The sequence below is a fragment of the Homalodisca vitripennis genome, chromosome 8, assembly GCF_021130785.1.
Source record: "Homalodisca vitripennis isolate AUS2020 chromosome 8, UT_GWSS_2.1, whole genome shotgun sequence".
Classification (NCBI taxonomy): domain Eukaryota; kingdom Metazoa; phylum Arthropoda; class Insecta; order Hemiptera; family Cicadellidae; genus Homalodisca; species Homalodisca vitripennis.
Window position 1 is genome coordinate 66,289,070 of NC_060214.1, and position 72,089 is coordinate 66,361,158.

A 72,089-nucleotide genomic window follows, 5' to 3' on the forward strand; every position below is an offset into this window, starting at 1 on the left:
CAGGTATCTCTCATAGTTACACTAGACTAAAGTAGTCCTTTTAAAGAGTTGTTCGTGTGAATTTCTGTTTTCATAACACTATTGCACAGTCTTAAGTATCAACTAATTAAAAACAATTCCTAACTAAATTCTCAAAGTTTAGATTTGATTTTGTGTACATTTACTAGTCATGTAATAGATTAAATAATATTACTGTAAACTATATAAATTTAAACATGTTTTGATCATTGAAGCGTTCCTATTTAGGTTTTTGTGACTCTATTATTTAAACCTATAAGGTCTTCTGTGTAGCTTCCAAGCTCAAAGGATATTCAGGATGGGGTATTGGAGCCACCTTCTGCTGGGGTACATGGTACAGCCACCCTGGAAAAATGGAAATCCCCCCCCACCCCCCCCCCCCCCCACCCCCCCCCCCCCCCACCCCCCCCCCCCCCCACCCCCCCCCCCCCCCACCCCCCCCCCCCCCCACCCCCCCCCCACCTGACAAAGATCCATGACAATCGACTCGTGCACTTTCTGCCACAAAATGGGCTCGGAAGATCTGAATCAGTGAGATCTTGAGGGTTGGGATCTTGCCGTGCATGAAGAATACCAGTCAGGTCAAGTTGCACCTAGAACAAGAATACAGCTTCCTTTACAACAAAAATTTATTCATTTACATTTTAAGTTATTGTACTGTAACACAACACACTGATATAGCTTCAATAGCTAGTAAACATTTATTTAACAATAATTGGAATCCAGTTAAAGATTAGTTTACAATAAATAAAATACCAGGAGGAAAACTACAACCATACCAGATGTGACAAAAATTACCTCCCAATTTTCCAAAATGGAAGTGAGGGCAACCATAAACACAAAGATTATTGAGTAATACCTCAAATTAAAGGTATTGGTAAGACAAAATTGATCACATCAAACAATCTAAATACTGATCATATCATCCAAAATGGGTAACCTTTGAACAAAGTAAAAATTCTAACTTAAAAGTTATGGTTGGATAGAATCAATTTAGAGACATAATTTTTACCACTTTCATCTTTAATGACATCTTTAACATGAGGTGTCACAGTCAGATGATAAATTTACAGTTATGAATCTTTTTAATTGCTTTTACAAACCCCAAATTTTTTCAGGGAGGAAATTGCTTTTACAAAACTCCAAATTTTTCAGGGAGGGATAATATTTCTCCCTGAATCCTTATTTGAATGATTCATTAACCCTTTTAGGACCAGACCAAAATTTGACATGTGCAAGGAAAATTTTTTCGTTTTTCTGGCCATGCTCCAAGAACTGTGCATATTAAAAATGTGCGATTTTTCAAGCGTTTGAAAGAAAAATCATATCTTCATAACTAATTACTGTACAGATTTGGTTTTAGGCTTAAAATGTTTATAATTAAACTGTTCATTGTGAAAAAATAAATTTAAGTTCATTATATAGCAAAAAACAATTTAAATTTATCTGTTTTAAAAAAAAAAGAAAAGAAAATTTAAAAAATTGAGTTTGATCTGCAATAACTACCAAAAATAAAGAATAAATTATCTGTGGGAAATGGTATTTATTCGTTCTACATATAATTCTCTATAAGTGTACAAAATTTGAAAGCCCTGGAGTAAAAAAATAATAAGTTTGTGAATGAATTAAATTTTTCTGTAACACTGGTTAAAAACACACTTTTCAGCATTAGCCCAACATACAAAACCTTATAGGGCTACTAAGGATATTATTCATATCAGTCAACTTACCCATATGAAAAATGAGGCTGTTCTTCAGATCAAAAACACTGTTTTTATACACTTTACACTATTTACAAAATTTACAAAAACGACTAGAATTCCTTAGCTTAGTCCTATTTACACTTATGTTTCACAAGACAAAGAGAGTGGCAGCCCTCCTTGCAATTAGAACATACAGTTCTGGTCTTCGTTCTACTTTTTGTTGTAGTCCTTGCCTTTTTTTGTACAAACCCAGCAAGTTTTTTCCTTTTTGTCAGGCAATTTTTCTAAGCCCCTTGATGCTCGGTTACCTCCAACCATCTTCAGGCAAGTCAAGTTCACGGTAATCCATCCACTCTTTTTCCAAACCTTCTATAATTTTAACAATGAATTGATATCTGGATATGGGTTTCATGCCATTCTTAGTAGTGGTGTCTTTTATATAGGATGTAAAGCATTTAGGACCATTCTACCAAAAAGATTAAATGTTACCTTTTTCCAATATTTTACGGTTCTGCGTTCATCAATATAACCGTACAACATCATGTCAAAATGATCAATGCCGCCCATATAGCAGTTATAATTCGTGAACAATAGCAGGTTTTTTTTCAGTTGTTTGTCTTCCTCGCCTTGTTTTGGTAATTTCAACATTTTTTACTTCAGGTCCAGAAGAAATGATCAAAACTGGGTTTTTTTGGCTCTTTTTGTGCCGGGTACGCCATGTATGACTGTATTGCCATTTTTGCAATAAACTTTTTGTCCAGGCTCTAATTTCCCTAGTACTTCAGCTGGCAAACCCTTTCTGTTCCGCCTTAACGTGCCTGTTAGGAATGTGAGCTTTTCATACAACATTTGAACTAATGGTATGCTACTAAAAAAGTTATCTGTAAACACATGGTAACCTTTACCAAACATCTTACAGGCAGATAGTAACTTTGAAACAACAGTGTAGGCCAGACCCTTTTCTTTTATTTCAGTTCTATCTTGTTGAGATTTTGCACCTTTGTAACAAAAAAAGCTCATGCAATACTTGCTAACAGAGTCGCACAATACCCACATCTTGATACCCCAATGGTGGTGGTGCTTGTTTGGTAGGTAATGCTGAAGTTGAGATTGATTTTTTGTGCCAATTAATGTTTTCATCTACTGATACTTGTTGATGGGGTGTATAGTAATGTTTGAATAAGTTGTTGCAATGGTCTTCAAGTGGTTGAAACTTCTGACATGGGTCATATCCTTCTTCGTTATATTTTGGAAGTTTAGAATTATCCACTAAGTGGAAAAATGAAAGTAGGGATTCAAATCTTGAGCGACTAAACATTTTATTGAAACCAAGGAGTTGCCCGAGAACTACTCTGTGACCAGTATGCTTTTATTGTAGGTTTCAGTATCAACCCCATGTTCAAAATAACTGCAATGAATCCTTATATTTCTGGCACAGTCACCGGAACCCATTTTCTTAACTTACTTGTAGGCGATATAGAGTCACATCTTCTAGACAAGGTTTGTGCTGCATACCTATTAGTTTCATTGGTAAATAATCTTAACAAGGTTGCAGTAAAAAACAAATGAAAGTAATCAATAGGTTGTGATGTCTGAGGGTCCAAATTACAGTGTTTTGGACCGGGGGTTTCATGAAATGCAAAACTGTGTATGAAATTATGAGTTTCTTTATCATCAATTTTTTGCCAAGAGTTAGACTCATTTTCATAACTTGATATCATAGTAAGAAACATACAGGGAATAGAAAAATAGTACATTTATTATATATAGAATACTAAAATATCTCTTAAAAAATATGAAAAGTCCACCGGCGATAAACCAGACAGTTGGTCCTTTTCGCATAGTTCACTGCCGGCGATAAACCAGATGGTTGGTCTTTTTCGCATAGTTCACTGCCGGCGATAAACCAGACGGTTGGTCCTTAAAGGGTTAAAGTGAATTAATTGCATTGTGATTTTTTTTACATTGTTATTTAAATTTGTAATAGATGGAATATACAGATAACATACCTGGAAACCAACGTACACATTGGCTCTGTTGATAGTTGGAGACCACCACAGGGTGAACCTACGGTTCGGAATCTGATTCAAACCAGATCTCTGGGCATTGGTCAGCTTCTTGTACTTCATCGATTCCTCAAATCCTGATGCCTTTTCCCTGTTGACAACATTATAAACACCATGTCAAAAGGGTGAAACAACATTTGAAAATCTCTTTTTTTTATCCTTTACACTGAACAGAATAAACATTAATAAGAATATGTGCAACACTATGCAAAAGAATGCAAAATGGTAAAAAACGTATGGCAAATCTTCACAGAAACAATATTATTCTCTACAACTACATCTTCAAAGACAAAAAATATTAATCTAAGTTTACTGAGAATGTTTCATAGAGTCAAGTATGCTACAACGTCACAGTTACCAAATAGACAAAGTATGTAATTGTAATGAAATTGTAACCTTTATCAACATCTAACAACATATTTGTGTGTTATAAACATACCAGAAGAGACCCTCCCAGGTGGGGAAGTAGGTGCCCTTGAACAATGTGTGCTCCAGTATGCCCTCCACACCTCCGAGAGCCTGTATCATGTCGGTCCGGTAGTTGTTGAGGTTCCACAACTTTCCGTCGTGGCGCTGGTGCGTCCACCAGAAAGGGTTTTGTTTCAACACCTATTATTTTGGAAAAAAGAAAAACAATTATTACAAAATGTGGGAACTGTGTTAAGATTAGTCTAATTATTAATTTAAACGTTATAACTAGAATTACACCAAAATTACTACATATTTAACAGTAACTGCCCAGCTATTTATTCTTTTTTATCACACGCTAATATTAGGTATTTTCAACACTAACATTGTAACATTTTAAATATCTAACTACACTAGTTTTTCATCAATTCAATAAAATTATTTCTAAATTAATTAATTTAATTTGACAATCTTTAATTTTTATCAACATAATATACTGGAGCGTGGTGGGTTGACTAAATAGAACTGATTTAGATTGGTATCTTTGCATTTTTTTCTAGATTCTCAATTTTATAAATTAAATGCCAATGGTCGTTTTATCACCAAAAGAGGTAAGCCTATTGAAATAAATTTAAATTTCATTTTTCCACAAAATTGCAGATTATGAATTTTAATTCTCTATCGAAGGAATGAATTTAGGACCCTGTATTTAGTCCTAAAAGGACATTTGTACCTCTCTTACTTATGTTTAACACTCAAATCTGAGCTTCTACAAAAGCCTATTACATTAGGGTGACCTTTAAAGCACTATTGTCAGGCCGACTTAGAATGTATAACATTGACTATACTTCTATGTGGACAAAGAGCGTGAAGTTGCAATGAGTCAAATAAGTCTACTAATGCATGGAGCATTAAATCGGAATGACTACAGAACCCTACATGAACATTTTCTCATATGTATGATTTTTGTTACAAATGATGGGTTAACATAACAGATGGTTTTTCAGACTTTTAATTAATTATATTAAATTTGAATTTAATAACCAAACAGTTATAATATCACCAATAAATAAAACACAATTAAAATTTTGGAATTTTGTTTTCTCCAAACTTCTAGAAAGACTGCCTCCAATCCTCTTATAAGCATTGTCCGTCCTTATAGGCCACTGGCCTGTACAAGGATCTTATCAAATAGAAAAGGGGTAGAGTCGATAAAGTACAAGTTCAATGGTACCAAAAAGAAGTGCCACGGTCACAGATAGGATTTGAACCGGCGCTATCTGTAACTCAGATCCAAAGTCTTAGACCACTCCACCATTGCCATTCCCAGTTGACAGTGAAAATGCTAAAAGTTAAAACCAAATAATATGCACAATTATTGTAATGTTAGTTACCTGATACTGCTTGAATTCTGTCCTGATTCTCCAACCCTTGTCATATGCGAGGGTGTGTCTGTCTTTCTGGAAGAGGGTGTTGATCCTGGGGATACCTCTGTCCCAGCTATCCTCCAGATCTTCTAGTGTCAATCGCCTTAATACAACAAACACATATTATGAAGAATCAAATAAATTTAAAAAATTGTTTAAGCATGATTACAGCTATTTTACAAATCAATAGAGACATTTACAGTAAATGTTTACAAAAGTCCATAATGTCAGCCAATGGATTTAACATATTGCCACCTTCCAATATATTGATATATTTCCAATATTGATTCGTTTCAATTGTGCTGAAAATTAAAATGTTTCAGATAATGAGCCTTGAAACAAATTGGCTGCGAGCAATTAATTACGATTTTAGATTTCTTGAAATTTAGCATCTCCACCTGGTCAAGTTACCTGTTCTGAGCGTTGGCCTCCTGTCGCTTGAGAGCGTATTCAGCCCACACTCTCTGAGAGTCAATGAACTCTGACTCCCACGGCTGGATGTACCGGTACAAGTTGGGGATCAGCTGATCCTCATCGTGACTCATACCGGATCGGAAGTGGGTGATGCCGACATCCGTTTGCTTTGACCACCTCAGATCGGACTGTAATAAACATAATTACATGTTAGTTTTCATTTTTTTATGGAGAAAAGGATTTTAGAAGTATTTTTTCTTATTCAGCTAGATGTTGGTTTAAAAAACATAAATTGAACAGCTTAGTAATTTAATGCAGCAAAAAAATAAATACCAGGATTTAAAATTTTTCTAGCTCAATTAGATCTAATAAATGTTTATGATAATTACCTTGGTTTATTTAAAACATTTTAATTTGATTTAAAATGTTAAACAAATTAAGTTAAATTTAGTATCAAAACAGAATCTGTCATTATTTACATTATATTGACATTCACTAATAATTTTGTAATCATTTCCTGTAAATTAATAATTAATAATACTTGAAAACTCTTTTTAGTAGGCTATCTACAGTTGCATACCTGAGGAATGAGGACATGGCCCATGGACAACATGCCCAGGCCTCCCAGCTCCTTAGGTGTGTAGAACACCACTGGCGGGAACCTGGAAGGCATCTTAGAGTTGAGACCAATCTTGATACGGGTCTGTATCTTGTTCTCACATTTCACCAGCAGGTCCAGCAGTTCCTGGGTGTTCACCACGGCCTCTCGGAAGTAGGTCATGAGACCGATCAGCGCCGTGTTCCACTTGTTCACAATCTGGAGACAATCGAGTTAGGACAAGTTAGAAAACTTTTGATGGAACAGTGAAATCACTAATATTTCTGGTTAGGGTTTACTAAATAATTAAAACAAAGTAATGCATTTGTTTTCTTCTTTTGGAGACAATGATTTTTATATAATAAAACAATAGCATAATGTGCTTGAAAATAAAATTTTGCTTCTGTATGGAAAAAATGAACTATATAATAGAAAGAAATGGTTATTTATCGTAATACATGTAGACAGATGCTAAATTTAGAAAACCTTTTCTTATCCAAAGAGTTACTGATGTTGAAAATATTAAAATATGTACATATGCGTTATGATCTTGTTCACCATATCCATAGAAGCTACCTTTTAAAAATTCTTGTGCCTTATGTAAAATTTATTTTACTAAAAAAATTAATAATTATTTTTAAAATTGTATTTTTATTCAATTACATATTACGATTATATCTTAATGCAAACAAAATGGAGCATTAAACACAGAGCCAAAGAATAAAATAAACATGCCATGGATAAATAGTGAGAACTCTGACCCATGAAAATCATACCTTGGTGAAAGTGGTAGAACCGCTGGCCATCAGGATCTGACGCACTCGGTTGTGGAAGCGTTGCAGTGACTCATCATCAACACGCAGGAAGCACTGGGCTGTCCGCTCCTTGGTCACTTCATTCTGCAGGTTCCACACTCCATCTCGGTGCGTAAACTCCTCGTGGGTTGTGCGGCACTGAAGACAAACGATTAGGCTCAATTAGGATTAGAAAGACAAACGAACAAAGGTTAATTTTGAGCTCTTCAGAGGAACATGACTCCAGGTTCCAGGAGTCAAGACTGAGACGTCAGATACCAGACGCTCCAATAAAAAAAGGAAGATGAACTGGAGCTAAATTCAACATTCAAATTTAATTCATCCTTCCTACAATAGCTATGTTATATGGACAAACGATTAGTTTTAGTAATGGGTGAATTGATCCCAAAATATCTTACACTGATTTTAAAAGATGTGAAAAGTTCTCTGGAGTAGAAAGTTGAAGCTAACTGATATGGAAACAAAGTATCCTAACAGTTATAATTATTTATTTAACTATAATGCGAAAATTTAACAATACACCATTTAGATAAGTCTTGCTGGATTTCTTATAAATTATTTCATATTATTCATTATGTTCTCAAAATTCTTGTCTTTTTTAAATTAAATTCTGACTATTTCTATTAAATAATACACGAGGTGCTATTTATGCTTATGACTATGATCAATGTTTAAAATTAATATGTTACAAAAGTCGAAGTTGAAAATAAACTAAAATAAAATTTCCACAACCCAAAAATATACATATATTTTTGCCTACCAATAAAGCGCAAAAACTGAAAAATGATACTGTAAATTTGAGAATCACAATCGAATCATCTCAAACTATTAAATAGCCCCAGACAAAGGAAACATCAGGATTTCGGGTTGTTAAGTCCAAATACCAAAGAATACTAAATAAAAATACCTTTGGCAATATGCGGCACTCAAAGCCACTCATGTTGAACAAGAGGTTAGGGTTGTCCTTGGAGTAAACACTGACGAAGCTGTTCTCCCACTGGATGGTGGTGGTGGAGCGAGGCAGTCGGTTCTTTATGTCCCAGAACACTGCTCTCCCCCTGCACAGACATAGCTATTAGTGTCGAACTTCGAGACAATATCATGTCTTTCAATGAAGAGCAACTTATGTAGACAAATGACGAGACTAGATATTGTAATAGAGGAACGGAGTTATGGTAAGGCAAATCTGGAACGGTTCAACTAAAAAACTTTATTATAGTGCAAGATTCAAAGTAAGACTATGACAATGACAATTGTGAAATTTGCATTGAATTGATTTATATCAATAGAATATTGTGTTTTCAAAACATATACCAAATATTTTTAATAATAACACTTTTTCTTCCATTTTAGGATAGTAAAATCAATATGGTTACATTCATGTCTATCACATCATCTGAATTTTGTATTATATAGAACCTATTATTGTCAGACAACGATGCCTACTTCATGTAAAAATACAAAACGTTTAATGATTTAACAATATTATACTGTTTATATATTTGAGTCTTTCAAATGATAAGGGACAGAAAAATATGCGAGTGCAGCTTATAAAATAATTAAAGTACTACAGTTGAACTTGGAAGCACGTTTGACATGACTACACTTACAGATTAACGTCGTGCTTCATGAGGCGCATGCGTGCGTCCCTGGGCCAGCACTTCTTATTGTTATAGCCCACAATGTTCTCATTGTTTGGATCTGGATGTTCTGTCAGATACCTCTGGATCAGGTCTCGAGCTTCTTCTGCTGTGAACCTACATGACATACAAGTTATCAATTTGTGCACATCTAAAGATCTCCATGCAAGACTTTCACTGATGCCTATTTCCTATTCCACAATATATTACTTTTTTTACCAATAATAATAATGCCACCACCTAATAATGCCCTATCTATTTTGCAGCCCGTTATACAGCAAGACAAAAATGTATTTTCAAAATCCTCAAACAAAACATAGCAACAACCAAGATTCAAGAAGAAAACTATTCAATGTTTACAACAATGCATTTACAGCATCTCACCATGAAGCCTCTTACGGCAACAGTAAATTACAATTTGGAATTTTAATTTTGAAATATACAATTATTTAACTTTGGTTTAAAGTTATTTAATGAGCTATCTTCTTATGGGTTCAAGATAGTGACTACTTAACTTTTCAAGATCACATCTTTTCATATCTTAAATGTAAAATAATCCTTACATAATTCTTAGAATTAAATTTTAAATATAATATAATTATGTGCATGTTCTAAAGTACCAAAGTGATAGCTGAGAACGATGATATTGCACCAACAGTGTTGTACCCACCTGAAAAATATGTGGACACGGTCGATGTACCGGCAGAAGAGCCTGATGGGGTGGGCCGCTTCAGTGTTGATGTCCTGGAAGGTGAGGAAGTCGTTGGGCATCTGCGGAGGTCCTGCCATCTCGGAGGCTCTCTGCAGCCCCAGCACTAGTAGGTCCAGTACCAGCCCGTAGTACTGTACGATGAACGAGGCGAACTGCAACCCTCGGATGATACCGTAGCTGTTTGTGTGGTTCATGTCCTGCAGCACATTATGATAATTAATTACAATATATTTACAAACACACACAAGAATATTGAATGGTTCATACTATAGGGTAAAAATATTCATAGATTTAGAGGACACTTTACAAATAATAAAGTAATCATTTACTAATTGTTGCCTTGAAATTACTTTAACTCAAACCATCTATTTGATTGATTTTACTAGTTTAGATTAGAACTATTCTAGATATTTTTGAACTTACAGCAATCATAATACTTAATGACACAATATAATGTACCTTCATTAGCAACTGTTTTTAATGTACTTAACATCTCTTATTTATCAAATGTGGTGACTGTTTTGATTTCCCTTTAGGTTTTCTATAAATGGTTCTTGTGTTTTGCAACAGTAAATTTCCCTGGTACAACATTTACATTTCCTTGTCATTACATTTTCATTATGTATTGTGTTTTATATGTAAATATGCACTGTAAAAACGAACTGTACATTGTCCAAACCACTACTAACACAACTCACAAAAATCATTTACAGGTATATATTTTTATAGGTTTGTATTTGATATATTATACTTTATAGATGTAATTATATAATTATCTTATATATGCAATGAGGATGAAATACTGAGATTTTGAAATACCTAGATTAAAAATGTATGAAAATTGCCACAACTTATAACGTAGACTAACTGTCAGTAGATGAATTGACTACCAAGTTCTTGTACTACTAATTTTAGATGAACTTTCTCAGACTGTATGTATATATCTCCCAGTAACTCATTTTCTTACGCACTCAACTTGTTACCACAACAGAAAGGTACATACCTTGTAGTTGATAACCACGTTGTTCTTGGCCGTCATGTAATCAGCAATGTTGTGGTCGACGATGAGACGCAACAGTCTGTTAAGCAAGGTCAAATCAATCTTCTCGTAGATCTTCTCAAACTTGGACTCCAACAGGACATTGCACTCGGCTTCACTTACATCCCAGACGTCTTGTAGGTTGTTGATGCCTGAGAAAACAAATTTACTAATAATCATCATTTTTTTTTTTTTTTTTTTTGAGAATTTGTTTGCTTCAGTTTATCACAGTATTTTAATATCAAAAACTGTTTTTAAAAAAACCTGTAAGGTAATAATAGAAATATTTTGTATCCATTAACAACATGCCTGGTTTTAAATTACAAAAACAACATTATGCTCTGAAACCACCACACTTCATGCAAAAGGGTTGAAGCTTAAATTGTATTTTACTGATAAAAACTGTACACTGACCTTGACACCATTTGTAGACAAGCAATGGGGGAGGCTCTGTGTCAGAGGGTTTGACCCAAGGCGGGAACAGCCGTCTCTTGTCGGCCTCGTACCACAGATACTGGTCCAAGTAGGCATCTGTGATCTTCTCCAGTGGCTCCACATCGTACACGGGTACCAGGTGGGAGTACAGATCCATGAACTCGATCCCCACCTGCACATCGGTCACTTGTCAGATACCAGACAATAACAATGTGCAAAAATATTAGTAAACTGTAAGCCTATCTAGGATGGAAGTGTCATAAAGCCTGTCATTAGTTATCCATTACACCAACCATATACTGGAAAATCAACTCCAGCCCACGAGTTTACACAATGTGAAATGATGTAAAATAAAAATAAGATACAATGCAAACTTAATACAATCTAAATAAAACAACTCGAAAGCACTTATTCTATTAAATGTTTATTGTTAAATCCGACATAAAAAGTTAAGTAATTAATTACACAAGTAGAATAAATTATATTCTTGATAGAAGTTTTATTATGGACTGCATTTGTAGATGTACTAGGTTCACCATTTCAATTCACAAATAATAGAACCTTTTTTTCTGAATAATAACTAATAGAACACATGCAGCCGCTTCAATGCATTTTACTTTTACATATAAGTTTTAGGACATTTTGTTGACCAGACAGCGTGTTGTAAAGTTAACCTCTCTCTCTTACCATTTTAACTAACTTATTCTCCATTTGTGTCGGTAATAATTAGTTAATTTTGTTCATTGTTGCTCAAATGTAATTTTATGTTGGGGCTGTTATATTTATTTATTTATTTGTTATCTGTGTCAGTGTTTAAGTTATTTCAGACTATCAGGATCGATCCAAAGAAACTAAGTAAGGTTAGTAGGGTGGACCCGTCATAACGGATCCAGCCACCATGGCCACGCCAGAGTATGTTATAGAGACCGAAAAAAGCGGTTTTGAGTATTATGGAGACAGAATTTCCTCTGAACGAGCTACACCATAATGAGAAATTAGAATTAAATGCTAGCCACAAGAGAAAGTTTACTGAAACAGAAAGTCAGAATCAAGGAGTAAAAAAATGATCAAATGAATCCCGCCAAGTTACCCAAAAAATCATTCATACAAAGATGGTATAAAGCAGACTCAGCTGGGCCATATGAGGTTGTTGTAAGTTCTGTAAATAAAACAAGGGTTAATTCTTTTGCTGTTTGGTAAAACTCCTCTGTAAGTATGAAGGTAAGATAGACCATATTATTAGAAAGGGTAAGAATGTCTCCATCTTTTGTAAAAATCACGAGGCAGCAAACTCTCTCGTAAGTGAGAATCCTTCTAACCTTGTTAACTACCATGTGTTTATCCCTAGTTATAGGGTACAGGTAACCGGAGTAGTTTTTGTTGAACCAGATGTACTCCCAAATGAGCTAGTAACGCGGGCCCTAAGCCCAATCCCTATATTAGAGGCTTACCGTATCACTAAAAAGGGGAAGGATGGAGTGTATAATACTCACTTTTATGAAAGTAATATTTGAAGGTACTGAGCTTCCAAATAAAATCAAACTAGATATGTAATGATGTCTGTTGAAAAATACACACAACCTGTAAAACAGTGTTACAGATGTTATTCATTTAATCATGTTGCAAGCGCACCATGTAAGAACACCAACCTATGTGGCAACTGTGGTGAACCCGCCCATGGCGAATCTAATGGTGAGCACTGCCAGAAAAGCTGCCAAATGTGTCAATTGTAAAGGGGAACACCCCAGCTTTTCCAAGTCATGTCCAGAGTTTAAGAAACAAGTAGCTATTAGGGTCAGAATGTCAGAATATAATGTAGATTTCCTTCACTGCCTCTCAAGCAATTAATACAAAGAGCCACACACCAGGCACACAAGTTAAACCTCACAAATCTTTCTCATCAGTGGTCAGTCATAACGTCACAAGTCATAAAGACTTCCCTCAACTTAACTCTATTAGGCCTATTCAAAAACCGATTCTCGCAGATAATTACTATAACACTTTAATTGGCAGCGAAGATGAGGGTGAGATAACGGAAAGAAAGTGGATGGCAACATCTCACTAGAAAGCCAAAGGACAGACGAGCACCTTTTAACAACAAGAACACAACTGTGTCTAGAAACAGAAATTTAAAACCCTCATCAAATATCCCTACAAAAGGAAAAATTGCTGAAGGTTATAGGCCTAGTCCTAAGCAAAGTAGGTCAGGTGAGCTTACTGAGGATGAAAAGAGCCCACCTCAAAAAATCGATGGAGGAATTCCAGGCAAAATTATATTTTGAAAAGCTAATGATAAATGCAGCTGCCGATAATGCTGGCAACCCCGATGCAAGCTGTCAATATAGTTCTAGAAAATATTAAACAGATTCTCGTAGGCTTGTCAGTGGGTATTGAACATCGTCAGTAATGACAAACAATCCACCTCTTTAGGATTATACAATGGAATATTCAGTCTCTTAAGTCAAAACGGGCTGAATTAGAACATTTTGTTTACAAATTAAATAACATAAAACTCATTGTACTCCAGGAGACCTGGTTATTATCCAGAAGAAAATTTTACCTTTAAAAAACTTCAGCACGGTAAGGAATGACAGATATGATGGGTATGGTGGTACAGCAATCCTAGTACACAAATCTCTAGAATGTAAAGTGGGTACCAGTTCCAGGCCTGGAAAACTATCCAATCCAGTTTACAGGTATTGAAATATTAAACTTAGAAAAATCCTTATTTATATACAACTGCTATTGCGCTCCAAACAAATTAGATCAAACTCTATGGAACAAATTATTTCTTTTGCAAAAAGAATTCTCAATCTTATGTGGGGACTTTAACGCTAAAAACACCCCTACTGGTCCAGTGATGGGCGGAAGATTATAGAGGAATTCAAATTTTCAATACTTACTATGATTCACATTATATTCTCCTCAATGATAAATCCAGTACCACAGTAGGATCCCCTTGGTAGGAGACCCTCTACCATTGATCTTTACCTTTGCAACATTTCAACTGAAACAGAGGATCCTTTCTTGGAAAGTGATGAAGGACTCGATGGGTAGTGACCACTACCCTATTGTTTATAGATATGAATGTTCAAAAACCAAAATAATCCCACACCATTTTTAGACCAGGCAAGTTTCCAGGATAGAAACTTCAAAAAAAAGCAGACTGGTGTGCATTCTCCAATACTGCCGAGAAAGCCTCTGTACAAATTCTAACTGTCAAGGCCAAAGGTGACATAGAAATATGAGGATTTTATGAAAGTTCTGAAAGAATCAATTATAAATGCAGTGCCAAAATATCACAATGGCCCAAAAGGTAATTGGTTTTAACTCAAAATCCTGGTGGACACCAGAGTGTTCCAGGGCAGTTGCCATCAGAAGAAGGTATTTTAGCCAATTTACGAAGGAGATGACACCTGTTAACTATAGCCACTACAAAAAAGCTCATTATGAAGCAAAACAAATCATAGTCAAAAGCTAAACAATCTGCATGGCATTCACTATGCGAAAGATTAAATTATAATAATAACTCTCAAATATGGCAAATGATAAATGGACTAAAGCAAGGAAAGAATGCTTCAAATAGTTTCGAAAAGTATTTAGCAAAATGACAAGGACCTAAGCTATAAATTCATGAAAACTATCTCCCCAGATTATGTTCCAGAAAAATCAGAAATTGACCTCCCCATCTTCATGAAAAAATAGTAATAATCACCAACTTGAGGGTGAATTCAAAGAAATCGAACTGGAACATGCCATCAAATCTAGGTCCAAGTCCACCGCCCCTGGATTGGATGGTATTAACTATTTAATCTTAAGAATGTTGCCCCCTTCAGCCAAAACCCTTCTGCTAATTGTCTTTAACAACATCTGGCAGGGAAAGAGCATCCCAGAATACCTGAAAAAACATAAAGGTAATAGGTATATTAAAACCAACAAAAGATAGGACAATCTGAAAACTCATATAGGCCTATCTCAATTAATATCCTGTATTATGAAAATATTCAATTTAATGATTAAATACCGCCTAGAATGGTTTACCACTAAGAAACAAACTTATTCCTGACAACCAATTTGGTTTCAAAAAGAAGAGTGGAAGCAATGACTTCCTGCTGACCCTGATAACCGAAGCTCAGGTAAGCCTTACAAAACGATAGAACTGCAGTTGTTGCATCCCTGGACTTAAGTAGCGCCTATGACTCAGTCTCCATACCAACACTTGCAAGTAAAGTTATATGTTTTAGGAATCCCAACAAAATTTATAATGCACATTTTTAAATGGTTTAGTTGTAGAAGGTTGACCTTCATCAGCAATCAGGGTACCTTCATCAGAAACTGCATATAGAGGCCTTCCCCAGGGGTGTGTGCTCAGTCCAATATTATTTTCACTGTATACTGCAGACATCGGTAGGTATATGCCAAGACAGGTACAACCTCTACTGTACGCAGATGACATAACCCTAATCTATAGTCATAAAGAGCTAGACATTAGTGCAGCTGGGATCCAAGAAGCCTTGTCCAGCCTTTGAAACAATACCTGTTAAAGGTATCACTTAATATAAATCCAAGAAAGTGTAAAATTATCGTAATAAGTAGAAGGAAAGAAATCATAAATCCCACATTGACTGTTGACAATCAAGTCATTCCTGTAGTCAATAGCCATAAGATCTTAGGTATTATAATCGATAATAAATTAAACTTTAAGGAGCACATCCAATCACTGGTAAGCAAATCCCTAAAAGACCTTGACATCCTGAGGTCACTGGCTTGTGGGAGGCTAGGTGTCCACCCGCAGCTTCTAACAAAGGTATATAAAAGTGTAATTAGATCTAAGCTGGAGTAATGGTTGCTTTATTTTTGGTCATGCCCCAAAAGTCAACCTTAAAAGCCTACAAATAGTCCCAAAACCATGCTTTAAGATGCATTCTCGGAGCTATGAAAATCTTCCCCAACTAAATACTCTGCATGCAGAGGCAGGCATTACCTCCCTTACATATAAGGAGAGAATTCTTAACAGAGAAAATATTGTTTAAAACACTAAGTAATCCACAACACCCATGCTATGTGAATATAAGATATTTACATGCAGTAGCTTATCATCATAAGTACTGGGTCAAAAAAACCAAACCTCTATACATGGAACTGGTGAACAACACAGTAGATAATCTGGCGAATCTAAACAATATTGCAGTAAGTGATTCAAATCTTTTGGAATTCGTTGATAGCCCCTACTGCTTAAGAACTTAAAAATATCATTTGAACTACAGATTGATGACACAGTTGGGAAAAAATCATTACTCCCACCTGAAAGCCATTAAAGCATTATTTCTAGAATTAATGAGAAAGAAATATGAAAACTATCTAAGAATTTACACTGATGGCTCACGAAGCAAGGATGGCGCAGGCTCTGCCGTGTATATACAGGACTTAAAATTAGAATACAAATATAAACTTCCAAACCAGGCATCCAGCTATTCCGCAGAACTGTATGCCATAAAAGAAAGCTGTTGAAATAGCAAACGAACAAAATTATGATAACATTGTAGTATGTTCTGACTCAAAAGCTGCTATACTAGCCATAAAGGCAGCAAGTTCAGCAGATTATGAAGAAAAATCTGGCATCAGCCATTACAATCTGCATGATGAGAGGTAATAAATACTTCACTTTTCAATGGGTACCAAGTCATGTGGGGATAGGTCCCAATGAACATGTAGATAGGCTTGGCAAAAGAGGCAACCCAAGCAGGTGAAGAACCAACAGATTTTAAAGTGTCATTGGAAGATTTTGTTGGCACAATTAAACAATCACTACTTGCCCCTGATAGCCCCTCCCCATGGTATAATAATTACAAAACTGAGTAGAAATAAAATAGTAACGATAAATAGACTAAGAATTGGAGATGCTTGGGTTATAATGAAAACCCTATTTAAGATAAATTGTTATTTCACTCCGTTATGCCTCAATGCAATGCAGGTTCCATAGAAAAGTCTTCAACATTTAATCTTTGATTGTGTGCAATATAACGACTTCAGACATGAAATTGCTCACTAAACTGAAAGCGAAAGAAAATAGATCCACCTTATATATTGAAAGATCTTTTAACAAGCTTTGATATGGAAATAATATTGGAAATTGTAAGTTTTCTTAAATCTATAAATAAGGTAATATAACAAAAATAAAAACACAAACTAACATAACTTAAGTCTTGAAAGTGACGTTACATACAAGAATGTTTATCGAGGTTCCATGCTCAAAGTAAACAGAACCTGCTAAAACCAGCAAACAAGAAGAAAGAAGAAGAAGACTTTGGTTGGTCTTGTTCAATTATTTAAAATCTATAAGTAGTATTACAATTTTTTATGAATTATTTTGCTAACATGTATATTTTAAATTAGGTTTAGAGAAAGTTAATTGGAAATCCTGTTTTTCAGTACAACTCTGCAACCCAGACTGGCCATATGTGTTCTTTTATTTGTTTCTTTTAAATTATTGGCCCGTAGAAAGAAGATTTAGCTAAGTCTGCCGATTTTCTTATTCATTAGAAATAATGGTAGCTTTTAGACCTAATAATTCGACATATCTTAACCCTTTGCATGCCAGCCCATTTTTCAAAAAGTACTACCCAGAAAGAAACGCCAAGGGCATTTTCAGCAGTTTTGCAAGCTTTCACTAAATGTATCATAACTTTTTTATTTTTTAACAGATATTGATGATTTTTTTACCATTATTTTGCTTATGAAATGCCCTTGTTCTGTTGGTAAATTTTAGTTGCATAAATGTAATTTAAACTTATAAAAAAAGTTAAAAAATTAAGAAAAAAAAATTTAAAATTTCCAAAAAACATTTTTTTTAGCACAAATAAGTGGTTTAAAAAAATGTATGCTGATTTCCTGTTATATCCTAGTAAAGTATATCTAACTCTTAACTTAATTACAAAATTTCAAAAGCCTACCTTATATAGAAGTCCAGTTATGATTTTTTTCACTAAATGTGCCACGGGCATAGTTTTTGTAATTTGCATGGACGTTGTATGTAATGTTACACTATATTCATAAATCAATATTTGACACTATACAAATCGGTACTTTGGGATTATACCAACACCACACCAGTATGAAGAACACAAAAATATAAATTTATAGATATATTATAAACAAACATTGTAGAACGAAAAAACAACTTTTTAATTACAAAATTACAAACTTACAAAGATTATCAATTGTTAATGAGGTCAGATTCGCTTAAACTTTTTTCAATGAACTTAGAACGTTATAAAACGATGTATTTGAGTTACAGAACTAACATTCCATCAATCAACAAGCATTTCCAGGTATTGTGATCGGTATTGTGGTCGCTGTTATCTTATCTTTCTCGAGAATCCCGATTACGGCAGGGCCGCGCGGCATCACATGATTATTTAAGTTTTTTTGCCACGGTACATAATTGCCTTTTCATTACAATTCAATTTATATTTCTGATCAGCCCCTCTAGAATTATATTTACTGATAGATACTATCTCGAGGGATGTTTTTCTTTCGTTGACATCAGCGCGAGCTTCGGAAGCACCTTCGGCCGGAGGCACTCGCATTTTGGGTGGCGGAGTTTTGATCAAGAATAATAACAAGTTTTGTGTGTTTTTTTTTTTCAATAAAGAGTTTAGTTTTTGTTTGGTAATGTTTTTTTTGTTGAATTTTTATGTTTGGAGAAATGTAGGGGTAAAATACGAAAGTACAACAAAGTGAACGGGTGGCGAGACTCTGCAATCACGTTATCTACTACACCGCTCGACTTTGACCTCTGTCTGAGGATGGGGAGGGGTTTGCGATAAGACAATTCCTGTTTTTATACTGACGAAATATTGTTCTACGCTAATCTAGTAATCAGTAGAAGCTAAATGTCAACTGTCTGAGGATGGGGAGGGGTTTGCGATAAGACAATTCCTGTTTTATATCGACGAAATATTGTTCTACTACGCTAATCTATTAATCAGTTGAAGCTAAATGTCAAATAACGATTCATGTATGGGTGTGGTCTGTATAATCCCAAAGTACCAATGAATGTAATAAAAGGGGCATAGTAAAAAATGCCCTAACAACAAAAGTAATGAGAGAATTACAAACGTAAACAACGCATAGCAACACGAACGTAACCTCAATCTCGACCAAACAATTTTAACAGCTGCGAAGCTCAAATACGACCAAACAACAGTCCATAAACAGGAAAATGGCATTTGTATATTCTTGGTGCTTACCGTCCACCTAAAGCATCTCTCAGCCAGGCACTTTTAATCCTTTCCGATCTTCTGGAAAGAATTCCACTGGAGAACAGCGGATTTGCCTGGTTGGGGATTTTAACGTTGACATGTTAGATAAGACAAAAAGAGAAAAAATACTATTTGATGAAGCTCTTGCTCCTTTTGACATGATTCGACTAGATCTCCACCTACCAGAATTACTCACACCTCTTCAACTTCTATTGACATGGTTTGTACCAAACTTCAATTTTAACTCTATTTCTGTTGATGTTGTGCACACAGGACTTTCAGACCATACAGGGCAATTTACGTCTGTGGACATACCTTCGAAACAGCTGAAAGGAACATTATTGACAAAAAGGTTTTTTAATAATAATAACCTTACATGCCTCAAGGGATTACTATCTATCCAGAGCTGGGAAAAGGTATATGAGTCCAGCAGTGCAGAAGAAGCCTATTGCAACTTCCTTTCCATTTTAACATCGGCTAGGGACATTGCCTGTCCTGTGACCAAAACAAAGAGTCAAGCCTAGTCGACAGAAATAATCTTCAACTACTAAATCCTGATATTGAACTGCTAAGGAAACAATTCCTGAAAGCTCAGGATCGTTATTTGTCAACCAACAGCCAAGGAAGACAAAGAAAGGGCCTCAGCAAAGAAGAAGACATATGACCTTAAGTTGAAAGAAGTAAAAAAACAAACAAATGAAGCACATATTAACCAAGCCTCTAATAAAAGCAAAGCAATCTGGGAAACAATAAATAAAGTAAGACCTTCGAAAGAATCACCTCAAGAGGAGGAATGGCAGATTAACACTGGCTTGGAAACAGTCTCCGACATTGGTGAGGTGGCAAATATTTTCAATGAATATTTCGCTACAATAGCAGAGAAAACTTTAAAGAAAAATAACAGTTACCAACAAAGGACAACACTTAATAGCCTACCTGACCTTACAGCTAACACTGTTTCATCCTTTCAACCTGCAAATGTTGACGAAGTACTTAACACAATTAACAAATTGAAATCTTCTACGTCTTCTGGAATAGATGAAGTTTCAGCTAATCTCCTAAAATCTTGCAGACTGGAACTCTGCCATCCTCTTTCCGATGTTATCAATAAATCAATGAGCCAAGGGGTATTTCCTTCTAAATTAAAACTCTCAAAGGTGTTTCCTCTACACAAACAAGGAAGCAAATATGAGATTCAAAACTACAGGCCAATTTCTTTAGTTCCAACAGTTTCAAAGGTTTTGGAGAAAATAGTTTTGAGCAGATTAATTGAATCATCTTAACACAAACCACTTAATTCCTGACAGACAACACGGCTTTCTAGCGGGGAGGAAATCAACCATTACAGCATTGACAGACCTAATCGAACACATAATTGACAATATTGACGCAGGCAACACAGTCACCAGCACCTTTCTTGATCTCAGTAAAGCTTTTGATTGTTTAGATCACGGCCTACTTTTAAGCAAGTTGAGCTCATTGGGGCATAAAGCACTCTGTTTTGAATTGGTTTGGCAGCTACTTAAACCGGACGAAATACAAATAGTATCCATCAAGCATACTCTAAATGGAAAAACAGAAACTGGAATATCTCCCCCTCTACCCATAACCAGAGGTGTGCCCCAAGGATCTGTAATGGGCCCAGTACTGTTTCTTTTATTTATATCAGATCTTCCATCCCATATAAACCACTTTAGTTATCCTGTCATATATGCTGATGACACAGTTCTTGTATCTAGCAACAAATTAATAGAGCAACTTGAAATAAGCACCTTCATATCTGTTAATATTGGCTCAACAGTACTGTCTGAACAATGATCTAGTTTTCAACGAGTGCAAAACAAAACAGTTAAATTTTAGGAAAGACATGACGATGCAGTTTGCGAAAACTCCAGGGTTGGAACGTGTCTTATCAACTAAAACACCTTGGTGTCACTCTAGATGAAAAAACTGTCTTGGAGCCACCACATTGACGAGATGTGCCACCAACTTAGCTCGGCTATTTTTGCCATAAAAAGAGTGTGAAAGCTACAAGTACATTTGAGGCAAACAAGGATCACTTATTTTGCACTCTTTGAATCAAAGATCAGATATGGCATAATCTTATGGGGGAAACAGTTCATGCAGTAATTTAAATAGGATTTTGGTCCTTCAAAAAAGAGCCCTTAGAACAATGGCTAGCCTTCAACCCCTTGACAGCTGTCGTGAAGTCTTTAAGAACTTTAATATTTTAACTGTGACATCCTGTATATTTTAGAAGTTGTTTTACTTGCCTGCAGACTCAAGTTACCAAAAAACAAAGACATACATGGGCGACAAACTCGCCATGCCGACGATTTCATCCTTCAACCCCACCGGACTGCCTTGTTTGAAAAAAAAGCCTTCATATGCAGGGGCAAAACTATTTAATGTTCTACCTGACGAGTTGAAGACTCAAGATTCAGCTACAATGAGAAGACAACTTCGAGAGTGGCTAATCAATAAATCAATTTACACAATGGACGAGTTCATGACACATGCTGGAGGGACTCCTCAGCATTGACTACAAATACCGGAAGAAACACTTTGTAAACCATCTTATTCTGGTTTCTATTCTACCTGTCTTTCTTACTGTAACTTGACGCTTATTCTGTTCTTTATGATTATGATTAAAGTATTATTGATTGATTGATTGATTGATAAAGGGAATTAACTACTTTGTGGTTGCAAAGCAACTAATCGACTATCGATTAGTCAAAATTTCGCGGCAATAAGATGAACTATAAGAAAATTACAGACGAAAAACGTGACGTACCTATATTACGGCCGTTGGCGATTTTCAGTTGAGTAGCCGACGGCCGTAATACCGGTACGTTGGCATGCAAAGGGTTAATTAATGCTTAACTTAAGATAATCATATATGGATATAGAGTAAACCATCACACTGACCTCTTTGAATGCTCTCTGTGTGAGAAGATGACGCTTGATCCTTGACAAGGCCTCGTGAGGATTGTCATAAGCTTGTTCTATCAAGCCCAACTCTTCTCGCTGGCTTTGGTTCAACCTTGACTTTACACTGAAAACACACCACAAAAATTAAAATAGATATAACAAATTATTACGTTTTATACTATCTGTACTTTGTTGAACATAATAAATTCTAATACTTTGAACTGAACTGGAAATTAAAATGTTGGTAATGTAGACTGTTGGCTACTATCATTCGATTTAACGTTTAAAAGTGTACTTGAAGAAAAAGTTTTAAAAGATAACTTCAGGTTGAAAATCTACTAAAAGATGAGTCAAATTTGCCAGAATAGAGAATTAGGTTTTTGTAATCTTGTCCAAAAAGTATTAAACAAACAGGTCTGATCCTTGTGTGGTACAAGAAATTGTGTTTTTCTTATGTCCTTAAAACAATTAATTTATAAAATCATGTTTTTTTTAAGGAAGTCTCACAGAATATACCAAAGGAATAACATATCATTATGAAGAATTTAATCTAAATATTCTCAGTATCTAATAGAAAACAACTGTATAACATGGTAAACTGTTGGGATAGGATAAACCCAAAAGTTTTGCAATTAGCTCTACACTCCGTTTAGGCTTTACAATCAATTGGAAGGTTACACAAACTAACCTGTAAGCCTCTTTGAGCCGCTCAAGAGCTAAGATGAGCAGCTTTGTGTCATGCTTGTAAGAGAGGGGTGGAAAGGGGATAGGTGCGAACCGGCGAGACTCCAGCCAGTGCACGGTGGTCGTGTAGATGGCAACTGCCTCTTCTGGAGAAATATATGGACCGTCCTACACAAATTTACATTTTACATAACAACAAATTTATACAACAGCAACAGAAATATTGATAAAATCTTACAATCACTGTATGATGCAAATATTGTGATTATAAGCAGTTTTTACCATAATTTTATGCAACTTGTGATTTATTTTGTTTTATTACTCTTATGTATTTAAAATTCCATTTGAAACGCTTTTAATGGTTCTATGAAGTTATAAACCAATAACAAATTAATATACCTTTTAACAAATTGTAATAATAATTTTTATTTGTTATTGGAAAAAAGTAATAATGAAAAAGTATATAGTAATCAAGTTTACAGTAACTGAAAAACACAAATCATTATTAAAACTGCAATTTAAGCAAATATTTTGAGTTCACTATTGTACAGCTATTAAAAAAGTCTAAAATAACTAAATCTTTTTAAAAACTGAATATACATACTTTTAAAGCCTTCAGTGTGTTTAACATCCATATTATTAATTCTACAATTAATGTTTATATGTTTAAATTTCAAAAGAAATACAAAAATGAATAACATTAGCAGTTATTTGATTTTTACATGTCCTATTATTCATAACAGCAATTATTTTTTAATTAAAAATAATATTTAATTTGAATTTAATTTAATTTAAAAGTTTTATATTCACCACAGATTGATACTGTTTATACAGGCAGGCCATTGATTGTGGCAACTAAAGTACAAACTAAACTACACTTTTTTTAAAGTGTATAAAAAAAAATCTCTTTCTATAGAGAGCTTGGTTCTTGCATTTGCTGGTGCCATTAATCTGATTTGCAATGTTTCCCCAAATTTTTAAAGTCAAAGTCAAAGTCAAAGATTCTTTATTTACATATACTTAAAGTACAGCAATGGCGTCAATTCTTAGTATCTAAATATCTAAAAATAGTCATGTGTTGTAAAATGTTTTAGAAAAGATTATCAAATCGGTTCAACAGATAAATTTTATGATTTTATTCGTTATTGAAGTTAAATGATTTACTTCAAAGTGATCTGAATGCCTAAATAATTTGTAACTATGATCGATTCTTACTCCAAATATTCAAACATAAACATAAACTTATTAATACTCCTGCCAGTGCTGACCTTGAGGTAGTTGTGTTGGCGCTCCTGCTCTGCCTTGAGATACAGTCTGGTCAGACGACCCAGATTCTTTTTGCACACAGTCTTGTCCACTGTGGCACCCCGTCGGATCCTCTCACGGTTGTAGTGGGCTGTGTTGGTCCACCAGTCCGCCTTCATCTTCACGTACCTCAGAATCATGTTTTCTATCGGTGTTGGTAGTCCTGGTACCTGCACAGTAACACATTTATGTTTTACTGGCGATCAGTTCAGATCTAATAACTTCCTAAAACTAGATCAAACATGTAATAATAGTAGTCTTCAGCACATATGTTCCTTTTCTCATTAATTTTATAAACATTTGAACATCAAAACAATTAAATTTGGGGAATATTTACAAATCCGTTTAGAGTTTTTGTAAAAAATTTCTTTCAGTAGGGATTTCCTTAGGAAGTGTATTCAAAGCTGAAAATTTCCCCAATTTAATCTTGTCAGTTCAAGTATGTTATATATTTAATAAAGTGGGTGACAACAAAGCCAGCTCTGGGAAAAAAGAAGGTATAAATAGGGTTGAAGATTTTTTTAAATAATCTTGTCCAAAGGTGAGTAACAAAGTGGCTGGTTTATTTTTAGATGTAAGTAAAGCCTTTGATACCGTTAATCATGGGTTGCTGCTAAATAAATTGGAATCTGCTGGTATTCGAGGTGTCCCTTTGAATTGGTTTAAGACATACCTAACTGGTCGACAGCAATTCGTCAAAATAAACAGTAGCACCAGCTGCTTGGAAAGTCTACATTTTGGAGTCCCCCAGGGATCAGTTCTTGGGCCTATTTTGTTTTTAATCTTTGTTAATGACTTTTACTCTGGAAATTTCAATGGTAAGGTGACAGCATTTGCTGATGACACAGCATTTGCTGATGACACAGCATTTCCCTATAGTGCGTCAACAGTTGATGAATTATATTCAAGGATGCAGGATGACCTAAATAAAATATCTATATGGTTTGCTTGTAATAAATTATCCTTGAATGTATCAAAAACATTATATATGATTTTTTCTTTGTCCCAATCCGGCAACTTTGGCACAGCCTTAAGAATACATTCAATAAATTGCAGCAAGGATCTGTGTGATTGTGGCGTAATTAATAAATGTAGTCAGATTAAGTATCTGGGTTTGACTCTAGATGAAAACTTATCGTGGAAACCTCATATAGGTTCTCTGAAAAAGTCTCTACGGTCATCACTTAGGGCATTTTTTCATTTGAAATCAGTTTGTCCTCCCTCAGTTATGAGACTGGCTTATTTTTCATTGATTAATTCTAGGCTGGAGTATGGATTGTCATTGTGGGGTAGTTCATATGTTTCAAATTTATCTAGTCTAATAGTCCTTCAGAAAAAATTTATAAGATTGATATGTAATTCTACTATTAGAGAACATTCGTTTCCACTTTTTGTTAGAAATTTTATTTTACCATTAAGATATTTATATGTTTTTAAAGTTTTAGTAATTTTTTTCATACTAAGTGGTAACAGTGGACCTGTTATTGACAACTCTGGTTATTCTACTAGACTCAGTAATCAACAGTATTTGCAATTGCCTAAACCAAACTGTTCTTTGTTTCAAAAATGTTTTGTGTTTTTAAGTTATAAGTTTTTTAATTTAATTCCAAGTGAAATTAAAATTAATAGATCTATATTTATTTTTAAAAAGAGGCTGAAGGTTTGGTTATTGAGTAGAAGTGTTAAAGATGTTGAAAATTTATATTTAGTTGTTCAGTAAAAATATTTTGTTCTTATTTTATAAATTGTAAATGTATGTTTTTATATTGAAGGTAAGTTGGATTTCTCTAATTAATGTGTGTTAATTTGATGGTTAAGAGTAATTTTAGTTTGTTTATTATTATTTGTTGTATTTTCATATTGTTATTATAGAACTTAAATTAAATTAAGAAGCTGATGATGGCTCCCACCCAAGTGCAAGATTATTTTCTTTTTGGGTTGGTATATTTTTTCTCTGTAATCTGTATATTGTTGTATACTGTATTTACATGTATTTAAAAAAAGAGAAAAAAATAAACGCATTTAAACATGAGTCTTTATTTACGTACATTTATAATCTTTCTCTTCCTAACAAAAACATTTAAATAACTACAATTTTTTTAGTTGATATACATTTAAAGAAATAAAAGCAATCATATCGAAACAAACTAATTAAATGTATTGGTAAGAATCTATTGTCCTAATTTTCTTACACCACCTGTAGAAGTCGAACACATATTGCTGACGACTATTATAGTGAAACGGGGCAATATGGCATCGAACTTACTTTCCATGGGATGTTGGCCTTCCAGCATCGCCAGGCCTCTGACAAGTGCTGCAAGATTGTTCTTGCCTTGTTCTGCTTGATCCCTTCAGGCATCATGTCCACGATGTCATGCATCACCTACACATCAGACATCACAGTAAATCTTGTGTTGCTCTAATTTGTGTACATCTGATAAACATAACTTGCTTTATGTTTAAGAATTATGATAGTTTAAACACCTCAGTATATCATAGACATTTAATACACAATAAATTAAAATTAGAAGCCACTGAATTGAAGATTCAAAGTCATTTTAGAATTTGAAATTTTGTTGAAAATATCTACAACTAAATTTCAGTACACATGACCAAGCTGTGTGTTTGCGTTATTTTAGTAACTGAAATATATTGACTGAACATATCTATTGTCTCTTAATAATTGTGCCTCACAATCATTGTTGCATAAACAGTGGAAATCTACAGACCATTCAGCACACAACACAATAATATAAGAGATAAAACTACTGGCATCTACCACCCAAATGTCCTGCCTGCAATGGGTGTTATCACATTTTAAAACAATTTTTTTGTTATTTATTGGATTACTTTTACATCCAAGACAAAACTCTTGTCAAAGACTTACCGATGCCCTGAGTTCAAGGTCGAAGTGACTCTCAACTCGCTGCTTGGTGACAGTCTTGGCCACGCCCTTGGAATGTCGACCCTCGAACTGCCTGGACAGAAGGTTGCCCAACCAGCGCTCCAGGAGGGGGGTGATTCCTCGCATGAAGAACAGCCACACCCGCCAGCCTGGCGCCCAGAACCCACAGCCTGGTCCCTTGCCTACTGGTCCCTGCATCAAATGAAACTCTAGTAATTATGTGGTACTAACTGGAGAAAGATTAAGAAAAACTGGTGATTTGATCTTTTAGAGCTGATCCAAAACCACTTTTCTAGTAGACCCAGAAAATGGAGCAAAGAAAAACAAAAATATTTGCATGATCGTGTTTTTAAATCTGAAGTTGGGATAGCACAATGGTATATTTTTTAATTTATATTAGAGAATGACTTTTATTGAACAATAAACAAAGAATATTACTTTTTAACATATAAAATAATGATCTCTCATAGACTCTCACTAACCTTTCTAATACTAATGAATTAGAACTCTGAAAGTCATATTTTGAACATTCAATTACTTTTATCAATGTTTTATTTAAAGTTACTGAAGCCAAATCCACATTCTTTGTACAGAACTAGTCTAATAGGAGATAGCGATGTTAATGCTTAAACATTACATATAGTCATGTGAGTTGCGTCAACATTCCTCACAACCCATGTGAAGACGATTCAGAAGATTTAACTACTATTCACTTAATACACGTGTATTTATTTGTGTGTATTTTTATCTGTGATACTTTATCATGATAAAAAGGTCATTAAAACATAAGCATGTTACAAAAGTGTAAAAGGAAACATGTAAAGTGCAATGAAAACTGATGTGAGTTTAAATCATATATATATATTTTTTGCAGAACAGCTAATATTGCTACAACTGCAGTTTGGATAGTATGGATACTCCATAATGCATGGTGAATAAGGAATTGAATATAGACCATCTCCATTACCTGTAACATTAATTCAAATACAATACTAAACAGTTTAATAGTTCCATCTTACAATAGGAACACTACCAAAGTAGTTACTTCCACATTAAAACAAAGACTACTTACAGTGTTGAACCGGTAGTAGATGAGATGTTTCAGATCCTTGCACATGCGGATCTGTCTCATGAGTTTGTACTTGTATCGGTACATGCCAGTCAGCTGGCCTACGTGTGCAAACACATACTGGAGCCCATCTGCAAGCTGGAACGCGTCCACATTGTTCAGTCTGTACTGGACATGTGAGTCGATGATGAGCTTAGTCAACCGCAAGATCTCTCGACACAAGTGGAAAGCTGCAAAATTATTTTAAATTAATTTTTTTAGATATAGGGTAATACAGTACAGAAGTAAATTATATTATGTTTAAGAGGGTAGACGCACCTAATTTTCTATATGTTAATTATGCTCCTTTTGCTCAGAAATCAATAAGGATAGCTTCTTCTATTTTTTCTGAGGGGCAACCTAGTGCCATGCACTTAAACCTCAAGGGCATTTTGCGCACCCCGGAAGTATACCATGAGGCCAGTTTATGGGTGAATCTCACCAAATGTAGTAATTTAAGTCCTTGGCAATTTTTTCATAAATAAATATATTATTTTAGGTAAAATTCTGTTATTTTATTTACCTAAACACCTTTCTTTAGCTCTTTAATAATTTAAAACAATAACTCATATGATTTAACTTAATTATGCCTTCTTATTTGGAAGAAAAAATACAAATCGGTAACTGTCTTTGAGCTATCGTCTGCTAATTCACCTCAAAAATATAAGTCATAAAAACGTACGTTTAAAATAAAAACTATTAGTCAACAATACAGCTAAAGACAGTGGCTCAGAGAAACCAAAGTCCTACAAAAGAAATTTAGTTCATTAATAATATTCAGTTGCCTTTGGTCCTTGTCACCGGGGAAGTCTACGTCAACGACCACTAAGCTACGATCCCGCGAAAAGTTAGCAAGACTTGATTTGAGCGGTAAAAATTACGTCTTTGTATGTGAGGTGAATGTATCGAGTTTACTTGCTGTTTTAGTGAAGATTGCATCGAATCCAGAAGCTTCAAACAATTAATATTCAGGTAAGAAACTATCAGTACCTTAATTCCTCAACAAGTCGGTAACGCTATTTTTTGTAAACTATACAGTTAAAACATTTCTGAAAGCTATCATATGCCGCCATTATTAGTAACGAACATACCCTCAATCTCATAACCTTTGTTCTCAACATTAAACACGGCAGTACTAGGTTATATCTGAATATTACAAATCGGTGACGCACAAATCGGTGACGTTAACGATGAGGTATATGCGTTATCGATTTGTTGGAAATACACTTCTAAACTGTGTGACTTGCAATAACTGTTGTTAAATAATTTTTTATTTATATAATGTTTGAAAGTTATGATTAAAATTCATTTTAATGTTACTTTTACTTTTTCTAAATTAACGTGATTACTTACGAATAGTATAAACAGCCTTTAACAGTTTTTCATATGCTCTGTAGCATGTTGATTTAGAACAAACAATTGGATTATAAATTAACAACAAATTGTTAAATTACTATTTAATTGGCATATTGTAATTATAGAAACTTTTGATTTTCCTCAAAAATCTTAAATTAACCAAATCTCTAATACATTTATTTTTAATTTAAAACATACTTTTTTAAAAACTTTGCAACACTTTTCTCTGTTTTTGATTCTAGGTCGTGAAGAACCATGGTACGTTCCTCAAAGCTATCAGCAAAGGAAAAGTATGAGAGACAGAAAGCATTGACAAAAGGAACGTCAGCGAAGGTATAGAGAACGAATGAGTGAAGAAAAGAAAGAAGAAAAGAGGAAGTATGACAGAGATCGTCTTGCTCGATTGAAAGCAGAAAATAAAATAAAGAAAATATCAGACATGACTCCTAGAGAACAAAGAAAAATGCGAAAGTATTGGAAAGAAAGAAATCTTGTTAGAAGCCTGAAAAAATAAATCACTGAAAGAAGTTACAGATACTCCCCCCAGCTTCTCCTTTACAGGACGTGAGAGAGGAATCTGGAACAAAAAAAGAAGAGGGCGCAAAAAAATCCGAAGAGACAAAGCAAAGGCCTATAGAACTATAGCCAAGCAACAAGAGAAGATTAAAGAATTAGAAAAAAAGTTAGGAAAGTAATAAAAAGCGGTTGCACAGAGAGAAAAAAAAAAACATTTAATTGACTCATCCCCATCTCCAAGAAAAGAAGTACGTAATATACTAAGAGGTGAAAAAAGTCTCCCCGCGAGTGAGGAAAACAATTGTTCTTGGGCTATGCCCTGGAAAAACAGCTGAAGTCCCAAACAAAGGAAGTCGCACATTCAAAAATAAAAAATAAAATATTACACAAAGTGGTCGGTAACCAAATATTGAAAAAAAAACCGAGTACAAACACACTTCTCATAGATATAGTGCCTTATACTGCAAACAAAGTGATCGAAAACAGCCCCAGTACCTCTTTTGAGTATACACAGCCAACTAAAACTTCCATCACTAAAGAATTGTCTGAAAAATTAATGAAATTTTTTGAAGACGACCGTGTGAGCAAAATGTGCCCAGGGAAAAAGGAGTTTGTTAAAAAGGGTGGCATTAAAAAAACAAAGAAGAATTCTATTGGACACTTTATCCAATCTTCACAAAAAAATTTCAAAAGGAGAACTCATGGAAATATTTCGAAGGCATCATTCTGTCGTTCCAGACCCTTTTGGGTTACATTTCCCAAAATGATTGACAGGGAAAACATGTGCCTGCGTAAAACACGCAAATATGGATTTTGCTAATAAAAGCATTAAAATTAACTAATGTTATAGCGCAGCGGTCTCCTGCTGAAGTAGTGAAATTTGTTGTGTGTTCAACTGATAGCAAAAAATGCATGTTAAATATTGTTTTCACAGTGCAAAAGTAATGAAGTCAAGTTCTGCTATGAAGAAGACTTTTTGGTTAAATACCAGAAGTGGAAAATGGTAGAAGAGCAAAAAGTAATAAAAAATGAAAAGAAAATTGTTAAGAAAACTGTCAAGGTGAAAGAAGTAGCTAAAGTATCTGTCCCTTAAAAACGTATTTAAAAAACGAGTTAGCTATCTTTAAAAAACATGTTTTTTACGCAAAACACCAAGCAGGTGCTCTAAAAAACAAAATTGAAAATCTTTCAGAGGAGAGCTTCTCTTCAGATTAGATTTTTTCTGAAAATTATGTAGCCAAGTACGAAAAAGGAAGTACAATCGGTTCACTTTGGTGCTAGTAAAAGGCAGCTATCCTTAAATACTGGGTGTGGCATGCTAAAGTAGGTGACACCACAAAAACAACATGTTTTTGCCTCTGCCGCCGATAACTTGGACCACCAAGCCCACGCCGTTTGGGGTCACATGAAACCTGTTTTTTTAAACGCATCCCAACAGTTCCCTGCAACTACCGCTGTTCATATATTTACTGACAGTCCATCTAGTCAGTATAGAAACAGGATAAACCTTTATTTACTGAAGACTCTTCTGCCAAAATACTTTACCCAAATGGAATCGTTCACCTGGAACTTCACTGAGGCCGGTCATGGTAAGGGGCCAATGGATGGGGTGGGCGGTACTCTTAAAAGGGAAGCTGATAAAAAGGTGTTACGTGGATCAGACATAACTTGTGCCAAAGATTTTTGTGGATGCTCTTAGTAGTTTTAACATTGATTTGTATGAGATCCCATCAGCAGTTATAGAAGACTTAAAGTTGGAAGTGAATAACCTCAGCATACCCCTTATAAAGGGGATTATGCAGGTTCATCAGGTAACTTTGTGGACTTTGTACTGGCATTATGTATTGTCGTACACTTTCTTGTTTTAAAGTGTTCAGCAGAAACATCCTGTATACACTACAAACTCTCTGAAGTCTTGCCAACTGATGATCAATTATTAATTACTCAAAATAAGATCGATTCAAAACAAAAAAACCCCTCAAAATTGTCAGTTGATGACGTATTTACATCTTCAGAAGACGAAGAGTATAGCAACCACTATGACCAACCTGAATTAAAGGAACAAAAGGATTTGACCCAAATGTATAAATGTAACACGAACAAGGAAGATTTTGCAAAGAAAGTTACTTCTGGAGTTCATGTTTTTGGTTGAATACAAAATTGACAAAGGAAAGAAATCGAAGATTGAACAATTTATTGGTGTATGTCAGAACGACCTCTCTCAAGAAGATGTCACCGTGATGTTTTTGAAATTTTGCAACAAAGATAACCAATTATATTTTGCTAATGAAAAAGATGTTGTTGTTTCGGTTCATGGTGATCAAATTAAGGGCCATATTTACCAACCCCAACTGTAGTAATGAAAGGGAATCGGGTTTTTTACAAATTTAAAAAAGCAAATGTGGACTAACTAATTTTTTTAAAATTTACTATTAAGTTTTTAAGTGTTTGTTTTCAATGAAGGATTTTAATATCACACAGGTTAATAATAGTAACACACTTTTATTGTATGAGTTTGTAACAAAATAACCTTCTAATTTGTTATTATACTACACTACATTCAAAAGAAACTTTTCTCAAGCAAAATTTGTCAAGATGTAAACAGCATTGGATATTTTATTATTTTCTGTAATACTAACTATGCAACATAGTTTTCTAAGATAATTGTGTTAGTTACTAAGATATAATTATTGCAATTACTTTTTTATATCAAGTGCTTTGAATTTATAATATTTCTGTTACCCATTTTTTCTCAAACTATGATATTAAATATTACACTAAGTAAGACGTTTTTTTCAAAACAATTTATGTCCAGATATTGTTAACAGCATAGGACATTTTTATTATTTGCTGTAGTACTAACTATGTAACATATCCTTTTAAGATAATCATATTAGTTATTAGTTTATAATTATTTCAATGGGGTTTTGTATAGAGTGTTTTGAATTTATAACACTTTGTCATCTAGTTTCCCTCAGAATATTCTTAAAAAACATCATCTTGACTATTGTCATTTGAGAGTATATGATATAGATTATAAACATATAAAACTCACTGCGTGCTTTTTTCTTACTCCTTATCATTAGAATTCGTTCTGTCACTTTGATTATACAAATCGGTAACCTCGCGACAACTCGGTAACGGCTGCTACAAATCGGTGACGGCTGCTACAAATCGGTGACGCTCGTGAAATCGGCAATATTGAGGTTATTTTTTATCTCTTATTTTTTTTTAATCCTATAAATTGTTTTAGTGTTAAGAACTTATCCTTTCATATTTTAACAAGCTAGTTAAAGTACTTAAAGAATTTCGGGTTTTATTTGCAAAGTTTGCAATGTAAATGACTAGATAGCTTACAGGTTCCACTTAAAAGGCATTAAAAATGGCAAAAAATTATTACAAACTTTGTGACAGTAACTGCTTTCATAGTTTTAGGACTTCAAATCTTAAAACAATGATTAATTATTGGTAATAATTAATATTAATACAATTTTATCGTGGATTTTTAAACGTTACCGATTTGTAAAAATATGGTGTCTTGAACTTTGTAAAAATTGAAAAAAAATAGAAAATTATTCAAATTTAGCTCTGCTACTCACAAATAACTATTCCTTTACAATACGTACTAACAGTTACACCAATAATAACAAACTTCTGATTTAATTATTTTTATTTCTTTTACATAATCATTTTCTCCTATTTTGTGAGATTCACCCTTATAGTTTCAGCAGCTCTACAAACTGCCAAAAAAAACTACCAACCAGGTCTTCTTTTTTACTTGAAAAGATTAGACCTTCATATATGACACAGGTAAAAACTAATTTTAGGTGATTTATGCGTATGATATTTTTAATGGTCCTACTAAATATGTTGTAATAAAAGTATATTTTTCATTGTTTGTTATAGCTGGTTATTATTAATTCAAGTTACATATCTAAGATACATATTAAAAAAAGGTGGTTCGCGACTTTATGGTTACTAAGAAAAACATATACATTTAAAATTTATTTCTCAGAACATTATACAAGAGAAAATGGACAAACTTATATAAATTTATCTGCTTGCAATCAAGTACCATTGGAAGTTTTTGCACCAACCCTCTAAAACACTTCAGCCAAAATGTTTCATTCTATTTTGCTAACACTTTTTATCCCTTGCATTAACTTATAAAGACAAAGTTATTGAAATTCTCACCATTTCCGAATCGAGACTTTTTCCTCTCCTTGGTGGTGAGTGTCTTGACAGGCTTGAGGTTGAAGTTGTAGTCGAGATGGAGATAATTAAGGTTCTTGCGATGGATGAGCAGGTTGAGCATGTTGTAGCCCTGGCGGCACACCTGCAGGCCAGCCTCCACCCAGTCCAGAGTTGTAGTCTGGAAGAACTTGGTTGACTTGAATGACCGGAACAAATATCTATTGAGACATTATGACATTTCAAACACAGCAAGTGGAAAGCCCTACATTTTTCTTCACAAAAACAACAATTGTGTAACTTATGTTGCAAGATAAGATAGACTAACCGACAATCTTTGTAATTTTTAGATATGCCCTCTAAGTACTGAACCTTTATATATAGTAATTTCTAATAATGCATATAGGTTTTTGTATTATTTTATATATTAATGGTTAAATTTTATATCTGTTGTTGAATATTATATTTATTGTAGAATTTTATCCCTATTGTTGATTTTTATATTTATTGGGGACTTTTGTAAAATTTTATACATTTTGTAACAATCTTGTTGCTTTTTACAATTGTGAATGTCTTGTTCTGACTAGTTTTAATGCAGCCTGTTTAAAAAACAAAAAGTACTAGAAAAACTGTCTCAAACCACTAACATTATATAATATTCCTGTAAATGCTACTGTTGAACCTCTGTATGATTTTTATTTTATTTAGTTTTTAGAATAGTACATTGCTTTATGTTTTGACTTGGCCATCTGGCAGCAAATAGACATTTTACATAATTGTAGAAGTCTTACGGCAATAAACATGATTTGATAGGCAAGAACTTTATTTCCTTCCATAGCAACAAACTAGACTGCATCCTCTCTATAGTCAGGATTAATAAAACTTTGAAATTCTCAATATACCTCTTTGCAATACTGCATCTGGAGTGAGGATTCTCCAGAACACCCTGCCAGTTAAACTTACCTTTTCTTCTGGGGTTTAGGTGGTCGGTGCTTGAGAGCGTTGAGTACATAGTACTTGAGCAGCTTCTGGTAGCTGACTCGCACCTTGACAGGCTGACACGGGGGAACATGCTCCCTGTACCAGCACTTCACCAGCGGTACATCTATGGCCCTTCTGCATCGTCCTGCACATCATACACTTTAATATAACACTTTTCACAACAAATTGAGTTGTAAGTAAGTCACACATTGATTGCTTCAACGTTACAACAATTCTTTGTTTGAAGGTTATTTTTGACGATGGAAGGATTGTGAAGGAAACAGGATTTTTCCGGACATTTGCCATTGTTCAGTGAAACAAGAAATCAGTAACACTACGTTTCGAGATCTGCAATATTGTAGTAACAGAAGAATTGGTGAAACACATATAGCTGAACTTTCCTACTAGTTTTAAAACCAAGAAAAAATTACTAGAAACTTATCACGAGCCCAAAGGACATTAGGGAACAGGAACCCACAAATCTAATTGGTTCTTGCAGAAGCCTCTGATTTGATGGTTTAATACAAATAAGGGAGGCACAAATGTTCATTTAGGATCAAGTGCAGCGTCTTAGAATTTTCCTTCATACACAAAAAAATCTATCTCACAATCACAGTTATCATTTACAATTTTCTTTGATTTTACAAGATCTAAGATAATAATCTTAGTTCTTATGTTTACAAGACCGGTAACATACCACTGAGCGGCGGTGGGACAGGTTTGGTTTACTATAAACTAAATTTTCTGGTTCACATCATGTAAAAACATTCTCAACTAAATTAATTCTTTTAAATAATTTGGACTCACTGTTGAAAGCCTTTAGAGAATAGATGTTAAACCAAAAGTGAAGAATGTCCACACAAAATCAAATCTCAAGCTTTTTACTGTACTAGAATAATTTCAATGCAATGTGAATTAGACAATTTAGATGACAGTCAAAATGTACTTAATCCTGAATGTTGCAAGGCAGACAAGTTTAAATGTTTTAACATTTAAAACTGTTTTACAACATAAATTCCTTACCAATAAAACTATAACACTCACAGCAACATAATTTAATTACATATAAACACTGAATTATGATGTATTCAAACACCATAATTGAATAAGAAAGAATCTATTATACTAGGACTCCAAACTATTATATTATTCACTAACCACAACCCTGATGGTCCCAGTGTTACCTATGAAGAACTATTATCCAATATTATACACAGCTAGCAATTAAACTAAAGACAATTAAATTTCAGAGATCTTTCATTTCAATGTGAAGTCTAAAATTGTAGTCTTCACTTCTGAGATCGGTCTCAATATTTTCTTTGGACGGGTATCCATCCTATGTGCATTATTATTACTAAAAAACTTTGATAATACTATGGTAAAACCGTTCTTTACAAGGTGGATTTTAATTAGGAGTGCTCAGTTTATTACTGTTCATTCTTCTACAGCTTGTCTAGAATTGTAAATATCTCTCTAAATATCGTAGATAGCCTGGGTACACAACTTCACATCTATAAACACTTCAATAATTCTTTCTACTGTGTCAGAAAAGGGCACATAAATCGGTATTTGAATCCAGTATAAAAAGTCAAATCATATTATACTACAACAGTAGAATTGGCATTTAAAAATATATATCTTTATAACTGATTTTTCATATGATTATGATTCACTATTCACATTCACACAATGTACAAATGTTTCTACTCAATAATGAGGTAAATCAAAGATTACAGAAAAAAATTTAAATAAGGAATTTGTCACATAGGACTAAGTTATAAATGGTATTCATTATATTTTCAACTCCAACCATTGTTTTTCTCTATGGTTCACTTACTATTCGTTTATCCAAATTTCTTTCTCAATTTTTAGTTATAAATTTACTAAAAGCTTAAGAATTTATCAACTACTTTTTACTAATAAAAGGTAAAGTTTAAAACTCAATAATTTGAGTGTAGATACTGACCTGAACGGATGTTGAAGGGACGAGGGGCCCACAACAATGATATGCCGTTGGCTGTGTTGTCAGTGTACAGCGGAGTCTCCTGTAGGAACGGTTGCACTTCTTCCGGCAACTCAAACTCCTCATCATCGTCAGGAAGTGGCTCAGCGACCTGTGCATCCAGGATGGTCAGTTTCCTACTTATCCTATTCTATCACTTATGTTCATATTGCAGAAATATTTATCCTTTTAAGTTTATTTTACAAAATTCCAATTTTTTATAAAAAATACAGTAAAAAATTTTGCAAACATTTTAATCACACTAATATTTATGAAAATGTGCACATTTTGGGTTAAAAATAATTAATCTTGCATATAATAAATTTTACTTTGAACGCTGTAAATAAATAGTAATAAACTGATATTGGAAAAAATATTATCAAACAGTGCACTAAAATTGTTAATTGGGGTTTATTAATTTTTCCAATGATTCTGAATTTGGAAGTGTATAAACAATACTTTTGAAAATTCTAGAAATTACTAATTGAAACTGCATTACTATTATAATCCACATGAAAATAGTCCAATGATATTTGAGGCGGTGTTGCCATATCGCTGCTGTTCACCTACTGTTCTAACAATGACGTGGCTATGTTAACGTACTATCTGCTTGATTTACATGTTGTCTGTAAATAGTGTTCATGGATTTGTTTCAGTAATAACTAATGATTGATTTATTTTAGGCGAGGAAATAATGGTAGAGAAGATTTGGAAATAATGAACCATAAATTCGAACAGATTGAAAGATTCAAATACCTCGGAGCAATAGTTAATTCAAAGAGTAATGAACTAATAGAAATCCAAAATAGAATAAATTTGGCAAATAGAAGCATGTACGCATTAAATAATATTTTAAAATCAAAATTAGTCTTACAAAACAAAATTAAGAATATATAAGACTGTTATAAGACCAGTTCTTCTCTATGGAGCAGAGACATGGATTATAGATAAACAGGCAGAAAAGAGATTGGTTACATTCAAGAATAAAATTTTGAGGAAAATTTTCGGACCTATTAGAGATGGAGATGGATGGAGAATCAGGCACAACCAAGAAATCAGAGAGATGTTTCAATCTCCAGACGTTGTAGGAGAAGCAAAGAGCAAGAGACTTCGGTGGGCAGGCCATGTGATGAGGAGGGAGGATGATAAATTGATTAAAGAGGTTTGGAAACACAATCCAGTTGGAAGAAGACCTCGAGGTAGACCCAAAAATCGCTGGAAGGACCAGGTGGAGAAGGACTTGCGGAAATTGAGAGCGGGTCAGGGGGATTGTGAAGACAGGGAGAGATGAAGGCAGCAGGTTGGCGAGGCCAAATACCACCTAGGGTATCCATGGCCATGGGAGTAAGTAAGTAAGTAATAACTAATGATGTCTGTTTATACATTTCAGTGATATGATGTATACATAACACTGGCAACAGCGTTGGGTGATGTGTTAAGAAACATCAGCCATCAACAGTGTTGGGCAAGGAATGTTCAGACACTTCAGCCATGAATAGTGTTGGGCGGGGGTGTTCAGTCACTTCAGCCATCATCAGACTATTTTCACATGGGCTGCTCCAGTTGGGATTAAAATATATTCAACAATCTATTAGTAACTACTTTCACTGTACTAGTGAAACATTTATAAAGCCATGTTTTGTTTTGCAATGAAAGAAAATCCTCTTAAAAGCTACACTGCAACTAAATAGAGGCAGGTAATTTAGTGATGCTACATTAAATTGCAATTTGTTTCTCAAGATTCACTTACAGTTTTACATGATTTATGTAATCAGATTACTATTCTTGCAGTTTGTGAATGATGAATGAATATCATATAAGAGTAACCAACCTTGAGTGAATGTCTGTGGGAGATTGGGTTGATCAATGGATCAAAGTAGAAAGCAGGCAGATCTGGATCTTCCGTTTTGATGTAGACAACATTGGGCGCATGGTACCTGAATCAAAATTAGCTTTTAGGTTAAAGAAAATCAGCAATTAAATAATTAATTGAGAGGAGCAATATCATGTGTTTAATGGATATAAAACATAGCAAATAATATTGACAGATAGACAGTTTCAAAATTTAAACTGATAAGTAACTGGATCAGACAACAGTTTAATCAAACTCAATGTGTTGATACACATTTTACAATTTTAACATGCAACATTTCATTACATGCCTTTTCCACTCCCCAAAAATCAGTGAACAAGATGTCAGTGGTTATCAGCTTTCAGTTCTACACTTCACGAACCAAAGAACAAATCCACCTTTACTGTACGTCTGCAAGCTAGAAAAGTACCCACTTGTAACTTTTCTTGAGCTTTCTGACAACACTAATTTAACAAACCAGGTAATAACCACTCACCAAGATAAATGCACGTAGTGGGGTAGATTGTTGTATAGGTAAGGGAAAGCGATCCTGTACTCTGTCCGTATTGGCTGACGGATGATGATCTTGTTTATATCATTGAACTCATTCCAGTCTTCATCCCTGCAACAAATTCTCTTATCAGTTATCAATAGCCTATTTTTGAAAAAAGGAATCATGACAAACAATTGAGCTCTTGATGTCTGATACTAAACTTGATTAACAGTTTACTATTTGGTCTTTACATAAGCACAGTTCTAACCAATATAAAAGTAGGAATCAAACTTACGCAGGATTAGAGTCCTTGATAAGAGGTTCAAACTTGGGTCCTCCAGGGATGGCCATATTGAGAGCCTTAGCAGTGAAGAAGGACTTGTGGTCAAATAGATAGAAATAATTGCTGTCCACCAAGTCTGTCAGAAGTTGGTTGGCTAGACGATACAATGTAGCCAACTGTGGCAATGAAAGGTTCCACTTGCGATAGGTTGATCCATTTACATACCTGAAAGTACAATAATTTAAAAATTATATCCCATTTTTATACATAATATATTTTAACAATATTTTAAAAACCGTATGCAAAAAGATTATTGGTAAACCACCCACAGTTACATTTTTTGTTACGGTTCATAATACATAATGTATCAGTTCATGAAGTCGTATATAACATCCATATCATGAAGTCATATTATTACTTGTCATATCGAAATAAGACTTGTTGGAAAATACAACGTTCATTCATCTAAACGTACCCTTATATTTTACAATTATTATACATTTTGCAAACAATCTTTTGTTTTTGAGATATGCAATTTCAACATTTTATATAGCCACTATTGGAGATGATTTTCAAAACTTATTCAACAGATCTGAAAGGTTTGCAAGTTTTAATTTTAGACAAATTGTTTATTTTAGACATATTTCAGTATTAATTTTATTCAATTCAAGGATATACATTTTTCTGAAAAATCAACAAGCATGAAAACTAAGCAAGATATGGCTTGACTTTTTGTTTGACATTTCTTACTTATTTTAACCTGACAAATCATATGATGAAGTTTGATAGAATAATTCATGGACACTCTGTATATGCATGTGTTTGTCTGCCTGCCTTGTGTTGTCTTCCATTTATGTTATTCACAACATATGTTTAATCCATAATTCATTAAAATAAAACACTTTTAATACATTTTTAATTTTATTTTTAGGTCAATGTAAAATACAACCTATGAATAATATTAATATACGAGGTATGTTCAAAAACTTACAGGAATATTCTTTGTTTGAAAGAAATATTTATGTATTCGTTTATAAATTTTGGTACCTTTAAACTAATTCCCATTATATATTATGCACTTGTACAAGCGCTTCTTCCAAAGTTTGAGACACTTCTTAATCTCAATCTTTAGGATAAGCTTTGGCTCTTTCAGCAATGCACTTTGAATGTCATTCTTTATTTTTGGAAAAAATTCATACAAAGCATGTCTGGAGAATATGAAGGCTGGACCATTGTTACAGTACTGTTCAAAAACAAATCAACGAACAAAAGCAATGAGTGTGAGTAGGCGCATTGTCATGGTGCAAAAGCCATGAATTGTATTGCCATAAATCCAGTCTTTTTTCAGATTACTTCACGCAAACAATGTTAAACTTACAGGTAGTTAGTTACTCCTTATTGGCTGTCTAACCTTGTAGCAAGAACTCATGATGCACTATGCGATTAAAATCAAAGAACACAGTAAGGATAACCTTCACGTTCTACTGCACTTGTTGAACCTTTTTCAGTCTTGGCAATAGAGAACGCCTCCGCAGGGATGATTGAGCCTTAATTTTGATGTCATATTGATAAACCCATGTTTTGTCACCTGTTATAACACGTTTTAGTATTCTGCATGGTCATTGACTTCGTTTAGTGACTCCTGAGTAAATTTCATCACTGTTTATGTTCAAAGTTGTTTTTTAACAAACCAAAATTGCTGAGTTTATAGAACACATCTAACCTTAGCACAGACCACTGAAAAAGTAAACAATAAATACAGCTGGAAATTTATCGCTCTTCAAATCCGTGAAACTTAAAAATTCCAGTTACTTTTTGAACACATCTTGTATAGCTAAATAATATTTAGAACAATTGAAATTAATTTTAGGAATAAACTATATTTAGTTATAAATAGAACTACATCTATGGACTACAGCATGTAATTCTTTGGAAATACCTAACTAGCCGGTTATATATTTTGTCACATATTTATACGCTAAATAAAAAATAAAACTTCCAAAATTCCAATCTGTGAACTGAAAATCACAAAATCTGAATAGACTTGACTGTCTGGATAAAAAGTCAAGATCTAGTCTGAATTTACACAAGATATTTTACTATCTGCCACAGCAGTAAACTTACTTGGTGCCAACAAGAGGCTTGTGATCGTAGAACCATTTGGCAACTGCCCCATCCTCATCTGGGTCCAGCTCTATCTGTATAGCCTCAAGAGGTTCTACGTCTAACACGTTATCTGCATAGTCCAGTGGAGGCTCCTCATCATCAAAAGGTGGGAACCTCATTCGCTTGAAGTGTCGCCTGTCTCTCTTCTCACGCCTCATCATGATCCACATTGTTCTATTAACAATTCAAAAATCAATATCAGAAGGGGTCTCTAGACCAATATCAATATCTCAAGAACAGTGAGTACTTATCACTCATAAAATATAATATTGTAGTAACGTAAAATGAATCATAAACCTATTCAAACAAGAGTATGTCATCAATTTAGAAGGGTCTCAAAATCTTAACTATACAAAACTAAAACAATAAAATTAAAAATTAACTTCAATAGTAAATTTAAATAGCTCTCAAGTCAAATTTAATTAACCATATATTTAAAAGCTCCATATGTTTTTATCTCTTTAGTACTGTAAGAAGCTTATATAATATTAATTTAATTACTCATTTCACCATTCTGCCAACTGAAATATTATCAAATACCTACCTCATTTCACTGGTTTAGTGTATTTTTCTGTAAAAATTGCACTACAACCTTAAAGAATAAGCACATATTGATACATAGAAGATTGTGTTTAATTATTTTGTGAAATCGTCAACAGTTAATATGCTTGCGCTAAAGATGACAACAAAAATACTACACATTGGGTATGATTTTTAATTTACTTAAAAATATAAGTAATAATTGCATTTCCTTTACAGAAAATAAGACAAATATTACCCTAGGGTGAATGCATTTCTTAATCACATTTGCAACCAAATTTATTTTTTCTCATATTAATACCATTAAATAAATTCAGGAACAAAAATATAGTAGTTAAAAATTTGATTCCAAGTATGTCACATTTAAAAAAAACTTTAAGTTATGTTAAAGCAGTTTTAACATGTAGGAATAAATAAAGCATCTTGTTTTGATGTAAAGAACCATTTCTCAAACATTTTGTTATGGAGAAAGTGTCAGCTACCTGCTAAGAGGTCAGCCAAATTGGCACAGAATTTGGCTAGTCCAACTGCACATCTAGGAAATTTCCCTTGAAAATGAAACTAGCAAGGAAATTTAGTCTAGGAGCCAAGAGCCAATTGGCACTGTACAAGCACACGCCTGGTTTTTCTTGAAATCGACAAAGGAATCATTCCTAAGAAAGAAATGTATTGTCAATCACGTTAATTATGATGGAGGTGGAAATAGGAAGGCATCAAAAGGTTTAAAAATATTAAACAATAATTATTTCTGAGATTACATTTTCTGACCATCAGACACATAAATAAAAGTTATATTACTAAAGAGAATAAAAATCACCACTTTAAGAATCTGTCTGTGGTTAGTTGATGCTTATGTTTAACATTTATGTATGTCTTAAGGTTAGTTTTTTTTATCAAGCTAAGAATGTATGTTCTGAGAAAAAATAACAATTTCATATTCCAATCGAGAGTGATGCACTTACCCCCACTGGGCAATGTAGACAGGCTCGATGACCCAGGGAATTTCGTTGACGAAAGTAATTGCTCCTGTAATATGGTAGAGAGCCTTCACATCTCGAATCTGTTCCCACGGCATTGGCATATTCTCTAGCAGTTTCATCACAGCATGTGGCATGTACTTGAGAGCACTATAATAATAATAATAATATTTATTTGCCATAAGAATCACAAAAGATCATTGACAATGTCATTTAGCTGCTAAGTAAGTTTAGTCATGAGTCCATCACATATTCAAACATGGTCAATCAGTATTTTATAATCAATCAAACACAATATTAAAAAGGATTACAAATTACAAATATTATATGTTAACTACAACCTAAAAATATTTACATAACTAATACAATGTAAGATTACACCTTGTGAAAATCCAAATCATAAAATTCCCTGCATAAATCAACATAATGATTTTAACATAATAACCCTCCATTTAACTGATACTATCCAATATAAATACCAAACAGTACCCATCAAATACTCCGTCAACAACAGCCTCTCTCCGCATCAGCTAAGTGTACATCCTTCAAGCAAAGACCAGCAAAACATGATTAACAAAAATGGTGATTTGTAACAGGCCTTGTGCAAAGTTCTAAAAGTCTATTGGATCAATGACAAAAAAGTCATCTAGTTTATAAAGGGGATGTTCTAATAGCCAGTTATAAAACTTGTTTTTAAATTGCAGGATTGGATATTTATCCACCTTTAATTTATTGTAAATTTTCATAGATATAATGGTATGGCTACTTTGGCATTTACTCAGTCTAGAAAACGCTATGAGGGCTCTATCCTTATTCCTTGTATTATAGTTATGAATATCATAATTATATTTATAACTACTTTTATTTTTAATTGCATATAGGGTTAAGTCATAAATATAGAGATTAATTACTGTTTGTATTTTAATTTTAATAAATAAGGGTTGACAATGTTCATATTCTTGTGAATTTGTTAAAGCCCTTAAGGCTCTTTTTTGGAGTATTAATATTTCTCCTATTCTGATACAATTTCCCCAGAGTATGAGCCCATAACGCATTATTGACTGAAAATATGCAAAATATGCTGTTCTGTTATACGATTCCGGGATTTTATTAGTGAGACTCCTCAAGAGATAAATGATTCTATTTAGTCTTGGATTAATCGAGTCAATGTGTTGGCTCCATGTTAAATGGTTATCAATAAACACTCCCAAAAACTTGACTGCATTAAGGTAATCAGGATTCTCAGGGATATTATTTTTTAAACTAAATATAATTTTTTGGGTTTTATATTGATTTAGAAGAAATCCATTGGCATTGAACCATGTGGTGGCACCCTGAAGAGCGTTTTCAGTTAATTCTTTCAAAGCATTAATGTCTGCAGTGGAATTCACCAGAGTTGTGTCGTCAGCATATAATATAGTTCTGGCTTTTATAAAATCAGGGAGGTCATTTATTGATATTAAAAAGAAGAGAGGTCCTAGGACTGATCCCTGAGGTACACCGAAGTTGACTTTTAGTTCTTGGGACCAAATACCATCAATTAGAACTTTTTGACTTCTATTTTGTAAGTATGATTCAAAAAACTTAAAGGGGGAGTTTTCAACACCATAAAACTTAAGTTTATTTAAGAGGTAGTCATGATTGACACAATCAAAGGCCTTGCTCAGGTCACAGAGTGTGGCCTGAGCATAGGCCTTGTTTTCAAATGCCTGAAAGGCTTCTTGTACTAATTTATCTATTGCATCTACAGTTGACATCCCCCTTCTAAAACCGAATTGTGTTACATTAAGGTAGTTATTTACTTCAAGATGCATACTAAGCTGGTCATATACTATTATTTCAACAATTTTGGATATTATTGGTAGTATTGATACAGGGCGGTAACTTTGTGGTGTACTTACTGGCCCTTTTTTGTATATTGGACATATCCGAGATATTTTGAGCTGGTAAGGAAATACACCTTCTTCCAATAATTTGTTTATGCAGAATGCTAGAGGAACGGAAACTGTCTGAATTATCTTTTTTAAAACGCTGTTAGAAAGGTTATACATGTCTTTACTGTTGGAGTTGTTAAGTCTCTTTGCTGCTTTTATAATATCTTGGGGGGTAATGTAGTTCCAATTAAAGTTAGCTTTACTTATTTGTTTCCTACTTAGAAGATCATCGAATGTCACGGGAGTCTTAACAAGTTTTCTCTGAATACCATTAACAGATTCAATAAAAAAGTTATTAAAATCATCTGGTGAGAGATTAGACTTGGAATGACTGGGAGTTGAATTGTTATTCTGTTTAATCAAATTCCAGGCAGCTTTGCACTTGTTGCTACTATTTTCAATATACTGAGCATTCGATGCTAATTTTGCATTCTTAAGAGCTGTTCGATATTGGTATTTAAGATTTTTCATTTGGTTTACCAAATCATCATTAGGACTATGACTATTTTTAATAAGGCTGTTATAGAATAACAGTTTATTTTTTATCGAGGCCAGTTCACCCGTGTACCACTGATGTTTATTTTGATTTTTTGTATTTCTTTGTTTACTGTTTTTTATTTTAAGGCTACTATTTAAACTGTCTAAAAAGATTTCAAAAAATACTTTAAAGTTTTGACAAGCATTTAAGTTATTACTGAGATATAGCTCCCAATCGTATGTGGCTAAGTGTTCCTCGAGCAACTGGACACTTTTGTCCGTAAGAACCAACTGTGGGGTTAAACCAGCATTAGTTGGTAGCTCCAGCCTGGAGTTATTCCTGGTTTTAATGGGCACACTTATTATCAAACCGTCATGGTCTGAAAAGGGACAGTTAAAAAGCTCACATTCTACTCTATTGTTTAAGTTAGCATTTATAGATATGTTATCTAAACAATTTTTACCCCTAGTGGGCATTTTATTTACACAATAAAAATTGAATTGCCTTAAGATATTCTGAAATTGTTTAGCTGTAGGCTTATTAGTTGTGATATCAAATGCCGAGTTCAGGTCTCCTCCTATAATAACTGTATAGGAAGGCCAGGATAATAAAAAGTTAAGAAATTTTTGTATATATTCTAGAAATTTGTATGATTTTCCTGATGTTGAATGGTATAATGATGCAATAATAACTTTTAAATCTTCATTAATTACTGCGGACACTTCAAAATTTAGTTCTTCACACAGTGCACTAGTGTCAAGTTTTTTGGTGTTAGTATCGTTACGGGCAAAAATAAGTGTTCCGCCCCTTCTTTGTACCACTCGGCTGTATACCGCTGCGCAGTAAAAGCCTGTGGGAAAAGAAAATTCTGATTCGTTCTCATTTAGCCAGTGCTCTGAAATACAGATAAAACGTATTTTATTATTATTTGGTTAATAGACTTTCTAGGGCTAATCACTGTAGCATATCAAGATTAATTTAAAGACCATCAGCACTATTTAAGAACATAATTATTTTAGCATTTAGGTATCAATTGAAAGAAATAAAACTCACAATATGAAACGGATTTTTAAACTACATATATCATGAAAGAAATATAACCTAGTTATGTAAAACAATATTAATAATAATAGTAATATGTAATGCAATTATCACATGCTAAATCTTGAATTGAAAACACTAATCTAAAATATAAACTTTATCAAAACTAATAAATTTTCTATACAGATTTATCTTAGAACTTACCCTAGGTAAACTCTCTTATCATGTCTATATTTGCGGCTGCTCATATCACCATGATCTCTGATAATCTTTCTTATGTGTTCTGGAGGCATGTCTTCTTTTTGTGCATCGACAAAACCAAATTTCCTCTTCTCAGAAAATCTCTTGGACTGAAGTTGTTGCCATTTTTGAGCTGTTAACAAACCAAACATAATTGAAGATTTCAATTCACCAGTTCCAATTAAATTAACTTAAAAAGGCAAATGGCATAATTAACAATTTAATTAGAATGTACTTGTTTTCTCCAGATTACATACCAGTGATGATGTTATACCATTCAGTAACAAGTTAAAGACCTCAAACAATGATGCATTAGAATAAACTTTACTTACCTTTCTCTTGAAGCTTCTCTTCAGTTAGAACTTCTGGCTGTTTGGGTAAGGGCATGGGCACAGGTACTGGCTGCTGGGCCTGTTGTAGTTGATGCACTGCCTGCATCTGAGCATGAGCATGGGCTGCCTGTGCCTGGGCCACAACCTGTGCCTGAGCATGGGCCTGGGCATGGGCCTGGGCGTGGGCTTGTGCTGCTGCAATTTGAGCATGTGCCTGCTGCTGTACCATCATCGATGCCCAGGGATTGGGCCCCAGAATGTATGGCGGAATCGCCATTTCGCAGTATAGATGCTGCTATCTGAAAATACTTTGATATTAATAAACTGAGAATATTGAAAGACCAAACAAAACATTATGAAAGTTATTGTTCAGACAAAAATTGACTTGCATAGACAACAGCTGTGATATACACAACAATTGCTGGGAAAGTCAATTTACTTGTAATGGTACACAAAGTTGGTCTCCCTGCTAAAATTCTCTCCTTTCTTGCTAATGTTTCCACCCTGATACGCCTTATCTTATGCCTACTCAGCATAGGCAGATATTTCTTCCCCTACCCCTGATTTCTCCTAGTTTCCTATATCGACTGACTAATTGGGATATAATATAGCCTTAATTTCGGGTACCGTAAAACCGTCTTGACCCGGACAGGGGTGGTTGACCCGGACGGCCCTGCCGCGATCGTTAAAAATAATTCTTGTGAAATCACTAGTCAACATAACCTTTTACAACAGATCACATTTGAATTGTTATGAAACGTACAAAAGAACTGTATAATCACTGTAACTGTCATTGGTTTAGTTATTATTCTCTACCAGTATGACCAACATAATGTTATGACAGCAAAAAAAAAATTTTGTCTGGCTAAGACATATAACATCGAAAGTAAGATATTTAATCGAAACTGAACGATGTTATTCGATTCCCTACTTTATCGCAGCCAACATATCGATGGTTTTATGATTTAATTCATTACAGAAAAAAAAATATTCGACTTAAACAAATTCCATTCTTGACTCGGACACACCGACTGCCGATATTCTTAGCGCCAATTTCGCTGTCACGACTTTACCCGCCAATTCTCCACTTCAGTACATCATTGTGTTAACCTAACATTTTCGTTTGCACAGTGTATTCTTCCCGTACTGGTGTTTATCCTATTTATGTTTAGTTTTCAGTGATTATTATTATCCTTTATAAGTTAACTTAATTCAGTTTTAAAGTGAACTAGTGAATATGAGTGCCGCTAAAGAAAGACTAGAACTAATTAACAAAGCCGTACAGGAAATAAAAGACAAAAAACTTTCACTGAGAGCTGCTGCTAAAAAGTACAATCTCCCTAAATCCACATTAAGTGACCACTCATCCGGGAAATATACAGGATCTCACGGTAAAAAACCAGTGTTCAATGATACCGAGGAGGATGTAATATGTGCTCACATTGAAAAGGTTGCGGAATGGGGATTTCCGTTCTCTAGGTTAGATTTAAGATTAGTTGTTAGGTTATATTTAGAAAAAGAAGGACGTATTATCCCATTGTTCAGAAACAACATTCCAGGCGAAGAGTGGGTAAATGGGTTTTTGAGCAGACATCCACAACTAAGACTCCGGATGAGCCGGAATATCACATTCAGGAGGGCAAAAGTGAACCATGATGACATTTCAACATTTTTTGACAACTTAAAATCCACTACTGATGGAATACCTGCCTCTCATATCCTGAACTATGATGAGACCAACCTTAGTGATGATCCGGGCTCGGAGAAATGTATTTTTAAAAGGGGCACAAAATACCCCGAAAGAATCATGAATTCGTCCAAAAGTGCCGTATCAATCATGTTTGCTGGCACTGCTTCTGGTGGCTTTATGACACTTGGGTCATGGGAGGCCCACCTGGAGCAAGATACAACCGATCGAAGACTGGGTGGATTGACGAGGCCACATTTAGCGATTGGTTTAAAACCATAGTTTTGCCATGGGCAAAGAATAAGGAGGGGACAAAGGTCATGTTAGGTGACAACTTGTCAACCCACTTTTCAAGTGAAGTGTTGAGATTGTGTGGAGAACACAACATAAAATTCGCCTGCTTGCCTCCAAATGCAACGCATTTGTTGCAGCCACTTGATGTAGCCTTTTTTAGGCCTTTAAAAGGTGCTTGGAGACAGACCTTACTTGAGTGGAAGTTAGAAGCTGACCGGAGGTTAACATCTGTTCCAAAGCATGTATTTCCTCTACTTTTAAGTAAGCTTTGTGAGACGATCTCCAACAACCAATCAAAGAACTTGCAATCTGGTTTCCGGACTTGTGGTATAATTCCACATGATCCTCAGCAAGTTCTGAAGAAGCTCCCCAAAGATCAAAAAAACCACACTGAAGAATCTCCAACAAAAAAGTGTAAAAGTTTAGTTGGTGAAGCTGTCCTTGAATTCCTTTCCAAGAAACGACACGGGACATTGTCTCAGAAAGTGCCTAGGAAGAAAAAAAATCAACGTTTCGCCAGGCCTGAGTATTTCCGTTCAGGACATTGATGGAGAAGGAAATATAGCAGGCCCTTCTACCAGCTGCCAAGACAAGTGTCCATCACGAAAGAGGTTAAGATACAACTCTAGTTCAAGTGAAGATGGACATTTTTCATTAAAAGATTCGTCCGATGAGTTTCACTTGTCAGAACCTGAAGGCCCGGTCGAAAATGACACAGAATTAGTTTTTAAAGACCCTTGTGTTGGTGACTGGCTTCTAATTAAATTCCCGGGGAAGAAAACTATCAAACATTATGTTGGTGTGGTTGAAGATGTTGCTCCTGGCCAAGGACTTCACATTAAGTTTGTCAGAAATGTGGGAAACTTCATTTTTAAGTGGCCTGAACCAGAGGACAAATCTATTGTCGACTACGACCAAGTCGAGAGAAACGTTGGACTGCCAACTTTCAATTATAAAAATGATAGATTAGTATCTATTAAGTTCAAATGTAGTTTTGATGCATATAATGTCCAGTAATTAAAATGTAAAACTCCTTTGTTGTTTACCTATATGTAGTAACGTGTTCATTTTAAACAATAAATTTTATACTCTTTGTATCAGACCTCAATTTTTTTTATTCTCCTTGTCATCAGACCAAATGTTTTCAGATCGTTTTCTAACCAATTAGTAATGTTGTAAACAAGCTGATATCTTCATTTATGTGTCCGGGATCGGACGTAGGAGGTTAGTTCACATTTTATAATGCATTTATACGTAGTGTCCGGGTCAACAACGTTTTGCCTGGTTGACCCGGACACTTTTCAATTATTTTTTTTAAATTATTTTGCATTCTGGATAATGTAAATAACACATCAATACAATAATAAAGAACTAATTAATAATATCTTAAACGTTTCATAGTAATACATTAAAAATTAAACACGTAATGCTGTAAAAACAATAATAAGTGTCCGGGTCAAGACGGTTTTACGGTAAGCATTTTATAATATTGAAAGCAATATATGGTTCGTAAACACCTAAAAATTCATTGTAGAAATGAAAGAAGGCTACTCTGCTTAGTAAACCATAGAATGGGTGGTTATTTTAACCTGTAGTGTCAGATATTTTGGAGCTTCGAGCAGAATCTTAAAAAAAAAGAATACCACAAATCCAAATGAGGAACAATAAACATGATGTTACATACTATTTTTCTAAGAATGAAACCAAGAATAATGTCTGCCATACCAAATTAAAGTTTTTTAAAAAATATGCTAGATTTTTTATAATATAAAAAAGTCTAACTTTTGGAACGGACCAAAATTATTAAATAAAGTTGTTGAGAGAAAATCACGTGACAAACAGGAAAGTTTCCGAGTGGCCGGGCGGATCACGTGACCTATAGGACGGCTTCGATTGACCGCCAGACGTAAAAAAACAAACCCACATGGACAAGGAATAATTAGTGAAATTATTGACATGGCGTGCGATGGTTCTTGTCACACGCTAAAAAGACCCTAGCTTGCCTACTCAAAATTCAGATCATGCGATGCTTGCCCGCTGCTTGCTCTTTTAGAAAAAAAATTAACTCGAGCTTGCAAAGTCCAAGCCCAGATCACGCCATGACTGCTTACACACACAAAACTCAGACAGAACTAACACAGGTTTCATTACAGGCAAAAGATAAGCGGTGCGCGTTTATCACTGATAAGACGAGTTTATACTAGAAGCAGTACCTGGACTACTGCCCTACGAACTAACAACACCAAAAAAACTAATAAATGCACTGTCAGTCAGGTTTTTTTTATTTTATTTTTTCAAATTTTTTTGGGGGGGAGTAAACAGCTACGGCGATAATCAGAACTATTTTTTTTCGGTGAAATTACGTTAACCTGTGTTAGTATGCAAAAACTTACGGCGATCGGAGCGGTAGTCGCTGATCTTAAGATTTACCTATTTAAAATTGCTTTGGAAATAAATTCAAAACTAAAATAATGTGTTTTGTTATTCGCTAATGGCGGCAAGAACAGTGACGTAGGTGTTTTTTGTTTCACAAGCAATCACTTTTATCCTTGAAAATACAGTAAGTAAATGTTGTTTTGTTGTATTTATATAAATTATATATTATATTACAATTTGTAAATTATATTAATATTGATACATTAATTTCTAACATTAAAAATTAGCAAAACTAGGCCTATATTGTTCTTTGAAATATCTATTACGTTAATTGTTCCGACATTTTGCTTTCAGTCTTTTGGATGGTCATGAATATCGATGATTCACATCATTCGATAATCATAATCCGATTGTGTTGGTTGGCCGCTTATTATACTGCAGCCATAAAAGATAAATCTGTGGTATCCAATTGAAATTGAATCAAATTTTTATGTAGGTTTAGTAAAACACATGTTAAAATACATGAACCAAACTAAATAAAATGTGATAATATGGATGGATATGTTATATGAAAGTTTTGATTGAAAGAAATATTTTGTATAGCACTCCAGAAACATAGCCCTACTAAGCATAGATTTAAGAAGTTGGTTTACCCTAACTTACATCATTTTCTGTAACATGAGTAAAGTAGTTACCAACAAAAATTGGAATAACCTATTCATAGACTACAAAGCCATCATACGATTCTCAGAAATATAGGACTAATTCTAAACACCATATTACCTACAAGTGTTACTAGTATAGCCAACTGTAGTCTGATGTTGCTTTCACTTCTTTATCTCTTTATTCATGATTGTTGATTAATGTTCTCACACCTCCATTGATTATAAGAAAAATATATAGGCTGTTAGCTAAAGTTTTCTGAAGGTTAGATCGTTGCTTTTAATTAAAACGAGTAGCTTACAGAATAGACTGCTCGTCTAGGCTAAACCATGTCTCTCCATCCTAAAGAACAAAACATACCTTATACATACATCATCAAATTTACAAAAATACAACATTACTATTATTTTCTACGTTTTAATTAATATGGTACTCACCCCCGTGTTAAAATGATGTTTAATTACTCGATAGTTAATTCTTACTCTGTAAACGCACTCAAAACGTTACGTTCACAACACACCGACTATTGAGATTGCGAGTTGAGTTGCGACATCGATGCGACCGACGCCATTACGGTTCATAGAGGTATAACAATATTTTCAATACACTTCAAACGTGATCTAGAACAGAGAGGACTTTTTCTTACTTGTACAAGTACTATAATTCGATTGTCGGCGATCACATAAGACAAATGGAAGAAGTAGTACGCATGGAGCATGGACGAAAGTAATGGGCGTGGAGCATGTACTTCCAGATATACGCACTTTTTTAAATGTTTTTATAATAACTTAGGCTAAGTTGAAACCCTATGCTGTTGCGCACTAATTTGGTCGGCAACCATATGCTTCAGGGTAGATGACGCACCGTTTACTGATACTATTATTTAGCTGTTTAAAAAACTATATCTAAATAGATAACGGTGATAGATATAAAATCAGCCATTTCTGCTATAGATCAAAGTATGTTGTTTGATGTTGAAACCGATGCATCTGAGCATTCCATTGCTGCTAGCCTCTCGCTAAATGGACGTTCAGTAGCATTTTTCTCAAGAACCTTGACGTCAAGTGAACAAAGACACTCTGCAGTAGAAAAAGAAGCTTACGCTATCGTTGAAGCTTTGAAAAAGTGGCGACACTTTCTGATTGGTTGTCACTTTCGATTAATCACTGATCAGTAATCTGTCTCATTCATGTTTCACAATAGTCACCCTAGTAAAGTTTTAAACTAAAAGATGCTTAGATGGCGTTTAGAACTTGCATATTATAAATACTACATTGTTTACAGACCTGGTAAACAAAATAAGATAGTTGGCACACTGTTCGGAGTTTGTGGATCAACAGGCAACAACAAACTGTATCAACTCCATTGCTCAACTTTGTCATCCTAGGATTACTAGGATGGCCCACTGGGTAAGAAGTAGGAATCTGCCTTATTTTTGGAGGAAATAAAGATGACTGCTACACGTCCCATCTGCGCAGAAATAAAGCCTCGATTTTATAAATCCTAAGAAACAGTGTTAATAAAATGAACTGCTCCATTTGAAAGGTTGAACAAGGATTTTAAGGGCCCATTGCCAAAAGACCTCAAAAATAAATATTTATTGACAATTGTTGATGAAGTCTCGCGTTTTCCTATTGCTTATCCATGCCCCGACATAACACCGAGCACAGTAATAGAAAATTTAAGTGAACTGTTTTGTTTATTTGGATTACCCTCTTATATTCATACTGGCAGGGGCTCATCTTTCATGTAAAAAGATCTTATAAAGGCTTAAACTCTAAAGGCATAGTGACAAGTAGAACTACACCATATAATCCACAATTAAATGGCCAGATCGAACGTTACAACAGCATAATATGGAAGGCTATTACACTGTTGCTAAAAAATCGCAACAATTATGGAATGGGAGTATGTCTTAAATAATTCCTTACATTCTATTAGGTCTTTACTATCCAATGGTCGTACTAATAGATGTAAATCCCAATGCAACTATGCGTCTAAATAACGGAGATGAGAAGACAGTTTCCCTGAAACAGCTAGCACCGAAAGGAGGCAATGCCGCTGTACTATCAAAAGATAACACAGATCAATCTGTTTTGGTAGTGAACCAACCGGACACTCTCTGAAGAATCACAAATATCAAATCAGGAATTATATAAGATAGATGAGACAAGTAGCTCTCTGCTGGATCGTGATCGTCTTGCACCACTTACTCATTCATCTAAACTAAGTCATTCATACGCTCTGTCACAAAACATTGATTCCCCTCAACCAACAAAACAAATCCATAATTCTGACTACCCGCCTTTAAGACGAACTACTAGAAATATACATCTTCCAAAATACCTAGAAGACTATAAACCCCTAGGTATAGTCCTATAATGGAGGGGTGAATAATTAATCGATACAAACTATCATACGTATCCGTTTACATCACATGTGTTTTGTCAAAATTTATTTTATTATTCTGTATTGTCCAACTGTATTAATTTTCTATGGTTTATTTTGAGATGATTAAAAACGTTTATTCTGTTACTTTACTAACTAGGTTTTATTTCCCACTACAATTATCAAGTAGATTTACCTTACCGCAAAGTGGTTTGGTTGATCTTATAATCTTGAAAGATAACTACGACTGAACTTGGTAAGTTCTTTTTTGATTGTTAGGGTGTAATTGATGTAACGTTTATTGGATACAAAAATGGCGCTTTTGCAATTTTTCTTAACAATTTTTATTTTTAACGTTAAAGTATCTCTATATTTGAGTTGCCTGCTGTGCCTCATAACTGCATAATATATTATGTTCATACAGTTTTTAGAATAGTTTTATATAATAGTATCTCGTTCTTCAAACTGAGGTTTTTTATATCTGAGTAGGTAATGCATTGTATTCGTTTTTTTTTTAATTTAAGCTGCTGTCTGTCCAAATGTGGGATTTCCATGTAAGCCTTCTGTCTAAGTTACTTGGGGTAAATGAACGTCATTCAATTTAACTGGAGGACCTTAAACCTTACATTAATTGCACCTAAGCTCTGTTATAAATAATGAGATGCTCGAACACAATCTTTATGGACTAAAAAATTGCAGTATCATATGCGAAAGTTGCAGTTGTATGTTGTATGAGTATGTTCATTTTCTAGGAGGTCAGCGGTAAACAGTAAGTATAAAAATGGTCCAAGTACACTTCCTTCAGAAACTCCGGATTCTATTGAATGTAGCTGAGTAAGAACGTCTTGGTATTTTATTTGAAAAGATCGGTTTGAAAGGTCTGAATTTAGTATTAAAAATAGAGTGAGGCAAAAACTTCTTAATTTTGTGTAATATGCCACACCTTATCAAACGCTTGACTGACATCTAAAATGGTAGCCGAACAATAACTGTTATTTTCACTCCTGTATCATTTCAACTACTCTATGGACTTGTTCTATTGTTCCACGTTTTTGCCTATAACCAAACTGATGAGCAGGTACTACAGAGTCTCCACTAATTAATGATTTAGTCTTTTCAGGAGAAGCTTTTCAAACAGTTTTGTAATAATAGGTAAGAGGCTTATTGGTCTGTATGAGGTCAGTTGGATGAGGGGCTTCCCTGGTTTTGGTATGACAATTAGCTTGGCTCTTTTAAATTAAAAGGGGTGTGTCCTAGTCTCAGTATGGTGTTAAATAAGAATGTTAAGAATATAGTAGCTTTTCTTGGAAGTTCTTTCAATATTGTTTCGGTAATAGAGCCATAGCCAGGAGACTTATAAGGATTGAGATTGTGAGTTATAACTGAGCGAACTTCAGATGGTTTGAATTTTCGTAACAGGAAATCTAGTTGAAGTGAAGGATTTAAATATTCGTGTATTTCCTCTTCGTTGTTTACAAAGGCGTCATTTGATTTGACAACATTGGTGAAATATTCTGCAAATGCCGCAGAGTTTCCAACGTTACTTTTCACCCAGTTTCCATCAGTTTTTAAAATAGGGGAAATGGAAATTTTAGGCTGCTTAATTCTTTTAGTTACTTTCCATAGTCTGTAGCTTCGGTTGTTGAGAGAGACTATGTATACTCCTTAAACCACTGGTTTTTCAAATTAAACAATACTCTTTTTAGATGTTGAGCTGCTTTGTTGAAGTTTGCCTTATTATTTGGATTTCTACTGTTTTGCCATATTCTTATTAATTTTATTTTCTTAGCTAGTTTTTCTTGGTGTGGTTAGGTTAATATAACCCCATCTTGTCAACTTTTGAAGAATGGTGTAAGGGTGTAGCCTCTTTTGCAGAACATTGCAAACAATCAATAAAATAGTCTGTTGCATTTTCTAAATCCTCAACACTTTTCAACGAAATGTTCAAATTCAAATTTTCATTAATGAATCACGAAATCGAATCCAGTTAGTAAATTTGTTGTAACGGTTGACTTGACTTTTTTTAAATACTTCTGTGCTTAAATCAAGTATAATTGGCGAATGATCAGAAGACAGATGAAGGCAGAATTTGATATCAGTGTATATAGTTTTTATTAATACCTTTTGTAGCAAAAAAAAATCGAACAAATCTGGAATTTTTCTCATATTAGTTGGCCAGTATGTAGGTTTACCCGTAGAAAAATGATTGTAATGATTATCATTTAGAGCCTTTAATAGTGTCGTCGTCTTCTAGGAGTGGCCAATCGAGAACCTCGTTCATGGTGTTTCGCGTTGTAATCACCTCCTGCTATAAATTTATTTCCCAATGTAGTGGAAAAACTGTTCCAATGTTTTTGGTTATAAAATGTCTGGGAGGACAACACATTGCTGAAAATGTAATAGGGCCTAACCAATCTTCAAGAACAATGCTGGAAGCTTGAAGCTGATTCTCTCTAATGCTGGGTAGTTCATAATGTTTAATTGTGTATTTTACTAAAATGTGTTTACACCCATGGGCTTTGTTGCCAGGATTATTGGTATAGTATAATGTGTATAGGAATTTTAAAATAACTTCTGTCTGTGAAATGAGTTTCTGAAATAAGTAAGACGTCTAAATTATGTTTGGTTATAAATAACTGGGCTTCTTGACTATGATGAGTCAAACAGTTAGAATTCCATAAAGCGATTTTGAGAAGAATATTCATTTTAGACGAGGAACAGTAGTCAGCATATTAAGTAACGTAGACTACTAATCTGTTCTGTTTGTTTCGATAAAATATTTTCAACTTGTTCAAAAGATTTTTGAATTATGTTGAACAACCTTTCAGATTCATCTATGTGTCCGTTAGATTCTTGTTCCCAGAAAGAAACCTGTAATTTCTGTTATTATTCTGTACAGCTTGAGCGAAGGTTACCCCTTCAGTAACTAAACTAATATGAGATGACTGGTTTTGTTTAACATTAGTAGGGTTGTTTCGTCTAGAATGATCCTGATCGGTTTCAAAAGTCTTCTTTCTAAGGGTAGGGAATAGTTTGTTTTGTATTTCTATATACACAGGACAACCTTTGTAGCTAGCGGGATGCTCACAAGAGCACAAAAAGCAAGAAGGGGGTATTGTTGAAGGTTTATTGCAAACCTTTGTATCATGATCTTGGGAACATTTAACACAACGAAATGTATTTTGACAATATGATTTGGTGTGTCCATAACGTTCACATTGAACAAGTTCCATCTCTTTATTAGGTGGTTCAAATAAAACTTTAGCGTTTAGTAATTTGAATTTGAGATATTTCTTCATTACGATAACAAGGCTTCAAATCAATAAAAAAAGACATTGGTTTATTTGTGATTCTATTTCTTACATTGCTCAGATTTCTTACTTTGTGGGCGTTTTCTTCTATCGCTATTTTTAGGTCTTCAATAGAAATAGAGTAGGTAATGCATATTCTCCAGCACAACTCCATAAGCTCGTTCTTGCTTTAACTGTTAAGTATATGAAAACTGACGTTCAAGTCTGTGAGTGACTATTTTCCAGTAAGCGGCAGGAGATGATGGAAAAAGTTTAATTTGTCTTTATTAAGACGTACGAGTATTCAGTTTTACTTACCATTTAATCTAGGGATTTGTTCATCGGTGAAACATTTTCCACTCCTGGAAAAATATGGGGGGAGGGGTGGCTTTAAATCTCTTATTTGTTATAGTGACGATATCTTCACCCATCGAATTTTCTTTGTTAGAATATAGTAATTTATAGCTATTACTGAGTCGAATAGTGTCATAATTTCTTTTTCCAGTAACCTTAATTAAACAATGGCGCTTGAGTCCATGGTCTGGCGAAGTATTAATATTTCTTTTAGTGTTTATTGGCTTGACTGTTTGCCAATTCGTTATTAGAAATATAACCATCCGATAATTATGTCCTAACGTATTGTCCTAAAAATTATGTCCTAAAAATGTACTGATTTAATTCCAATACGTTAGAGTTCTTCCTAAATGAGGAAATGTAATTATGATCATGTTCATGAGCGTTCTGTTCCATAATGGAAGAAAGATAAACAAACAAGTCCTTAACCTAAACAAAAATAAACGGAATATGTGAAACCAAGGAATGTTCACAATTGAAGCTACTCTAACGCACTGCCTTTACATGATTAATTCATCTCGCTTTAACAAATCAAAACACAAATGTATACAACGTAAATAAAATCAAACAAGTAATTAAAAAATGAACGTGTATGTGTTGCTACTCTCGCAACAATATGTCAAGTGTAGGAAGAACTGGAAGATTTAACTTTTATTATAACATTCGTTATTCTGAATGAATGTTGTCACATTATACACAGAACAACTATCACGTATGAGATAAATTAAGTAGGAAAGAACATTATTGGGGTCACTTCATTCGAAGACACCATTTACAATTAGAATTCCTGTGTACTAAAGGGAGTAGACCTTGTTGGGCTTGTGGAGGACAATAATTTCGACATACTTCAGCAAATTTTTGGAAAATACTCAAGTGAAATACAAGCATTGAAATTTGATGCCAGTATTAAATAAGAGCTTCGTGTAATAAAAACTTTAAGATTAAATCCGGTATTAAATCATTCCCAGGAAACTTTTTGTTTGGAAGCACCTAGATAAAACTTTCTATTTAGATGGTGATGTATATTTTATAGCCTGCTCAACACCGCTAGGAGTTGCATTCAAAAATTCGACGATGTTCTCGTTACTTTATGAGTCAGCTACTGCGTTAGGACTGGACGCTTGTTCAAAATGGTCAGCAAATGCTTGCACTTCTGTATATCACTCTCATATATCAAACAGTTTTTTAAGAAGTGGTACAATTGTAGGAAATTGCAAGCGTTTTTTTGCAGCCCATATATTCGAATCACTAGGATCTGTATCGGATACTATGGAATTGTACGAGTTAATCCGATATTCATCGAATTTACGATTTACCATACGAGTAAGTTCGTTCAATCGTTGTTTAAAACAGGGATGTCAACATCTCTGCCATTGACGACTCACTTTGTTTTTGTTTTAATCAATCGTGTCATCAATCATTTCTCAATGTGGATTTGTATACTATGTACTGTGTTTTTCAGACTGTAAAAGCATATTTTTGTAATTACATTACTACATAAGTCTAATCAATTTCAATTATTAAACCTACACAGCCAACTAAAGTGATCCCACCATAATTATGAATATCAATAGCCAATACAACCTATTCAAAAACGTAAAAATTGTGCAAAATATCACTGTTATGCTTCTTCATTTTCAAAAATTTGATATTTTCCGGGGGAGCCCTCAATTTTGTCTGGACCCCCCCCCATTTATGTCCTAGATACGTTCTTGTACTGAGGGTTCTTGGCACTTGAATGTTTGTAAGAACTTGTAGGTATTGAATTTATAGATATTGTAACTAACCACGTACTTCAACCCCGTTTAAAAGCTGACAGAGCTAGTGTCTTGCTGGTTTACGTAACTAAAATTGTAAGCCTACATTGCAGTATGGCTTTTACTAATTATATCAATTATCTTGCCTAGCATTAAAATTTCTTTGGGGGAATATGAACAAATTATCCAAAATCGAGAATCAAAATCTAATTCTTGGACATATCTAAGGGAAGTCGTGGGCCTCAAGCCTCCCCTCCCTGAAATTTTGAAAGGTATACATTAAAATTGCACGCAATAGCTTTTTGAGCTAAAACACATTTATGAGGTCTTAAAGCTTCCAGTGGGAATATTCCTGGGTCTCTACGTTTTTATGGTATTTTATGCTTCCTATCCACCTAGTGTATAAACCACGCTCCCCCCGAAATATTTTTCTATATACGCCACTGGTATGTAAAACCAGAATTTATTCTTGTAGGTCTCACGTAATTCTATTCTCTGAAAACTGTGCAATTATTTTTTTCTGATTTAGTTTAAATCTGTTCTAAATGTACAATATCTTGAGTTATTAGTGTCCAGCAAGAGCAGAGGGTTACCATTCTTGGGCAAGTTTTCATTTTATACTTTACGGTCACATCAAATTAACAAGAGGCTATTAGAAATATAAATAATTCTTCCATGATATGATATTTTAACTGCCAGAAGAGATTGATAGTGTTACCGATCTAGTTGACTATCACCTGAAGAAGAGGATAGATTTCAATTTTTGAAACGTAGTTTTATGGAAAATGTCCGAAATACTATTGTTCTTTAAAACCTTCCATCATCAATAACAAACTTCCAACAAAGAGTAGTTGATTATGGTAAAACGTGGTATGATGGCACACACTAAAGTTTGACATAATCAGGTATATTTAAGAAGACTCGTATTAATAGTAAAAAACGTTTATTGCAATATCATACAAAAATCTTGGCATTACACTTAGTACATGTGTATTTGTACCTAATGGCAAATAATCTACTACAAGATCAGGCACTTTATAGCATATTTCCAGAATTGTTGAATAAAATACTTGTCTCTAAAATATAAAAATTTCAAATTAATTTTAAAACATCCGATTCCATTGAGTTTTAAGATTCGAATTAATTTATTTGAAGAAAATTTTTGTCTTATCACAAGTACTAAACTCAACACTTCTGTAGTTTAGGCGATAAACACACTTGTACGACAGTCCAGTTAAGTAAGCCTAAGCCTCCCGAAGTGCGAGTTTTGCATTTGGTAGGCTTCGGTTGAGCACGAGATTGGTCAGCTGTTGAGATGATCATTCGGTATGGTAGGGTTAAGGAAATGTGAGGGAAGGCTTCATGAGATCTACAGCTGACCACTGAAGAGATGAGGTTTTATGGGTAGAGACGTCAGCATTACCGACGACTCCCGATAGGACTCGCGTTGTCCTCGAACGTTATGGTGGGTACAAAGCCACTCTCCCCGTCCACGTAGTAGGTGACAGTCATCAACCTCTTGTCAGGTAACCAGACGTAGTACTTGCCCTCCACCCTCCCGGACTCGTCACCCTTCTCCTCCTTCCCATGGTAGAGCTCTGACTCTGCGTCCTCCACTTTGTACTCGTACATGAACTGCAACAGAACAACGCGTCAGATGGTTCGGATATCAATGGCGTAAATGGAAACCAACCACTGAAACAGTGGAATGATTTGACAAGAATAAGTTGTTAGGGATGATCGTTGGTGTCCAGATACAGACTTTCAGTTAACCAAACCCTTATCCGCAATAGAGATAGATGTGGAAAAACAATTTGATCTTTGACTTCTGTCTGCCTCTTTGTCCATTTTTTAAATATATTCTGTTCTTGGTCTCTTTTATTGTGTGACTATGTTATCGAACAGAATAATTCGGAGTGACGTTTCATTATAAGGTTAACATCACTGATAAAAATTGCAATGCTCACAGACATTATTTGAACGTAAGCTATCTCTAACTCAGATACAAATGTGACTACTTAGGGCTTACACCTTGTGATCACCAATGTTCCTACTGGTTTGAAAGTCTTGTTTCACCAAAGTCAGTTTTCTATAAAAGAGAATTCTTATGACTTTTGAAAAATACAATACAAATGATACGGAGTCAGGATATTTACGATATTAAAAGCTATACCATATGTAATCAACAAGCTGTATTCTTTACCAATACCACGATTGCTATACTTGAACCTTATGATATGGATTGTAAAAAGAGCCAGTAAGACATTATAACATGTGTATACTTTAGTTATATTGTAATCAGGCAAATATTTGCGGTAGGTGTGATGTATTAAAACTTACAGGCATGGGAGCTTCTCCTTCAGCAGGTCCTGGAGGGTCACTTGTGGGAGCTTCCTGGGGAGCAGAGTACACTAGCGCTACCGTGGTCGCCACCACAACTACAACAAGACTTGAGTACCTCGAGACTTGCATCTGGAACAATCAATAACGATTATTGACGTGACAGGCTCGTCAATGTGTACTGTTGGAGATCATGAGCTTCAGGGAGTGATGGATAGGATGTGCGACGGAAAAAGTTTCTCAATGAAGGCCACTGACTGACTTCATTGATTCTTGGAAAAACGTTCAGGTAAACAAACTCGGTGACACTCTCAGTAATACTTTGGGATACATCATTGTCCTTGTAAATGTCTCTAATGGTGTCCATCAAGTACCCCTTCCATTGCTGCTGAAAACAGATTTTGAAAATGGTACAGCGGGTGTGGAGACATGGATTTAATCAAATCTTACCGTTTGGATAAGGGTCCCTTTCATTCCCTAACAGTAAAAAAATAAAATAAAAAGCTGTTTAAATATCAAACGCGTTATTGAAGAAGAAACTGTTATTAACTTCGCAAAAATAAAAATGGCTACACAACGTTGTTTGTAGAAGCGGGATAAAACTTAAGAATTAAAAAAGAAAAAAAAGAAATAACAAACGAAAGACTAAAAGCATTATTGGTTGCAAACTGTACCAAGTAAGATACTATTTCCTAGGTTCAGAAAACTGATATTTTGTTTAGAACAATCGTTATAACTAGACGGTTAAATAAAAAAAATCACTCGCACTTTCAATCGCATAAGGAATTACGTAAGTTACTATTCATGTTTTAATTTCAAACTATTTTTTAATGAAGAAAATTGTTTCCAAGATAAATAAAAATTGTATATGTTAACTCTATCAGTGTTTCTATATTTTATATATTTATATAAAACCTCAAAAGTAAAACTACGAGGTTGAACTATTTGTGTGCAGACATTTCGGCGAACCCCTCTTTGTACACGTCATTGATATATATACGACATCACTAAGCTAATCAGGTTTCCTTACCAAACATTTTATTTGGAAATTACGAGAACTGAAAACAAATCCACAAATCTAGTCAGTTTTCGCAGAGCACTTTGCAAATTCTGCAGAAGACAATTTGGGAAGTCCTAAGCCATAAGTGCAGTGGTAATCTAAATGGCTGTGGCGAGGGAGGTGGAAACAACACAATGATAATCAAACGTGATAGCTTCAGTTGCCACAGAGATAGGTCTGTGTGGTGAAGCAACCCATTGTTAGTAGCTTCTGGTACACAGCCAGCCAGCACAGATAGCGTGTTGTCGCAAGTCACTACGAGACCGGAGGTAATAGGAAGAGTATTTTGTCTGTAGCTCAGCCATACGCCTCAAGCATCACGTTCTGGTCCACGTGTGGTCGAAGTTTCGTGTTTCCATCGACACGGCAGCACGAGCGGTGTCGACATAAAATAGGCTACTCACAATATTTTGTGAAGTAATACGGAGACGCTTCTGAAAGAATCACATAATTCGGACATTTGTCATCCTGTTATCCTTTCAATCAGCCATCGTCACTGGTAAACTCTAAACAAGAACACGTATTTGTTGAAGAAAAATCGTCAATAAATTAAACAGTGATAAAATAGTAAAAATAAAAACATATGAACTGTCATTAATAATAAACACGTGGTTAAACTGTAACATTTAATCTTGCTCTAATAACAATATGTAGGATTCCTATGGAAGTCCAAAAGGAATTTAAGAGATTTATTTTAAACAAAGTGGCATATTTTGTACTTCAAAGTTGAGTAAGCCATCCTCAATCGTTTGGGCAGTTTTTAGATTTGCTCAAATAAATTCAGCTAATTTTCAGGTATCAAAGTGTTAACGTAAAACTTCGGAACGATTATGCTGTGGGAGATACAATTTGTGCAATTGTCGGTTAAGAATATTTAGTGAGCTCTGAATTGTAATACATTATGAAAATAAATTACTTTATTAGAATAATCGATCTTTTTATGTTTAGGGAATATGTAACAATCCAAATTATAAAACATTTACTACGGGAACAGGTTATACATGGATGCTGAATTAAAACATACCTGAAGTTTCTATAATAGGCATATTTTACCTAAAATTTGAACAATAGTAAAGATACGTTGAAGTATGACATATGAATGGAAATTTATATAAATTGAAAAATAGTATTTTCATGAACACTTTCATCGTTGGAACAAATCATTAAGGCATTATGAAAAGTGTTGAAATAGTCAAATACATTTGAATAAAAGTAAAAATTGGTCAAAGCTTAATAGTCAGGAGGAGCGTACTCGGCTTTGAAATACAAAAAGATACAAATGCCAATTTTTATCAAATAAATCCCTAAAATGTTATTTGGTCCTCCAAATGAATACTACATATTAGCTAGAGAAAGATCAAATGCAATGGTTTATCACGTATGTATTACTAATGCTAATGATGTTAATGAGATAATTTTCCTTTCTACTGCTGTAGTATTGCGTACTATTATGATAAATTCTCTACTTTGTTTAAAGTTTATTATTGATTATTGATAGTCGTTGATTGAAAGGATAACAGGAGAAAGATCAAATGTAATGTTTGATCACGTATGTATTACTAATGTTAATGAGATAATTTTCCTTTCTACTGCTGTAGTATTGTGTACTATTGTGATACATTCTCTACTTTGTTCAAAGTTTATTATTGATAGTCGTTGATTGAAAGGATAACAGGAGAAAGATCAAATGTAATGTTTGATCACGTATGTATTACTAATGTTAATGAGATAACTTTCCTTTCTACTGCTGTAGTATTGTGTACTATTGTGATACATTCTCTACTTTGTTCAAAGTTTATTATTGATATTATTATTGATGCGTCGTTGATTGAAACGATAACAGGAGAAAGATCAAATGTAATGTTTGATCACGTATGTATTACTAATGTTAAAGAGATAATTTTCCTTTCTACTGCTGTAATATTGTGTACTATTGTGATACATTCTCTACTTTGTTTAAAGTTTATTATTGATAGTCGTTGATTGAAAGGATAACAGGATTTCAGACTTTGGTACCTAATTCAAAGGTATATTTTCTCTCACACTTCAGTTATTATTTAAAACTAAGTTAAAGGAAATCATCGCAATTTTAGTTGTTAAAATCAAGAGTCAATAGTTGAGATAAACAAGATATAAAACAAATACGAAACTTTACTGTCAACAGAATAAAATTCAATTTACATATTTTGATCAAGTTTATAAGAAATCGCAAGTTCATATGAAAATATTGCTGTGTGTCTGATATATTAGATGTATTGTTTTTGAATGCAGTTGAATATTCAACACATTATCTAACACAAATAGTTGAATTTATTCATTGTAAATTTGAAGAGTCCGAGGAGTATTTAAACATAAATATACTTAGATCAAGTTGTAATTGATTTAAATTGTAATAGGGAGTAATATAGTAAAAAGTTTCATATTTTTTCGGAACAGTGCAGGAGTACGAGAATATTAAAATATATTAGGTTAAATTGTGAAATACATAATTAAATTCAGTTTTTTTATACTAATTTCATTATGCTATTAAGCGATCGGCTGTCTAATAATTAAGGGCGCATATTAGATGATATACTCAGTATTACAGTTGGAATTTTATACAAAATGCTGCTCACAGCCCTTTAAGATGTTTTTATGAAGATATGAAAAATAAAAAAAAGGTTTTATTACTATTAATGAAACGTTAAAAGGCGGCATCTTATTTCCAGGCCCTATAAAACGGACGAAGATAAGGATATGACAAATTTGTATAGTATGTTTATATCAGCTTTAGTGATTATATACAATTAAAAACTAAAAAATTAAGCATAACTAGAGGGTATGACTTTTTTATTGAAATATTCGATTTGATGCTTTTATTTCCGTAACAGTCATAAATTATTAAAACGCGTGTCATTCTCTGAAGCTATATCTTATGTACATACTGAAGTAAAAAAATAAAATTTTTATTTTCAGTTTTTTATTCGAATCTGACTAAAAATAGGCTTCTTTAAATAGCCATAATTCTTCGTTTGAAAAAATATTTATTTTGCAAGGAATTTATTTTAAATGAGTACGACTTTATAATTTAAACCTTATTCTGTTGTAACCCCTGAATTCCTCAAGCTTCTCTCAACCTCACCCGGATCTCATCTACCAAGATGGAGTATAGGCTGGTGGGTTGGTGACACTATTAGTTTAAGGTTAGAATATTTTTTTAGAAATTTTCAGTCACAACCTTTAAGATACCATATCAAAAGACAAGATAAACAGAACAAATGTTATTCAATTAGAAAAGGTTAGTTGTTCAAGTTAGAGTTTGAAACAGAAGTTTAGGGACATCTTATAATCAGACCTAAAGAACCATTGTTGCAGACAAGGGTATAGAATTATTACAGTATGAATATGAAAAAAGACTAGAGGGAGCGACCTATTATATATTTATATATAAAAACCGAATTTCTGTAAAAAAAGTATTAAAATCAACTCATCTTCTTAACTTATATTTTATTGATAAACTATAACACTTTTAAGTCATGATTGAATAAAACATGTCACTTCCTGAAGATATAACTCGTATACATGATGTAAAAATATCACATTTTAATTTTTAACAGTTGTTACTTGAACATGTTTACAACATTTCGTAAATTTCACAATTTTAACATCCTGTAATGCCTTGTGAAGACATTTTTTGCCTTCGGAGAAATTACCTTAAAATGACGACATTTAAAAAGAAATCAACAAATAAAATCAGAACCGAAAACTGCATCACCTTAAAGACACACCTCTGAGTTTGTAAAATGGGAAACGTTTTATAAGTAGATAGCTATCAAACAGCATTTTGACAAACATCTAACAAAATAAAATTACAATGGCGAGATGTATTGTTTTATGTTGTTCTTATTTGTCTAATTGTAGGGGAATCTACCGTTAATATAAACATCAATTCTTTTCCTTATAAAAACTTTTGTTAGTTATTAAACGAATTTTCGAACGTCAATTACTGATCGCGAGAGAAAAGAAGAGACCTGGATTCTGGCCTATCTGAAATTTGCAGGCGCTACTACTAGTATGTTGCCGCGCCTTGTTTCGTAATTCCATTATTGTTTCACTGTTCCATTGCTATGATAATCAATTCGCAGGGTTGGCTGTGGGGCGAAGCGCCTGAAATTACCGCGCGGCAACACACTAGTACACAGCTGTGCGCTGGCACGGGCCAGGTCTCTTCTTTTCTCTCGCCATCAGTATATACTGTAGATTAGTGACAAACAGCTACCGTGTAACCACGCGTTCAAGTCTCCTTGCTCTTTTACAAAGTATCTTAGTCCTTATTACGACACGAATATGTAATTTTTTAACACCACACTAAGTGATCATGAATTTAATTTATTTTCAAAATTATGTTGTTACAACTTTTTATTCTATAACCAAGAGTGAAATAAACAGGTTAAGAGCAGAAAATTTAGGGAGGTACAGTACCCACTGGAGGCCATCTTAATTTTAGTCTTTGAGAATAATTTTAAACCGTATGCGCTTTAATGGGGTTATTTGTAGTCATATACTCATGGAGGATGTCTCGTTTTAAAGATATAATTAATATGCATCCAAACGTTCTTTAGATGTTTCAGTATTGTTATTAGGTTTTCAAAAAATATCCATCTTTGCGTTATACTTTATCGTTTAAATGCATAAAAAATATAGACTACAAACATCGAAAAAAGAATTTCGATTCATATTAATTACATATTTAAAATCGCGCTACGATTAAAATAAGGGTGAAGAATTCCAACAAGTTTAACATTATTCTTATGGGAAAAAACTCAATGTCGAGTTTTAAATTTATTTTATGTAAATGCTTTCTACCTATATTCAATTATATTTATAAATAAAAAACATATTTTTATATTCGAAACCTGGATCCAACCTAGATTTATGGTACTATGAAAACAAATTTTAAATTAGATATAGTCAACTATGTGTTCCATATATTGTGTCTGTGTACCTAGTGAACCTGTAGCATATTGAACTTTAAATTAAATTTTTAAGTAAAAACGTATTTCTTGTGATTTTTTCTAAAGTATTTAAACGTTTAACATGGCGGATTAAAACTAAATTGGGAGTTTACAAATCCCAGTACATTCTATGATTTTTTAAATAAAATATTGAAACAAGTAATTTTTTTACAAATGTACACATATTAGAGTATCCATCCAACTTTTACTACCATTAAAAAAGATTAAATTTTCAAATAGCCGTAACGTAACTCAATTTATAACCGGGAAGGCATTATCGAGTGGTAATTCATGTTAAATGTATTGAAAAAGTAATATTTTTTTTAATTTTGACCATTTGTCTATCTCTAACAGTTTTTTAATGAGAAGTTAAAATGTAGATTAAAGTATACATGTTCTATTTTTAACGTTCGAAGTTAGCGATATCACTACTTTTTTCGTAAGTTGAAGTACCAGTACACGCGATTGTGCAGTAAAACATACTGTTGATGACACACTTTTCAGCCTTCTGATTAATAGCTCATTGAATGTGGAAGTATACTATTTATTTTCGCTGAAATCACGGTAAAAATATTACAGATTATTAATTTATCTGTTAAGGTTTATTTTTACACTCACTAACTAGTAACATAAATAAAATTTTAACATAAAAAAATCCTAAATTGTAGCACATGTTTCACAGCAGTCGTTCAAAATACCTCCTTTCTACTTTTAAGCACTTTTCTATTCTTTTTGAAAACTTATTACATTTTTCATCCATCTTAACAAATTGCAGAAAAGGTTATGATTTCCAAAATTAATCTTTGTTATCTAAACTCATTTGTTTTCAAAATACCTTTACCTTAATCGCCATTAGAAAAAATCCTAGGAACATTAAATAACTTCTATAATTTATTCAGTGACTTTCACAATGTAAGTATAATTTTAAGAAAGCGTTTAAATTCTATATTAAAGCTGTCAAAAACTGTTTTTAAACCACGTTAGAAAATATAAATTAGAGATTTACAATAAAAAAAGTTTGAATATTTACAAAATAGATTTTTCTGTGGCTACTTTAAAAAAAAGTCTAAATATTCTATTCAATATTTCCCTACAATTTTGATTTTGTGTTAGTTTTTTATGTTTGTTTTATCGTGATTAGACATACCTTGTGACGGTATCCAGGGAGAAGGCACAGACTGTCTCCTGATAGCCAATCCCCGTCTATATACTGCGGTCTGGACAAGGACGGTAGCGGTTAGACATACCCTCTCTCTCTCTCTCCCACACACGGTTTATCGCCTGGGTGGCTCATCTCCTGGCTTTCGTCACCCACTGTCGCACGTCGCCTCCCCTACCCGTGCGTAATATCACTCATGTAGCCTACCAAGGACACTTCTCTACAACCATTGTTTAAATGTCAGCCGAGATTTATCTATGGAAAATATTGCAGAATTAGTTGCTTAGTTGCTGCTAGTACTTGTAAAGCATGAGTTTATACGTAAAGTCATCCCAATTGTTAAACTAGATCAAGATGTAAGTAAAACATCTTGGAAGATACTGAAAATTTAAAAATGTTCATTATATACGCGAATATATGTTTTTATTATTGGATCCGAAATTCCAAAATAAATTATAGTAGTGTAATCTTTAATCGCTCTTCAACCTTTGATTCTATTCATGTTCTTCTTTAGTTCGCAAAATAATTGATTTTGCATAAACATAAATTTTAATGATCGACAGTAAATTCTCATACGTTAACCTATTGTCATACTTCAGCCATTCTATTAAAACGTATTTTTCAATTTTATTAAATGTTCTATCAAATTCAATTAATTGCACTTCCAGCTTGCCAAAGTGCTATTGAATTAATCTCATATTTGGTTATCTATATTTACATTTGACAACAATTTTTGTGACTGCGTCATGGAGAATTTATCTGTATTACCGACTGTCAGGAGTTTCCAAAAAAAGTGTTGGAAAAGAAGGAACCTTTCGTTTTCTGCAAGATAGTTACGGCTTATGATTTTTTATTTAATCAGTATTCCTTTTAGAACAAGATGAATTATTGTAGACCTCTTTCCGGCAAATACACAGTGAAGGTATTTTAGTTACGGAAAATTTTTGTATCTCATCATAGAAGAAATAAACTGAATGAGTTAATAATATTGTGTTCTTGAAAGGAAATGTTCCCGACTATTACATTTAAGCGATTGACGGACCCGATATTTATCCTGGTCAAAGGAGAGAGGTGAAGGTAGAACAAGGAGTAAGATAGTAATATTGAAGATGATCTAAAGTCTAAGTGGACTTCCCAAATCTATCTGTTTTGTGTGTCGGAAGGGCTGAGTAATCAAAATTAAGTCGTTTAAATAAATCACCACCTCGGCTTTGTTTCTAATCTCGATGAATTCAAACAAATGTCTAGTTGTGATTATTTGTTGTAAGTATTGTGTGTAGACAGGATTGATCCATTAAAAAATAAAATGGTACATTGAAAATGTCTTCTCTGCAGATGCAAGTATAAGGTGCTGGATCAACCGTTAAATCCACTTATATATTACAGTTCTCATTGTTGTATTAGACAAAATAAACAGAATATTTTAAAACGTGCCTTCACTAAGTACGTAGAAATAACTCGCAACAAGCTATTCAATAGTAGACATGAAAAATACCCGTATATTAAATTATATATTAAAAACACGTTATATTTTGGCTGAGCGTTTAGTCAGTTGCTGATGAACGAAATCCATATTTCTGAAATGAAATAATCCTATCGAAATAGTTGATCTGGAGGGTTTAAATTTGGTTTGACCTCGGGCGTCGCCGCCATAGGGGACATGGGGGACGCATCCCCCCAATATTTGAAAAGTCCTGCTTGTAGTTTTGTACCCCTACATTTTATAAGAAATTTAACAGCAGAACGAAGCAGCGCGAAGTTTTAGTGCTCTGCGAAAACTGAAACCTACCTAAAATCAACCAAGACTCAAAAAAGGTACAATCATGTTGCTGTTTGTTATGTTCACAAAGAAATATTGGACAAAATAGAAGAA

The 72,089-nt window shown here is 33.9% G+C and overlaps 2 protein-coding genes across 2 annotated transcripts; both read right to left on the reverse strand.

The window, feature by feature from the left end:
• Positions 1–271: 271 nt before the first annotated feature.
• Positions 272–53,468, reverse strand: LOC124368207 (pre-mRNA-processing-splicing factor 8). The gene is given in 32 exon segments (XM_046825482.1): positions 272–340; positions 481–525; positions 527–586; positions 588–611; positions 3,731–3,878; positions 4,227–4,396; positions 5,590–5,725; positions 6,034–6,224; positions 6,617–6,853; positions 7,411–7,587; positions 8,357–8,507; positions 9,060–9,206; positions 9,760–9,998; positions 10,805–10,992; positions 11,255–11,447; positions 22,468–22,594; positions 23,159–23,322; positions 24,423–24,629; positions 26,726–26,842; positions 27,347–27,556; positions 28,437–28,663; positions 34,539–34,756; positions 35,499–35,661; positions 37,483–37,630; positions 39,350–39,455; positions 39,867–39,992; positions 40,159–40,371; positions 42,271–42,486; positions 43,815–43,979; positions 47,487–47,655; positions 47,855–48,153; positions 53,312–53,468. Coding segments are annotated over 31 exon segments (5,028 nt in total). The 5' UTR covers positions 48,132–48,153; positions 53,312–53,468.
• Positions 53,469–61,589: 8,121 nt separating this feature from the next.
• Positions 61,590–70,320, reverse strand: LOC124367657. Its single transcript, XM_046824655.1, has 3 exons — positions 70,205–70,320; positions 63,004–63,135; positions 61,590–62,298 (listed from the first exon to the last, which is right to left on the reverse strand). Exons 2-3 carry the CDS (start codon positions 63,133–63,135, stop codon positions 62,083–62,085), a joined length of 348 nt encoding a protein of 115 aa, XP_046680611.1. The 5' UTR covers positions 70,205–70,320; the 3' UTR covers positions 61,590–62,082.
• Between the last annotated feature and the right edge of the window lie 1,769 nt (positions 70,321–72,089).

Coding starts and splice junctions, on each gene's coding strand:
- LOC124367657 (XM_046824655.1), bottom strand. CDS start 63,135: ATGCAAGTCTCGAGGTACTCAAGTCTTGTTGTAGTTGTGGTGGCGACC. Junction 62,299..63,003: donor AAGGAGAAGCTCCCATGCCT/GTAAGTTTTAAT, acceptor GTTCTGTTGCAG/TTCATGTACGAGTACAAAGT.